Source organism: Lycorma delicatula, chromosome 7, assembly GCF_047948215.1.
Source record: "Lycorma delicatula isolate Av1 chromosome 7, ASM4794821v1, whole genome shotgun sequence".
In the NCBI taxonomy this organism is placed as follows: domain Eukaryota; kingdom Metazoa; phylum Arthropoda; class Insecta; order Hemiptera; family Fulgoridae; genus Lycorma; species Lycorma delicatula.
Window position 1 is genome coordinate 14,862,950 of NC_134461.1, and position 72,089 is coordinate 14,935,038.

The window sequence follows — 72,089 nt, forward strand, 5'->3', positions numbered from 1 at the left end:
AAGGTATTATTTCAAAGGATGAATGAGGATGATATGTATGAATGTAAATGAAGTGAACTGAAATCCAAACACTAAAGAATATCGATGCTGTAATATTCAAATCTACTAGATCATTATGACCAACCCAGGTGGATTGGTCTAGTGGTGAACGCGTCTTCCCAAATCAGCTGGTTTGGAAGTCAAGAGTTCCAGCGTTCAGGTCCTAGTAAAGCCAATTATTTTTATATGGATTTGAATACTAGATCGTGGATACCGGTGTTCTTTGGTGGTTGGGTTTCAATTAACCACACATCTCAGGAATGGTTGAACTGAGAATGGACAAGACTACACTTCATTTACACTCATACACATCATCCTCATTCATCCTCTGAAGTATTATCTGAACGGTAGTTACCGGAGGCTAAACAGGAAAAAGAAAAAGAAAAGATCATCTAGACAAAAAAACATGTAACTGCATAGGTATGCACATACATGTTATAATAGTAATATAATAAGTAATATATTAGTTATATAGTAATATAATAGTAATAGTAATATCGCACTGCTTTTGGCCTATCTCAGTACTGAACAAAATGATTTTCTTCAAATTTGGTTCATATATTTTTCTGTATATGGCGCACTGATAATATTAATTTTTTTATTTTTAATTTCTTACGGTGAATTATCACATAAAAACCAATTTCAATCTTTTTCAGGGAATTTTTTTCATCTATTCAAAGTTTATGAAAAATTTTATTAAAGAAAATTTGTTACGTACAATGCATATATAAATAAACCAAAAAAAAATTAATTTTGAAAAATCACACCCCCTCAAATCAAAAGTGAAATTTATTCTTTTGTTCTTTTACACTATCTCCCTTAGATTCATTTTTTTAAAGAACTTTTTTTTAAATTATGGACCACGAATTTAAAATGCAGAAAAGGTTTTTTTAATGTTTCTTTTCTTATTTTAGTCTTTATTAAAGGGGGTATTAGATTAACAGAAAACTTTACTCAAGTACATTTGAGAAGCTTAACCTACATATGAATGAATGTTACATATAGTTAAAATTTTATTAAATAATTATATAAAGATAATAATTAATACAAGATATTAATAATTGTTACATATAACATTAATTACATATTATTAATAGTGTAAAAAAACCTGTGCAAGATATTGTATGACTTGACTGGTGATTAATAATTTATGTAATAAATTATTAATCTCTTGGTAACAAGAGTAAACCATCGTGCATCGAACTTCGGCACAAACATAACCCGATCCATTACCACTAGCCGTTAGCAGCATATCAGGCCTTGGAAAGCAAATGGCCGTTGTCCTGTCGGTGCTCACCATCCCATGAGTTCCTGCAGTAGCAGCCTCATAAGGCTTAGACAGAAGAAGGCAGGGCAGGAGAAAAACACATGCAAAGGAGTCTCCTTCTCGCCACAAACTGGGCAAGAATCAAAGTAGTCAAGCCCAAATCTAAAAGGTAGGATCTGAATCCCCCATTGCCCACCAGGAACTGAGTCAAACAGTAACCAAGCGAGCTATGGGGTCGATCACACCATCTCCTGATATCTCTCACCAAACGGTGCATCTACTGTCATGGGATGGTGTCATCACCATCCCATCGCCGCTGTCACGAATCCATAAGTTCGTCCATCAGCATTCTAGTCTGCCTCTTATTTTCAGCAGGTGGTATCGGCCCTAACTCCCGCGACCTCCTTCTGCGTTTTATTGCAAAATCAGTCGGGAGGAGCCCATCCAGCACCTTTGGATCTGGAGAAGCTCCGACGCAACTTTGGAGACGGTTCGGAACGCAGACACCATTCAGAAGCAGTATCTCCTATGCAGCGCTTCTCGCACGACCCTATATATAGCGTACCTAGTGACTCCACCCCACACCTCTGTACCATATAAAAGTGTGGAGTAGGCCACTTCTAATAGTTGTTTCTTCCTGTGCAATCTAGGGCCGTAGCGATTAGGTAATAGTCCAGTAACCAGGCTTCAGAACTTTGTCCGCCTTTTCACTAGCCTCACGTGCATGAACACCGAATCGTAACCGGGCGTCTATCCAGATACCGAGGTACTTTATTCCAGGTTTACAAGCGATTCTTCGACCCTCAAAATTTAGTATCAGAGTGGGTCTCGTTCTCGCAGCCGAAATTACAATTACTTCAGTTTTATGTGGAACCAGCCGAAGCCCTAAACCACACATTCAATCGTTTATTGTGCAATAGATCAAGATCATCAGCTTAGCCGGCGAAACTTACCTTTGGGGGAGGAGCGATGGACGAAAAACTCCATCATAGGCCATGTTCTTCTTTTTTTTTTAACTTTTAATTATTGTTTCAATTCCCACCAGAGCTTATCCGTGTTTGTCGACATATACCGGCGAAAGTCCGAATAACCAAATATTTCAGCTTTCACCTAACATATTTCGTATGTGACGACACTTACCAAATAGCAACCATAATTTAGTAATAATGAAATGTAGAACGGAGTTTAAAAACCTGAAGAAAAAGTGTCAAATGAATCTGTAGAATTTAGAGAAGCTTAAGGAAGAGGAAGTAAAGAAGATTTTTGGGAAGAACATTGCAAGAGGTCTGAATAAAAAAGATTAAAAAAAGTTAAAAAATGTAGAAGAATGGGAGAATGTTAAAAAGGAAATTCTTAAATCAATAGAAGTGAACTTAGGCATAACAAAGAGAACCGGTAGAAAACCTTGGATGTCAGAGGATATGTTGCAGTTGATGGATGAACGTAGAAAATATAATACTACTACTGATGACGTAAAGGAACTATTGACAATTAAGAAATACTATAAACAGGAAGTGCAAACTAGAAAAAGAAAAGTGTTTAGAAATGGAGAGAGAAATGAACATTGGTAAAATACGACGGAGCATACAGAAAAGGTAAGGAAAATTTTGTGGTACATAAATTAAAATCTAATAATGTGTTAAGCAAAGATGATACACCGATTTAAATATGAAAGGAAAGGTCAATAGGTAGGTGGAATATATTGAAGAGTTATATGGAGGAAATGAATTAGAAAATGGTATTATAGAGGATGAAAGGAGAGAAGCAATACTGAGATCTGAATTTAAGAGAGCATTAAAAGATTTGAATGGCAGAAAGGCTCCTTGAATAGACGGAATACCTGCAGAATTACTGCGCAGTGCAGGTGAGGAAGCGATCGATAGATTATACAAACTGGTATGTAATATTTACAAAAAAGGGGAAGTTCCGTCAGACTTCAAATAGAGTGTTATTATCATGACACCACAGAAAGTTGGAGCAGATAAATGTGAAGAATACAGAACAATAGCTAATTGTTAGTAGTTAGCTAAACTACTCGTGCATCAATAATGTTAACTAGAAGTCTGCACAGAAGAATTGAAAGGAGAGTGGAAAACGTGTTAGGAGAAGATAAATCTGGTTTCAGGAAAAGTATAGGGAACAAAGGAAGCAATTTGAGGCTCAGATTAATAGTAGAAAGAAGATTAAAGAAAAACAAAGGCATTTGCTAATGCAGACTGGAATAAAATGTTCAGTATTTTAAAAACTTTAGGGTTCAAATGTAGAGACAGAAGAACAATTGCTAACATTTACAGGAACCAGACTGCAACAGTAATAATCGAAGAACATAATTAAGACGCCGTAATAAAAAAGGGAGTCTGACAAGGATGGATGTTTCCTATCCCCACTACTTTTTAATCTTTTCATAGAATTAGCAGTTAAAGAGCAATTTAGATCCAGAGTAACAGTGCAAGGTGAAAAGATAAAGATGCTACAATTTGCTGATGATGCAGTAATTCTAGCCAAGAGTAAAAAGGATTTATAAGAAACAAAGAACAGGATGGATAAAGTCCGACGCAAGAACTACCATATGCAAATAAACATGAACAAAATGAAAGTAATGAAATGTAGTTGAAATAATGTAGATGGACCACTGAATATAAAAACAGGGCGAGAAAAGAATATGAAGGTTCAAGAATTCTGTTATTTGGAAAGTAGAATTATTAAAGATGGATGAAACAGGAGCAGTATAAAATACCAATTAGCACAGGTGAAATGAACTTTCATTGAGAAATATAATTTGCTTATATCAAAAATTAATTTAAACATAAGGAAAGTATTTTTGAAAGTATATGTTTGGAGCGTAGCTTTATATGGAAGTGAAACTCGAGCAATTGGAGTACCTGAAAAGAAAAGATTAGAAGCTTTTGAAAGGTGATGCTATAGAAGAACGTTAAAAATCAGATGGGTGGATAAAGTAGCACATGAAGAGGTGTTGTGCCAAATCGATGAAGAATTATTAAAACTTCACATTTCTTTTCATTATTATTATTATTATTATTATTATTATTATTATTATTATTATTAGTATTATTAGTATTATTTTCTTCATAATTACTTCTTACTAACTAAACCAGAACTTCAGTGAGATTAGTTTCAATTCACAGTAATAAAAAAAATTATAACATATATACAATGTTAAAAAACAAAAAACAATCAGAGAATTAAAATATATATATATATATTAAAATCAGGGGCACTTATACACTTAACATTCGATTAGTAAATTATTATTTATACATTTTACATAATTACATTTATAATAATATGCATATACATAAAATTACATCTGCCCATAATATTCTAAAGCTGCCATTAGCAACCTAATTGGTGTGTCATTTTGCAGTGAACCAAGCTTATTCATGCTAGTTCAAAAAGGGTGTGATGTATATAAGTTATATCACAATTGAGAATAACAAATTGTAATGATGCTTAACGGTTGCGCTTGCTGTCATAAATAGGAAATTTCAAGACCTGACCAAATCAATTACATTATAACACCGGGTGAAATTAATAAAATGTAGAATCTAATGTAACTTCTCTCCAAGTTCCTTTGGATGAATTTTCACTTTGGTTCCCAAATAGATGAAAGATTTAAAAGAATACAAGGTCATAATAGAGATGGTTTTCTATTTGTCATATAATTCAACACCTCTTATTATATGGGAACATATTTAAAAAAATGAAAAGGTTAATGGAAATACTGAATTTCTATATCTACTTGAATTGTAGAACGATCTATTTCATCGTTGTTTCTTCATTCAACCTGTTATTTCTGTAAAAAAATTAATTTCTGATAATGACAGTTGATTAAGATGTAGGTATATTTTGTCGGCAATAAACAAATAATATTTAACTTTTCTGTCACCTTTATTTATTAATTTATTTAATAACAAAATACATTAAAATATATAATACAAAATTCAATACAATACAAGCATTATACATTTTTAAAAGAAATATAGTTTTGATGATTCATTTAAAATAAAAAAATATTAATGTTATTTTACAAATTTATTTTAGTTTCAGCAGCAAAGGTTTAAGACCTTGTTGTTAGTAAAAACATTAATTTAACTATAGTAATAAATCTAGTAGATACAGTAAAGAGAAACCTTGAAAATGCAATACTTAGTTCATGAGCACAACAAAATTATAGCAGCTAATTACAATTTTAATTACTGGATTTAAATATTGGATGTTTTGAAGAAAAAAAAACAAGGAGGTAAATTAGTTATGTAAATATACATATGATGGTGTATATATATATATATATATATATAGACAACTCATTCTTGAAAAGTAAGAAAAAAATCATATAAACATAGGTCCGAAAACGCTTCGTTAACGAGTTATACAAGTGAAACATTTCACCCGAGTTTTAGTTCCTCCGGGTAAATTAAGGCTTTCTGAAATTCTGGGAAGGTCAATTAATGGGCAAATTCAATTGTTTCTTATGGGTTTTGAGCTGGGAAATAAAAAAAAAAATAGGTCCCAGAACTGTATCTCTCTTAGTTTCTAAGATATCCCGTGTAAAACGCCAAAAATAGGGTCAAAAAACACATTTTTTACGTTTGACGTACAATTACGTTAAATTGGCAATAAATCATACATTTTTTAAACATAAATTGTAGGGAATTTAATTAAAGGAAGATTGATGTAAATAATGTCAACAAAAAAGAAATAAAATTTTAAACATGTCGACTTTAATTAACAACAAAACCAACGAAAACTTAGAAGAAAATGTTACAAAAAAGAAAACAGATGTGTCTAGTAGGTACAATAATTTTAGACCTATATTCCGTAACCGCTGCTGCGGCACTTCAATTGCAAAATCCAAAGATGAAAATCATGTCGGCATATTCGGCATTAGTGAAGATACATTTTTCAAAACAAAACTAAACAGAATTTCACATTTTTTAACAGACTTGATTTTTATGCGCCGTAAATTGAATACAAAATTACACTCAACAGTTTTTCCCTCACTAAAACTTCTACAGCACAGTTGAATAATAGCGGTGAGAGCCCATCACCTTGGCATAGTCCTGTTTTGATCTCAAAAGGTTCTGAGAGGTCACCTCTAAATTTTAATTCTGACTCAATGTATGCAAGGGTCAGTTTTATCATGTTTATTAATTTGATAAATAGTCCAGGGTGTCTCAGGATTTTTTGTAAGGATTCTCTGTGGATGCAGTCATAAGCTTTCTTGAAATCTCCAAATGTTATGACCACGTCTCTTTTTATTTTCCAGTTGTAATCCATTATTAGCTTGAGACTCATGATCTGGTCTGGACAACTCCTCCAGGCTCTGAAACCTTCCTGGTATTCTCCTAGTTCTTTCTCGAGTTGTGGACCGATCCTGCTGAAGATTATTCTTGAAAGAATTTTTTATGTTGCGAGTGACATTCCCCTGTAATTGTTAGGGTCGTTTTGTCCCCTTTGTTGTGTAGCGGATGGATGAGGGTTGTCGTCCAGTGTTCTGGTAATTCTTCATTGAACCACATGTTGACAAGCTATTGATGAAGTGCAATTTTTGCTGATCTTCTGGCAAGTTTCCAAATCTCTACAAAAGTTTGATCTTCTCCTGCCGCTTTGTAATTCTTCATCTCACCCAGTGCTAGGTAGATTTCTTTTATTGAGGGAGAGTAGATGTTATGATGGTTGTGTTGTTATTGGGGTGTTAGTGTTGAAATTTAGGAATTCTGTCAGTTTTAGGAGTTTGTTGAAATATTTAGCTACGATTTCCAAACAGTTTTTATTATTAAGGACCAGCTTACCATTTTCATTCTTTATTAGCAGGGTTTGGGGTTGGGGTTGGTATTTTTGGAGATTTTGTACTAGTCTCTCGACTGTGTTTAATTGAATTCTTCTATTGATTTCAGTGTGTCCTTATATTGTCTCTTTATTCTCCTTCGGGTTCGGATGGTTTCTTTTCTTTGTTTTACTAGATTTTAGAAGTATATTTCTGATTTTTGGGATTGGTAAAATAGCCATGCTCGATGTCTTTTTTCACTGTTCGTCACCATTGATGTTTTTTACAGGATTTTATTGGAGCTAATTCTTCTGTGATTTGTTTAATGTTATCAACTAGATATTCGAGTGTACCTATGACTGTTACTTTTTTCTATTGCTTTTTGGTCATTTTCACTCTTGATCAGTTGGGTAGGATTCAATTTTCTTTTAGTTTTAGGGGCTTGGTTTTGTTGCTTTCTTTGAGAAGTAAATTTAATTTTGACTACATAGTGGTCTAAGCCTGTGTCTACTCCTCTGAGGACTTTTACATTGCAGATCTCCTTGAGGTGGTGTTTATCCATGAAGACATAGTCCAGTTGCCAATCTCCTTTAGTGTAGTCAAGATGTTTCCATGTTTTGAGTTTTCCTCTTGAAATATGTGGATTTTGAGATAAGGTTGTAGTTTCTGCAGAAATCGACGAGCCTCTGTTCATTTTTGTTTTCTTTTGGATTTCCCGATGACGTCATGATATCTTCTTTCTCTGCCTAGTTGAGCATTGAAAACTGCAATTAATTGTTTAAGATGATTTTTGAGGATGTTATTTATAGTTAGGTCGAGCAGATCCAAGAACATTTCTGTTTCCTAATGGTCTTTTGGAGAGTTATTTTTATTATTAGTGGATGCATGGGCATTTACTATAGTGTCGATTTTATTACATTTATTTGGGTTGAGTGGTAAGGCTCTTGGGGACTGCGACTTGAATCCTTGTATGGAGTTTATTACTTTGAGGCTGACTAAAAAGCCTGTTCCAAACTGTGGGACATTTTTCACCACTTCTATCCAGGTATAACTTTGTAGACTCTATAATTACTGAGATTCCATGCCATTGTCAGTGTTTCTTACTTCTTGCAGACCCATGATGAGAATTTTGCGGTGGTCAATTTGGCCAGTTATTATTTTTAGTTTACCAGTCTGCATCAGTGAGCGTAGATTGTGTATGGAAATGTAGGTCATTTGCTTTGGTTTGACTTTGGACTTTGTATTTTTGTTATTTGTGTATGTAGTGTTGAGGCATTCCAGTCCTCCGATTGCATGTTATCTTTTAAATGGCAGCCCACCATATCCAAATGCTGCCTTCTCTGAACTCTGGTGTTGTTTAGTTCAGACGGTGGAGTATTTCTTAAAAGACCATTCATGGTTGACTGTCAAGGGGTCACCTGTAGTGAGACTAGGTCCTGAGTTACAACTCTAGATGTGATCTAGTGAGGTGTGATTTGATGATAAATGAAGCTATGAAGTTTGTTTAGATTCAGTTCACCAGACAATTTTCTCATGTTTGTTCCACATATAGCCAACAGCTATATGTGGAACAATCTGTGGAGGCTCAATCTGACTTTAGTAAAAGTTACTTTGAAGAAAATTTAGAAAGTCTGATCTTAAATGTTACACCCAAATGTGATATTAATAAATAAATAAATAAATATATTTATATATTATATAATTGATTAATGTGTATATATACATACATCAATTTTAATCATAAGATTGGAATACGTTTTCATTCTCTTGACTGAACAAAATATTTGTTCTGAAAGTTTTAAAATATTTTAATTTTATTAACATACAATTTTAAAAAAATGAAATGTAAAAAGCTTAAAATTAATGTGTAAATGTAAACAAAGAAGAATTTATTAAATAAAAAATATCATTAAAGATTGCCATGGACCCAAAAACATTTTTTATATATGTGTATATATATGAGTTAAGAAATGAACTGCATGTAATCCAAAATTTACAATTTACAAATAAAGTAATAACAATGAAAAATACAGTAGGATGCCAATTTTCCAGATGTTCAACTAACTGGACTACTTAAATCCAAACTAGGCAATTTAAAAAAAAAAAAACCAATACATTATTTGAAAAAATAAATCTTTGCTTCAATGTAAATTATTTTTATTGATATTTATTTTACTGAGTTTTTCAATTGACGTTTCTGTATTCATTTAGCAAAAACAAATAGATACCAGCCTCTGTAAAACTAATTATAAAAGCAAATTTCTACACATTGTACCGTATTACTATATCTCTTTTTTCTTACATTGTACATATGTTCCAAATTTCTTCTTAATTTTACGGAAATACATTTACTTTTTTATTTTTTTTACTTAGTGTCTTATCTATTAAACATTAAAATGATATCTGCAGTATATATGATGAAACTTTTTTAAATTGTCCTTTACAATTATCCAAATTTGGCCTTGCAAAGGTCCATCTGAATAATTGGTGTTCCACTGTATGTAAAATCTAATACCCTTACCACTTTATTTTCATCTTTTCAATTTTCTGATTTAACTAAGTCAGTCTCTTCAATTGCTAACGGATCTTTTTCAATATCACCATTACTAATATCAAGCACTTCCTCTTCCAGTTGTAGTAAATTTACTTGCTGTAATAAAAAGCAAAACATGAATGTTATAAAGTAAATATGTTTATGATTTTTTGTAAAATTTATTAAATAAAAATAAATTGTATCTCTAATTTGCTTATTTGGATTAGCAAAGGAACTCCAAGCCCCAAGAAAGGACGTCGTCTCAATCCAATGTCAAAGTGATGCTCTGTTTTTTTCAATTTCAATGGAATTGTGCGTACTATCAAGGCGTTTACAACAGTACATGAAAAAATTCACAAAAAGAAACCAGTATTGTGGCAAGACAACTCATGGTTCCTTCACTGCAACAATGTGCCTACATAATCAGCTTTGTCAATTCACCAGTTTATGTCAAAAATGAGATGATTGTCCCCCTTCAGCCTCACTACTCACCAGACCTGCCGCCTCCTTGTAATATTTTGTTATTTCCAAAATTAAATTGGCTTCAGGACTGCTTCGTAAAGTGGAAACACTGCTGGAAAAATTGTGTGAATAGGGAATGGGAGTACTTTGAAGGGGACAAGGACTAACAATTTGTAAAATTAACAATAAAAATTAAAAAATCTTTGTTTTGTTACTTTATAATATTGTTGGAATTATAATTTTTCTTTTACATTTTTTCTGCTTTTCTTTTGTTAATTACTAGTTCTAAAATTTCTCTAAGATATGAAGTTCAGTTACTTTCTGAACAGACCTTGTAACATGAAGATACTTTGTTATAAATAATCAATTAGTACTGGACTGTTTAGTGTAATGATACATACATAACCTGAAATAATTTTAATATTAAAAGTATTTCCAGTAATATTACAAGAAAATTAGTTGGGATAAATAATTTTATGTTAACATCATTTCTGCATTTATTTTTATTAAAACCCAAATAGGTTTCTCAATTTTTAAATTTCTTGTGAATGATTTTTTACATATGAATGGTTGGTTGTTTAGTAACCCTACTCATATTTTAAATAAAAGTTAAACATAACATTTTTGAATAACATTAACATTTAAAAAATAAAAGTGAAAATAAGACTTTTTATATTTTTAGTCTTATTATTTCTTAGATCCATGTCAAATTAGAGCACCAAATTATATTAAAATTAGTATTATTAATATTTAATATCACTAATTAAATAAGAAAAAAAATACTACTATAAATTAGTATTATTTATATTTTATATTTATATTTATTTAAATTAATTCATGATAAAATATAGCTTAAAATTAACAAATTATTTTATTTTAACAAATATTTACTTTTAATTAAAGCAATTAGTAACTGTTAAAATAATTAAAAGTGTATTTAAAGTTAGTTTTATTTTTTTAAGTTCATTTTACATATTTCTGTTAATATAAAACCATTGTAAGTAAAAAATATTGAAATGGTGCTCACAAAATGAATAAAAATAATGAGCTAAATAAAAGATACATAATATAAAAATCTCACCCTTCACTTTAGACTTTATACTAGATTCTTGAATTACACCAGTATCATCAAATTTTATTTTGGCTAACATAAAATCTGCTCCATCAGAAGAAACAAGAATTGATTGATTCCTGTTAAATAATGCAATATATACTGGGGCTGATATGTACAACAGTTGAGAACTTTTTCCAGTTAGCATTATTAAAAGTCCAGATGAAACCAGCACAAGAATTGAAGAACATTTTTGCAGTTCTTTATCTGGAAAATATCCCACTATTGGTAAGCAATTATAACGGTTAACAAATATGAGTGATAAAAACAGCTACTTTTCTTTCCAATGAAAACACCTACATTACACCTCACTTCATTTTCAACAATGGAAAATGTTTGAAAAATGATAACAGTTAAAGAAAAGGATAAGAAAAGTTTGACAATTCTGGGAAACAGGAGTTACACATCCTGTAAGTTCTTTTTACACTCTGCAGTGTAAAAATATACTTTATATTCTGCAGGCAGAATATAGAGTATAAAATTATAATGAAATTAAACACGAGGTTATCTACCTCATAAGGATTTAAGAAGATGTAAAATTGATGGAAAAGAGCTACCCCATTATAAAAAAAAAAAAAAAAAATAATGAAGATACAAATATATCAAAGTTTCCTTCAATTTCAACATAACTAATTTTAAAAGTCTATATCAAGTGATAAATATAGTAGTAATTGCCATTAAAATCACAGTTTAATAAATTTGTGTTTTAAAGCAAGAACAGAAATTTTGTATTTAAACAAATATTCATGAACAAGTAATTCTAAAGTGTGTTCAGTATGTAATGTGAGGGAAGAACATATAATAGAATTTTTGGTGATGTGCCCAGAGCTATGAAAATTTAGATTGTGGTATTGAAAGAGACAATGGAAAAAATGAGCTGCAGGGTTACCTAAAAAGGAATAGTTGGTAGCAACTAGTTAAATATTGTAAAAAAGACATGAATTATTCTAAAAATAAGACATGTATTGTAAAAATGACATGAATTGTAAAAAGACATGAACTTTTATTTTATTAAACAGTTTAATAATTAACATTGGCTGTTGGCCAACTTTTAGTTTTGTTTTAATTTATAATATTGTTCGAATTATCAATTTACTTATTCTGTTTTTCTTTTGTTAATTAGAAGTTTTACAATTTCTCAAACAATCTAAAATCCAGAGGGATTATCTGTGTAAAAGAATAATTTTGAGATATAAATTGTATGGTACATATTTAAGTGTTTAATACAGATAACTATCACTATTATTAGCAAGTAAAAGAAATGAGGATCAAATAACAACAGAATTGCAGGTAAAGTAAGTAGGAACCACCTTAAAGATCGGCAGGTAAGCAGCAAAAGAGTTAAAATCTGATAACTATCCTAATAATGAGAATCAGAAAGGTAATAGATCAACACAATTAATTACATGCTTAAAATTAGTGAACCTAAAATAAAAGCATATTCCTTCTGATCAAAAGAATTAAATGTTTGGAAATATTTATTTTAAAATTTACTTCATCTTTACATATTTAAATTAGTGTATCATTAAACATTAAAAAAATGTAATAAATAGACATTTTAACACATTTTGTCTAAGATATTAAGAATACTTTATTATTAATAATAATAATATAATTTTAGTGGTATTATTACAGTTGATAGATATTACAGTTTGTAAATCAAGATTATTTCAGTTTGTGGTGCAATCATATGAATAGACTTTGGAATAAATCCTTACCATACATGTGTAATGTTTGTCTACAATCAGCTTAGCTGAGATATAATGTAGGTGTTTAATTTATACTGCATAAAATTCTTAAGTGGTCTTTCAGAGCAAAAAATCCAAAAAAACCTTCATATTTGTAGACAGTTTTGAAGTTATCATACATCAATAAATACTAAAAAAGAATCATAACTTAATTTTTGGTGGCCTGGGTTGGTTATTTATGTAAAAAAATTTTTAAACAAGAGATCAGCATTCGAGTTCATCAGTAGGTACTGTTAAAAAAAAACAGACAAAAGTGGATACATAATCTGTTTTTGATCAACGAATAACAGAAAGACCAATAATCCTAAATGATGCTACACACATCATCCTCTCTCCAGCTCTGTACAAATGTACCTTATGCACTACAATATCGTAGAGGTACATTTCACATACTTCTATATTGTTGCACACAGAACATAAGTACAGTTTTAGAATAGGTTATTTTGTGCAGGTTACCTCTATAATGGTAGTTGGTTCTTCATGTCCGGTTGTAATCTGTGAAGGAATAAACACTCTCACTTTGGCTGGAATTCCCTCTTTATTACTTTTTTATTAAATTTACTTCTATTTTGATTTTATTTCAATAATATACTGTTAACTATCAATTAAAAAAATTCAGAAGTCATTATTCTTTTTTCAATAGGAATTAGGTTTGTAGAGATTTCTTCAATCTCTATTATAAATGTTAAATGGTTATAACCCTTGGAACCCATGGATTTAATTTTTTTGAAATTCAAGTTTGCTTCTTCTTATAAGATAGTGAGTGTACTTGCCAATTATGCAGTTAAATTTCCAAATTTATTATATTTTATGGTTTTCAATTTTTTTTACTGAATAAAGAAAGAAAAAAATTAAAAGGTACTTTGTTAAAATATACTAACTTTTCATTCCATACATACATTTATATATATGATTTAGATTTTATTTACTGAACCAATTTTGCAGTATGATATAGAAAAATTTTTACATTCGATAAAAATATTAACATATATTTTTATTGTCATATCAATGTTTTAGGCCGTTATCAGAAGGGTCAATCATAAGACCAAATGATCTAGCTTTCTGATCACTTGACAGGATTTCAATTTTATACTTTGCTATTATTATTATTGCACTTCATCTTGGGGTTCACCATCAGCACACTACATCATTCAAAAAGGGGATTTTTCTAAATTTAGTAATTTTATTTCTCTATCAGATTCAACCTTAGCAATTTTTACTTCAAATGTGATAGTTTTAAACTTTATATTTTCACTAGTCTTCCAGTTTCCTGTTTCTTTGTACAGTCAGTTCAATTCCACTCCTGATGAAAGCAAGTTCATAAAGTTAAATTCCCACAATTATGTCATGAATAAGTCAGTTACATTACACACAAACACACACACACATACACATATGCACATGTTTTCCAATTTTTTTATAATCTACATATTTTATATTTTTTTTATAATTTGTTTTTTAAATTTTGGAACACAGGGGACTTTCCAGTACACATTCACAGAAACAATTGCTCTTATTTTTCAACTAAAATAAACTCCATAAACTAAACATGCAGTAACATAAAAAGAAAAGGATATACCTATTACCAAAGTTATAATCAATAGCTACAATAGGTTGTAATGAAGAAAATACTGTATGAGCCTGATCAGACTGTTGTGTAATGGAAAAAGCCAAAGCTTGTCCACAATTTAATCCAATAACAGGAATTTCCACATCATTCTCATTTAAAAATGGGAAATATTGTTGTTTTAATTCTTCAGACAATGGAACATCAATGCATGTAAACACAACCTGAAATAATACAACTTTACAGTCTTAAATGGAAGATAAATTTTATTATGATGAAACCTATGCCCTGTCGGAATGAAACTACAGTCCACAGATAGCAGTATTACTTTTGTGTAAACTACAAAAACTGCTTTATTTCATACTTATCAACAAATCTTCCTTCTTTTTATTACCTCAGAATGAACACATTTGTTAGATTTTATTAATATATAAATATAATGAATATATACTAAAATTATTGTTTGTTGCTCAGCTTTTATTGTCACTTCATTTCAATGTAGGGTCAATCCATTTGAAGTGAACCAAAAAACCATAAGCTGATTGCTTGATCAATTCATAAAAAATTTTAACTTACCCAATTGTTTCCTACATGTTTCAGGACCTTAAAATTATTTTTTTTAATTTTTCATTCATGCAGTTTACCTGTGGTGACCATTTTTGTTACGGTGTGCACATCTATTTCTGTGGTTGTAAGGGTTTACAGAAAAAAATCATCACTAGAAAACTGTTGGTCCTGGAAGGATGAAACAAAAAGCAATTTATTCTATGTAAAAGATTGGTCCACTGGTTTATTTACCTATCTGTTTTCTTTCTATGAGAAAATTACCAATAAAGTTGAACATGAAAAACGATGAAATTTCACTTTAGATAATTTTTTCAAGAGGCAGGGATGGCATACACAGTTTGAATTATTTGTTTATATGTAGATGTATGTTAGCAGTTTTACCATAAATAGTATTATTGGTTTTATATACTTACCCCTTAAGTTTTATGAATTTTTGAAAACTAATTTTTTTTTTAAATTCAAATTTTGGCTTCAAATAACTCTGATAGGGCTGGTGATAAAAATCCCAAATTTGCACAACTTGCAGTGTTTTTGTAGATGTTTATGACAAATAAAAAAGTTCCTTGTGTATTGTACTAAAAAAAAGTAATAACTTCTCAAGAATCATGAAAAACCTGTTACAAGCGATACCATTTTGACTCAAATAATTAAGTGCTCCAAGGGGGTTTCTTGTCTTCTTGGCATTTTAATATTTTTATACTTATTACTATAGTTGAAAAAGACTTATTTGAACCGTTCAAATGCAGTGTTAATGTTATAACAAGCGCTTTAAGTAATTTCCAGTCATCCGGAACATTCATGTTGCAACATGCTCATTTATGCTTGTTGCAACATTTAGCTTTGCAGTTAAAGATTGGTCAGTCTGACATTAGTCAGTGACCTGAATTTGTGAATTTAGTGATGAAAACCAACTTATTTTTTTACATGTTAATTCAAATGTCACTATTTGTAAATATCATGAAAAAACATTTTTGTCAAAATTCAGTCACCTGTATGGGCAGTTCTGCTGTGACCTTTTGAGAAATCATAAAAAAAAAAACAATTAAGAAAACTTCCTAACCTAACCTAACCAAGGCAAATAACATTAGAGCAAGCTCTTAAATAACATATTTTTCCAAATTTAAATTTAGTTCCTGGAAAGTCTCTTCATGTTAACCATTTCAAAAGTATTTTTTCTAAGCAGAACAAAGTACTATATGAATGCAAAAACCAAGAGCAATACAATACACTGCCCCACATCATAATGTTGAACAATTGGATGCTGCTTGCAGCATTTTGGGTGTATCACCTCCATCAAAATTCAAAAAATTAAGCACAGATCAAAGACCATCAGCATTAAAATTTAAAATAAATAAGGTATCTGAAAAATAATAAACTTCCATTGCTACAAAAGCAGGCTCTTTCACAGAAGAATAATTAAAATTTTGCAACAATTTATTTTTCTTTAATAGTGTTTATAAAAATAAACCAATATAAAAACAAATTCTTGAAAAAATATGTATGCTACTCATTGAAATCTCAAAATTTGAATTAAAAAAAAAATAGTTTTAAAAAATTCATAAATATTTAGGAGAAAGTATATCACTATTAATATTATTTATCGTAAAACTACTAACATATACCTACATATAAAAAAATAATTCAAACTGAGTATGCCATTCCTGCCTCTTGAAAAAAATTACCAAAAGTGAAATTTCATCATTTTTCGTGTTCAACTTTATTGGTAATTTTCTCATGGAAAGAAGAGAGATAGGTAAATAAACCACTGAACCAATCTCTTACCTTGAGAAAATATGAATAAATTGGTTTTTGTTTCATCCTTCCAGCACCAATATATTTTTAGTTATGATTTTTTCCGTTTGTTTCATTACAATTATTATTCAGTTATTCTATATTCGAAGCTATCATCAATCAGTTCAGCTGATACCAGAGTGGAAAACAGTAGCATCAGTTACTAAAAATGGCCACAAAAATGACTGAATGTATTATGATGTGAGCTTTTAAAATGTTATATGAAAATAAATTTGGTTTATCATTAAAAATGTATAGATTCAAATGATTTTCACCACCAACCATCACGAACAAAAACATTACAAATTTACTAAAGCTACCCTCTCTGCTATCTTCATCATATGAAAGTAAACAGAAATGTAAATTTAAAAAAAAAAACAACATATTTTTAATTAGTGAACTCATTAAAAATTATTTTATTTGAAAATATTATTAATAATAATTACCTTATCAACAGCAGCTTCTAAAAGAGTAACAGTATACAAACAACAAAATGTATCTAGCATGTAAACATGTCCTAGTAAATTCTCAGAAAAAACTGAAATGGCAATAAACTTCTCTTTAAAAGCTGAAATAGCAAGTAATGTATCACACTGACTTAAAATCCCTGTCTTAGATTGTACCCAACCAAACAGACAACCTGGAGATAAATCAAACATGTCTACATCACTGGAACACCTAAAAATAACAAAAGATTTTACAATAATCAAGTACAAAATTTATTTACACAACAAATTAAGTAAAATTTAATTGGAAAACAATTTCTTATCTTATTTTTTTGTGTAACAGCATTGGCTTTGATTGTCATAACCATTTTGCCAAAAAATACACCAGGCTATTAATGCTTGACACAAGTAAAAATTACAAAAACAATCATTTTTTATTTCCTTTTGGAGACAGTCCTTTCGTAAGATATGTGGTATCTATCAATACAGTATCACAATGCTTAAATTCAGTAATGTAATACACAAAGATATCTGTTAAATCAGATGATTATGTTTCTATCTCTTAAGAGAGTAGTGAAAACTGACTATGAACTTTTTGGTAGATATCTTGGACATGTCTGAATCTACATGATAAACATCAACCCTTTTGGTCATTCAGTTGATCGAGTCATTGTTTACTACAGTTGCATAACAGAAAAATGCTAAGTTAAAAAATTTGAAATTTTTAATAAAACTGAAGAATTTGAAAATGCTTTATTGATGGTTTAATGATTTTATTAAGACTAAGTATCTCATGCTTGTGTTTGAGTAACACAACTTAATATTTCAATTCAGTATCGCACATTGTATATTGACAGACACTGCATGAAAATGTTTGGACAGGATCTCAACATGAAAACGTTTTGTGTAAAGATGATCCCAAGGATTCTCACACCAGAGAAAAGAATGCACAAGAAAATCTACACTGACATGCTGCAACTTGATACCAACCCAAAAAAAACCAAACAACTTTTAATGAAACCTCGAACTTCCAGTAGATTCTGAGATCGAAACAGTTTTGAAAAACTGTTTTTGATCGACAAACGTTGCTAAAATCAAACAACCTCCATGTTTACTGGATATGGTCCCAGAGCATTATTCTAATCTATGCTTAAAGGAACACATTTTGAGTTAGTTGCAGTAAATAAACAATAGAACGGCAGATGTGTTAAAACATTAAACAGAAACTGGTCTGCACCATGCCTTCAAGCAGTGGAAAACAAGAATTCATTGGTATGTAAGAGCAACTGGGGCAATAATGAAGGGAACAAACATCACAATTTTAATAAATATAAATAAGGATGAGTTATTGTATCAATCTTGTTATTTAATAGATACTTCTTGTAAATGTCATCAACAACAAATATGCAAATTAAACAAACTGGGTGGAGTAACATAATCTAAAAGACAAAACTTTCATTTTTAAGGTACTGCGATAGTAGCAGAGAACAAAATAAATTACAAAAAAGCTTGCTAGAAAGCTTACATAGAACTTATTACAAAAGCTTAAATAAAATAGAGAGTCATATAAAGTAGTTTATATTTAGGATTTCAGTCTTTCAGATGTAAACACCTTTTTTTAGAAAAGTAAATTTAATTTATCAACATTTTACCTACATGTTCAAACTGTAAAATCCTTACTAAGATGCTAAAGGCATTGTGGATTCACACTAAAGAGGGTTTCAACAATCTAGAGTGATCTTTAGACCTAAGTGATGTACCTGTAGTATACTACGGCAATTTACTCTAAAAAATCTTTTAAGATTTTATTTTCATGAATTTCTCTTAAATAACAAAGAAGAAATTAATGTTCTCTTAATCAAGATCAGAGATATCTTCTGTTGGAATTTCTTTGACACCAGCAAATTTGTAGATCAGTGGAGTATAACACTACTTGATTTTAAGAAGCAACTGACTACTGATAACCTCTATGACAGTGAATTAAAATTGTCATTGACCCACAAAAAGACAGATTAAACAGAATTTTTTGTTTTTATTTTTGACTATGAAGTCAGTCATAGTTTAATTGTGTTAATAAAAGGCCCTACTCAATTTAGAAGTGTATCATAATTATTCAGAGACTGATTCATCAGTTTAATTTTATTCTATTTGGTGGTACTCATACACAATCACAGAATAATAGCCTGATATAGATAGTGTAATGCAACAGATTCATCCCTTTCTGGTATGAAGAATCATATTACCAAGCAAATGAGGTGGTATCAAAAAGTTCCTGGACTATATTCAACAATGAAGCTGTGCAATGCATTTAAGGTCTAAAGCCTACTCAGTCAGTCTACCAGGTTTGCAGAGTCAGTATGGGCAGATGTGTTCAGTCAATGTTTGATTTTATAACTTCATCTCAGTACCAATCTGCTGTAGCTGATAAATCTGAATAAGTTTTTTTTTTTCAGGGGTGAAAAATATTTTCATGTTATCATCACCCAGTAAACAAAAATTAAAAATATAAAATATAACAAAAATAAAAACTTAAACAAAAATATTAAAAATAAAAAAATATGCAACTACTATCACAACTACCTATAAAAAATTACTTACAACTACTATCACAGACAAAATATTAAAAATAACTAATATTTAGTGTATATATAATATATTAGTTATACTATTATATAATTATCTGATTATATATAATAGATCAGACTCACTGTCATTTACTGTTTCTAGAATTCATTTGAAATTTAGAAAGTGTGAAAGGGAATCTCTGTTTAAATATGTAAACCATAACTTCACTTTCTTTACAAACGCATTTATAAAACTTATATCTGAAATATTATGATATTTCTCTTGAAATTCAAGATTTAACTTGTTTAATTTTGACGTGATATCTGCCAGGATATATAAATCTAGTAGTCATGATATATCATTAAGTTCATGAAAATATGGTCCAGGAGATAATTTCAAAAAATCTCTTATTTCATCTAGCAGACAGCAGAATTGTTTCAGTGTTTTACCCGTACTAAGCCACCATACATCTTCATGAAGAATTATGTCACCATACCAAGTATCTGATATATTCAAAATAATTTGAAACAATCGATAATGTGTAGAAGACGATCTGATATAGTTCACACGAGTTACAACTTTCATGACATGATCAAACTTTTAAACCTTTGCACATAAAGCTTCCTAGTGGATAATGCAGTGATAAGAAATAAATTTTGGAAATGATTCATCCTTAGTACAAAGAGATAGAAATCCATCACCCCTACCAATCACAGAAGACACCACATCTGTTGTTATAGCAACAAGCTTTGAAAGTTACTATCTTTGACAAATTTAAAGAATGCATTAAATATGCTTACTCCCCTAGTTGACCATGAAGTGGCTACAGTTTGAGAAATGCTTCCTTCATTTTGAAATCATAGAAAATAATTCTAATAAATATATACAACTCGACAATATCAGACATGTCAGTACTTTCATCAAACTGGAGTGAAAAATATTCACATCGAGACTACAAATTATTAGAAATCTACTTAACCCACCTAGCAACAGTTTGATGAGACAATTGTAGTCCTTTAAAGGAAGACATAAGTGCAGATTTATCTTTGTGACCTTTGAGCAGAGATTCAGCAGCTGTGATCATTACTTCTTTTATTACTTCCCAATCACTAAACGGTTTTTTCCTTTTAGCTAATATGTAACAGATTTTGTAAGAAGCTTCTGTCAACTAGTGTTCTGAACAGGTTCCTGAACACAGATTGTTGCAATTGTAATTTAGATTTAAGGTCTTTCACTTAAATCAGTTCACAATTCACAGGAAATTTGTTATTTAACAGTTTGTGGTTCGTCAAAGATTTTGCTCTATATTACTTCTTTTAGAAACAGACATGCTAGCATTACACAATAAACACACAGGTTTTCCCCTATATTCAATAAAACAATATTGATTCTCCCATTCACTGTTAAAGCTGTAAGTTCTTTTAGCCATGTTAAGACTACACTAGATACTATGTTAATATAATATCTCATAATTTAAAGAACTTCACTTTAAAAACACTGATAACATGTGGAATGTATAACATATCAGGGTCAAATTCATCTCCTTATTGGCTGAAGACTTAATTACTTTGAAAGACAGAAACTCACTGGTTTTCCTAAATAACCAAAAATTCACTGGCCACACCTACAAGCAAATTAATTTAAAAACTCTCTCTCACAAGAAACATATGTTTCTATTTTAGAAACATCACATTAAAACTTATTAAAATAGATGTTAGGAAATACAAATAATGAAAGGGACTCAGTTTTACCAAAGAACAGAAAATTCACTGTCTTTTAAAACTGTTAGGTATATATTTATTAACAACTAACTGGCCAGAAATGACTATCAATAGTTTAATTAATGTCTGAAAAATCTGTGGCTTTGTGAATAATGCAACAATTACTAGAAAAAAAAAACTGTTTTTTTAGAAAATAAGTTTCAAAAGAATGTCAGTTTGAAATTTATTACAAAGAATGCTTGAGTGGAGAGCAGACCACCAGATGAGTAACAATTAGATAGCTTGTTCTGTCAAGCTAGACCCCCTTGTTAGGAGGATCTTAGAGATACTTATACCATTACAAACATGGTTGTAAGGAAATGGATTTGTCAACAACAATGACAAAGAAATTAACACATATTACAAAGACTGGCAGAATTACTTCTGTTGAACTACTGTAAAATATAACAGCTAAAATATATTTTTTATATCCTTTTTTCAAGATGTAACATATAATGTTACTTTAAAATATGAATTAGTATTAAAAATTGGTAAATGGACACAGGCACCAAAGATGAAACGAAGGGTGCCATGGCACCCGTAGGACCTGGGTTGGGCAGTGCAATCTAAAAGCACCTGTATTAAGCCGAAGGAAAGCATGATGTACATCATCCAGTATTTTAAGCTCTGTATAATGCGCTGAAGAGTAGGCAACACAACCATAATCTAAATGGGAACGAACTAATGAATAATACAAATGCAATATACGTGACCGATTAGCTCCCCAATTAGTGATGCAAAGGACTTGCAGCATATCCAAAGTTTGGAACATTTTGTTTTTAATTGTTTGATGTGTTTGACCCACATAAGGCAGCTATCAAAAACAAACCTAAAAACTTGACCTCAGGAGAAATAACAATTGAGAGAAACTTGCAGAGCAAAAGGGTCCTGCAGGCTAGAAAAACTAAACAGTTTGTTTTCTTAGGTGAAAAGGTGAAGTCAGTAACCCTAGACCAAGCTTCAAGGTGAGATGTAGTTATTTGCAGTAGACTATCTGCTGTGGCTGTTGGAACGGGTTGTAATATATATAGCAAAATCATCAATAAATAAAGAACATGAAACAGGTGGCTGTACATATTTAGTAATACAGTTGATAGTTATAGAAAATAAGGTGGGACTTAATACACTTCCTTGAGGCACTCCATTTTCCAAGATGACGTTTAGTTATAAAGTTATCTACAACAGAAACACAGAAAGTTTGGTTATTTAAGAAACCCCTAATAAAACCAAGCATATTGTCCTTGACTCCCCATTTTTTGAGGATGTTTAGAATACCACATGGCCAGGCTGTGTTGTATTCTTTCTGATATCAAAGAAGATAGTAATGAGGCGCTGGTGGAGTAGGAAAGCATTTTGAGTAGCTGCTTCCAATGACACTAAATGGTCAATGGAAGATCGTCCTTGTTGGAAACCACACTGTTCTGGAGAGAAAAGTTCATGTCTCTATAAGTACCATGTAAGCCTGTGGTTCACCATTCCCTCTGTTACTTTGAATAAAATGCTGTCAAGGAAATAGGGCAGTAGATTGAGGGGCATGTTTTGTCTTTACCAGGTTTAAGTACTGGTACAATTATGGTTTCTGACAGACAGGTGGGAAGACTTGTGTGGACAATAAAAACATAAATATTCAATAGGTGTTGTAGCGCTGAATTAGGAAGGTGTGACAGCATACAAAGACAAATGTTGTCAGGTCCAGGAGAGATGTCACATGAGTTTTTTAGTGTGTGACAATTCATTAAATGCAAATGAAGCATTTAATTCACCAGACGAATCACCAATGTTTAACAATAATACTTCCATCTGTATCTTGTACTTCTGAAATTCATACATGTTTGATGAAGTGAGAAACACCGAATGGTAACAATCTGCCAAGATATTAGCCACTGCAGAAAGTGACGAAAGGAGTTCTCCTTCATGAATAAGCCCAAGAATAGTTTGTTTTGGTTATCCACAAATTGCATGAATCTTTTTCCACAGCAGACGTGGCAGTAATGTGCGAGATAGTGTCCACGTATTTCATCCATGACTTCCTCTTAGTGGCTAAGAATACCAGATGACATACTGCTCCAGCCTCTCGGTACAAACTCAGATGTTCAGTTGTAGGCCTGCAGTTAAATTTGTGCAGCGCCTGCTGTAGTTTGCTAATAGCATTTTGGCAATCATTCCAACAAGGAACAGAACATCTAGGATTGTGGGATATATCTATTAGCATTCTCAAGTATCAGGAACGTAAAAGAGGTAAGTTGATCAAGAGCGTCTGCACAATCATACTGTGATGGGAAGGCTTTATGGTAATCATTCCAATCTGCCTTTTCAACAATCCATCTCCATGGCTTCCTGTTCACCTTGGGGTCGACACCAAAAGCAGTAATAATTGGCCTGCGGTCACTGCTGCAAAAGTCATCACAAACAGATCAAATAAAACTAGAGTAAACTCAGTCAGCATAAGGAGAGGTTGATGTTGGGCAATGTACTAGCTAATAGGGAAGTGAATGTGTATGACCCATCAATCAGTAGACAAAGGTCCAAGTCTTGTCTCCCTCTGTTTATCATATTTCCTCAAGAGGAGCAGAAAGATGAGCCCCAGGAAATGATGGGCACTGAAGTCTCCTGCCTACTATTAATGATGGTGATAGGATTTGTGTAAGGAGATTTAATATATCAAGAGCAGTGAACTCAGAGTTTGGCGAGAAATAAAAATTGCAGATATGCGATTTGAAGGGATAAAGATGTTTACTGCAACCGCAGGATTGAGGATATCTAGTGATATTCTTGTAGCAGATACCTCATTCTGCATGAAAACAGCAACTCTTCCATTCTCTCTAAATGACAGCTGTCTCTCGCAGAAGTAGTTTCTGAACGTTACTGCACCTTGTTGGAGAAGATGCATTTCTTGGAAGTACATTATTAGTGATTCAAGTGTGCAAGTCAGTACTCTAACATCTTCAATGTGGGACCAAAGACCTCGAATGTTCCATTGGATAATGATCATAAATACGGATAATTATAGATATAGAATTACAGGTAAATGTAATAAAAATTAATTGTAGGTGATCCACCTTTTCTTGAAACAGGACAACCGAAACCTTTGAAACACTTAACCTTGTATGATTCTGTAAAGTTTTAAAAGGCATTTTTCAGCTCCAACACAAGTTTTTAAGCTACATGAAAGTTTTGAGGATCGTAGAATATCAGTTGAAAATGACAACTGCTCAAAGAAGCCAACCAAAAAAAAAAAACCCAAGCAATTGATGGAAAAAATTTATAAGTTCACTCATAAATGGGGACTAACATTGAACAATTCATAAGTTATAAAAAGCTTCTTTCTTTTTCCTGTTTTGCCTCCGGTTACTACCGTTCAGATAATACTTCAAAGGATGAATGAGGATATGTATGAGTATAAATGAAGTGTAGTCTTGTACATTCTCAGTTCAACCATTCCTGAGATGTGTGGTTAATTGAAACCCAATCACCAAAGAACACCGGTATCCACGATCTAGTATTCAAATCCGTGTAAAAATAACTGGCTTTATTAGGACTTGAACGCTGGTACTCTAGACTTCCAAATCAGCTGATTTCGGAAGGCGCTGATTTTACCACTAGACCAACCCGGTAGGTCAAAGTTATAAAATAGCTGGAATTAGTTTAGGGTCTGATAAGAACTTTAACTGAGAACTTGAATGTACACTGTATTGCTGCAAAATTTGTCCCCCATTCAACAACAACCATGTATTGATGTTTGACAGAATCTACAGATAACTATGATCAAAATTTCATCTCTATCATAATGTGTGATAAAAGTTAGGTTAACAGGAAAAAGCTGAGAGAATGCATCAGTCACAGAAGTTTAAGAACCTAAAATTGGCAAGACCAAATAGGGTGGAGCAGATTCTAAGTGAATTTTGATTATGAGTTCTGTGATCTCATACGGACTATTTACAAAAACGTTTTTTTATCTAGAATTATGGTTTTTTGAGATGTAGAAAGATGTGATATGAAAAACTGAAATGTGTTGCACATATAACAATGCACACTGCTTACACAAAAAAACAGTTTTTGACAGAAAAAATAGGCCACTCATAACTTTTACTTTAGATCAACAATAATGTTAAAATTATATTAAACTATTTAACTGTTTTAAAAGATCTTTTTTATTTTATATAAAATAACTGAACGTATAAAGACAATTTTTATAATTCAATTCATCATACTTGAGATCAATCTCTCTCCATATTACAAGAGATTTCTGGTATCTCAAAAATCTTTTTACTAATTACCTTTGACATAAACATTCTTACTTAATTTATAATTAAAAATAAGTTTTACAATGTAAAAGCAGGTTATATTAACTGCATAACAGACTATAAAACTAATGAAATATTTTTTACTAACCTGTTTTTAGCTTCATCCAAATGATGGACTCTATAATGCAAGTCATAAATTGTACCAATTGAATCAGCAGCATATATACAATGATTTGTCATAAATATATTGATAATAGGATGTGAAAATTTTAAATCATCCTAAATCACCAAAATAAATCAAAATTTAACTGTTAATCCATAAACAACTAAATAAGAATAGCTAACTAAAAGAAAAAATATAGCAAAGAATGTGAGATGAAAAATGATAAATTCGGATAAAGACTGTACAAATAACCCAAAAGGAAAGAGGATTGTGGCATTCAAAATTTATGGTGAACGACGGCTAGATAAGACTTTGAGAAGAGGAAGTAACATAATAAATGTAAGAGAAGAGTTGCATAAACTATTCAATAAAGTTAAAGAAAGGTCATGCAAGTTTGTAAGTCACATACTGTGATACTGAAGTAGACTTAGATACTAGAGGAATGTTAAGTTTACTTAAAACCCACACTAAAAAATATAAAATAATATTTTTTCAATTCTTAATTTAACATTTTGATTTTTCAGAAGTTGACATCTAATTAACAAACTCATAAAACCCATAACTTGATGCTAAGTAACAAATATATTAAATAAAGAAATTGGAAAAGTATGTCTTTCTACTTTTTATATGGATTTATACCAGATGGGCCAACTCATTACTCTCGTAAAGGTCATTGAATACAAAACAAAAACATATTGAATTCATAACTAGCACTTTATTGAAGCTACATGATTACTTATTACACTGTTTCCCATTTTGTCAATACATTTCTGCAGATGACTTGGGACACTCATAGTTATTTGCAGAGTCATGTATTGGAATCTATTTCTTCAAAAATATTTTGAATAGCATCTTTCAAGTCCTCAATTATTTATGATTTTGTACATAGACTTTATCTCTAACAATTCCCCAAAAGAAAAACTCCATGGGTGTAATGTCTGAAGATTTGAGTAGCATTTCTATTGCTCCTCGCCATCCAGTAACTTTCCCAACAAATAACTCACAATGTTTCACACAGATGTTGCATAATGGGTCAAGGCTCCATCAGCTTGAAAGTAAAGTTGAAGTCGTAGTTCATTTATAGCTCCAGAATGCCATAGGTTGCCAATATTTCCAGGTGCACCTCTCCCAATTACTATTCCATTCAACAAAAAAAAATCAAGGCCCAATAACTCCACAACACGAAATACCACCCCAAACAGTAACACCAGGTTGATTTAGTTGCCTCTAAAAACAGCTGCATGGTTCTCAATAGGTACACCAATATAGGATACCAATAGGTACAGCTGTCTGTGGACATGGCCCGTTAATTTGAAACCTCCTTATTACTCCAAATTATCTTAGAAAACAATTCATTATCATCACCTTCTCTTAATTAATTTAACATTGTCTTGCAAAATTGAAGCCTACGATCACCATCGTCTTACAGTAGGCTATGCATGAGACGAGGTATGTAATGTTTGAATTTGTTCTTATGTAAAATTCTCTGTTCTAGAAATATTCTGTTCAAGAGGTAGCCTATGAGTAGAATTTTTAGGACTCTGGATAACTGCTTGTAAAATTTTAAGCTTCGTTTTATCACTTAATGATGGCCTACCTGACCTGGGGCAGTCTGCTGAGATACATTTCTCTCAAAACCTTTTACTAAATTATAGACAGCCTTCCATGTTGGAGGAACAATGTTGAAATGTTTATTCCACTCAATTATAACCATCTTTGTACCAGGTTTTTAAAGCAAAAACTCTTTCTTAAGTAAACATCTAACAAGATGTTGTAAACATCTTCAGAAGTTAGAATCAACAATGTTCAATGAACATAACAGCAGTATACAACAGATGTCTGATTGAATAGTAGTACACTCTGGTGTCAATAACTACCTGATAAAAACAAAATATGGTAATTTAAAATTGATGGGAAGATCACAAACAAGATTATCTTAATGTTTACAATGGATAGTGACTTCTGGCCCACTTGGTATACTGATTTTAATTTTATGATTATTTTTTTAGTAATAATTATTTAAAATATGAATTACCCTGCAGTAATAGATGCCATAATGATGAAACGCTACGAGAAAACCTAGTAAGATAACAGAATTTTATTGCTTTTTATTCTAAGGTTTCCAATTAATTTTCTTGAATTTTTAGACAAAAATAGTTAGCTTTCAGAATGACATGGGTTTATAAATTATTATGCTACAACAATCCAATATTTGGCGACAACAAAAAATCTTCCACATAAATTAAATGAATAAAAAAAATTGCCAATTTGACCAATAAAGTATTAAGAAGTGTAAACCTTGCCTTACCTATATCATTACTTTATTGGTGATTTGTCATAATCTTACATCATTTATGTCGTCAAAACTACACAAATAAATTAAAACATATGGGTTGAATGCAGTTTTTTTTAAAGAGCTACTTCTTTCCAATCAACAAGTTTTGTTACTTAAAGTGTGTTTGAGATTATGTAAATTTTATTCAATAATCTACAAACTTTCAATCAATACAATTTTACTTTTCAGATATTGTAACTACAATTAACTTTACTAAACATCTCAAAATGTTCACCTAATTAGACTAGTAGTGACCAGTAGTGATATAAGATGGAACTTGCAAACACTAAAGATTTATATATTTTTATTACAACTTGGTCTTCAAAGAAAGTTCATTTTTTAAATGTTCAACTAGTGTGAAAATGATAATAGAAGATAGCAACAGCTGCAGAATTGTAAAGGTGGAAGTCAAGAATTTGATCTATAACATAAAAAATAAATTATGGTGAAGAATTTATATGAGTGAGAAAATGAATTTCTTGGAGACAAATCCTGGGGCCATGTGAGGCACTTTTAAGAAATCTTACCATAAAGACCAGTACTACACTTGTATGCTTACATTCTTCTACAAAAGTTAATAATTTGTGTGCTAATCCATTTTTTTCTCATTCAGAATCGATAACTAAATAAAATCTGAAGAATACAAGACTATTAGAAATGTTTGAAGAAAACTCTGACAATAATAAGATGTTAACAGCAGAAAGTTTTGGTATATGACTACATAAGTATAAAATAACATTTTAGTAAACAGAAAGGCTTTTATCTATGTCTGCATGCAACTTAGATGTCAGCAAGCGTTTACACACACATTTTAGTTTTACTGGTATGCCAGCAAATGTCAACCTTTACATTCAAAAAAAAAAAACTTAGATGCACAATAATTGGTCAGATTTGGGAAAAATAGATTAGGTAGAAAATGACAGTTTTGCATTTGTTAACTTAGCATGGAATGTTTGTAAGAAATGGTTATTATAATACACTGCAATAAAGTGAAAGGTACGGTTAGTCTATTAGTAATAATGCTTATGTGTAAACTGTGCAATCCCATCTGCAGTTTTATTCAGAGCCTACAGATAAAACTATAGATTACAATAATGTTCATTCTTTCAGTGTATTTTTAAAGTTTACCTTTTGGATCATTGCAGTGTTATTTAGAAATTTCAAATTTGTTATAAAATTGAACAAATCATTTTCAACTTCTTAGAGATTTATTCAAAAAATTACTTTGACTGGTTGCATTAGCCCAAGTTTTGCATTAAGTCAAGCATTGGCAAAATTTCCTTTTTTTATTGATGAATTAATTCATCACAGATGCTTACAAAGAAACATGTGTATGGGAACATGAAAATCGATACTTTTATAGCATATTAAAAAATAAAATGTCATGCGTAACTGGGATTCAAACTCGGGGCTTCCAGATTAAAGGCCAAGAATCTATTGGTCTGCCACAGAGTTTGGCCTTTCTTTTCAAGTATGTTTATTTATATATTACCAACAAAAAATTTCAACTGATGTAAACCAGTACAATATAGGAATGCAAAACTTCTTCACTTGTACTACACTACAGAGATATTAATTGAAATCCTGTTTGCAATGGTAACAGAATAAATGAAACTACTGCACTGTTTTAGTTGTTATAAAATAAGTATTTAGATTACATCTGCCATTAGTCAAGCAAAAACATGTCAAATTTGAAAAAAACACTTTTATACAAGAATAATTAAGATATTTATCAACTGATATATTAGGATATCAACAATGTCTTTAATCTGGAAGGTTCATGGAATTTTTTACTTGCTCCAAAATTCCTTTTTGGTAATATGTGGATGTAGTTACTAAAGAAAATAAATATAATTAAAATGAATTAGTAATTTAATTATTATTAATTTTCTTAGGATAACGACTCAAGTTATGTCTATTATAATAGTTATGAATACAAGAATTGCAATTCATGCTACCAAGTAACTCAAAATAATTTGAATCATATAAGTACCTGGGTAAAACATTAAACTTATTTTCAACCCTTAAATACGACATGTTATTCTATATACATTCTGAAATAAGTACATCACTAATTATTTGTAACATACCTTTTCTACAGTTTGTTCTTTAAACAACGCTTTATTTTTTTCATCGATACAATTAAAGATTGTAACATAACACGAATGCCAAACTGCAATAAATAACCTTAAATGATGTTTTATTTTTAAACATCTAATTCCATTAGAAATAAAACGACATCTAGAAACTATTCCAAACGAATCGCGAGTATCATCCATGGTCAAATATTAAACCAAAGATAATAAAAATTTAACTTATGTTCAGATAATACAATGTTGGCTTCAAAACTAATCACCTAAACTTCAACTTTAATTTCCAATAGAATAACAAGAGTGAAACCCAACAGTTGATTTATTGGTTATGTTTTTGATTTATTCGTTACGCTTTTGGCGCCTAAACTGTTTCGTAGCCGGCCTCCTTGATACGAGTGGTATTCTCTCGGCCTTTCATCCAGAGATACTGGGTTCGAGTCGCAGTCAGGACATGGCATTCTCATACACGTTACAAATCGTTCATCTAATCCTCTCCTCTGAAGCAATACATAACGGTGGTCCCGGAGGTTAAAAAATAACAAACAAAACTGTTTCGTAGAAAAGGTTATCCGAAAACAATGCTACCTAGTGTTACTTTGAGTAAGTACATTTACTAAAAATAAAGCAGATTTTTTTGTTGTAAACCAGGCCATTTCACTTTATCTAATTTTTTTTCTCAATAACAATTACAATTGGCTCTCTTGCGGAGCCATAAAGTAAGTTTCCTGACAAAAACATGTGATAAGGGAGTCCTTAAGGAACCTCCAAAATAAGTAATACACAATAAACAGTTGCAAGTGTCCAATATGAAATTTCAAGCTCAGTCATAAATCATAAAAATTAATTTCAGCACCATATAGACCACAAGAACAAACATTAATTTTTTTTTTTTTTGTCTTCAGTCATTTGATTGGTTTGATGCAGCTCTCCAAGATTCCCTATCTAGTGCTAGTCGTTTCATTTCAGTATACCCTCTACATCCTACATCCCTAACAATTTGTTTTACATATTCCAAACGTGGCCTGCAATTTTTTCCTTCTACCTGTCCTTCCAATATTAAAGCGACTATTCCGGGATGCCTTAGTATGTGGCCTATAAGTATGTCTCTTCTTTTAACTATATTTTTCCTAATGCTTCTTTCTTCATCTATTTGCCGCAATACCTCTTCATTTGTCACTTTATCCACCCATCTGATTTTTAACATTCTCCTATAGCACCACATTTCAAAAGCATCTAATCTTTTCTTCTCAGATACTCTGATCGGCTAAGTTTCACTTCCATATAAAGCGACACTCCAAACATACACTTTCAAAAATCTTTTCCTGACATTTAAATTAATTTTTGATGTAAACAAATTATATTTCTTACTGAAGGCTCGTTTAGCTTGTGCTATTTGGCATTTTATATCACTCCTGCTTCGTCCATCTTTAGTAATTCTACTTCCCAAATAACAAAATTCTTCTACCTCCATAATCTTTTCTCATCCTATTTTCACATTCAGTAGTCCATCTTTGTTATTTCTACTACATTTCATTACTTTTGTTTTGTTCTTGTTTATTTTCATGCGATAGTTCTTGCGTAGGACTTCATTTATGTCGTTCATTGTTTCTTCTAAATCCTTTTTACTCTCGGCTAGAAATACTATATCATCAGCAAATCGTAGCATCTTTATCTTTTCACTTTGTACTGTTACTCTGAATCTAAATTGTTCTTTAACATCATTAACTGCTAGTTCCATGTAAAGATTAAAAAGTAACGGAGACAGGGAACATCCTTGTCGAACTCCCTTTCTTATTACGGCTTCTTTCTTATGTTCTTCAATTGTTACTGTTGCTGTTTCGTTCCTGTACATGTTAGCAATTGTTCTTCTATCTCTGTATTTGAACCCTAATTTTTTGATGCTGAACATTTTATTCCAGTCTACGTTATCGAATGCCTTTTCTAGGTCTATAAACGCCAAGTATGTTGGTTTGTTTTTCTTTAATCTTCCTTCTACTATTAATCTGAGGCCTAAAATTGCTTCCCTTGTCCCTATACTTTTCCTGAAACCAAATTGGTCTTCTCCTAAAACTTCCTCCACTCTCCTCTCAATTCTTCTGTATAGAATTCTAGTTAAGATTTTTGATGCATGACTAGTTAAACTAATTGTTCTGTATTCTTGACATTTATCTGCCCCTGCTTTCTTTGGTATCATGACTATAACACTTTTTTTGAATTCAGACGGAAATTCCCCTTTTTCATAAATATTACACACCAGTTCGTATAATCTATCAATCGTTTCCTCACCTGCACTGCGCAGAAATTGTACAGGTATTCTGTCTATTCCAGGAGCCTTTCTGCCATTTAAATCTTTTAATGCTCTCTTAAATTCAGATCTCAGTATTGTTTCTCTCATTTCATCCTCCTCAACTTCCTCTTCTTCCTCTATAACACCATTTTCTAATTCATTTCCTCCGTATAACTCTTCAATATAATCCACCCATCTATCGACTTTACCTTTCGTATTATATATTGGTGTACCATCTTTGTTTAACACATTATTAGATTTTAATTTATGTACCCCAAAATTTTCCTTAACTTTCCTGTATGCTCCGTCTATTTTACCAATGTTCATTTCTCTTTCCACTTCTGAACACTTTTCTTTAATCCACTCTTCTTTTGCCAGTTTGCACTTCCTGTTTATAGCATTTCTTAATTGCCGATAGTTCCTTTTACTTTCTTCATCACTAGCATTCTTATATTTTCTTCGTTCATCCATCAGCTGCAATATATCGTCTGAAACCCAAGGTTTCCTGCCAGTTCTATTTATTCCGCCTAAGTTTGCTTCTGCTGATTTAAGAATTTCCTTTTTAACGTTCTCCCATTCTTCTTCTACATTTTCTATCTTATCTTTTTTACTCAGACCTCTTGCGATGTCCTCCTCAAAAATCTTCATTACCTCCTCTTCCTCAAGCTTCTCTAAATTCCACCGATTCATCTGACACCTTTTCTTCAGGTTTTTAAACCCCAATCTACATTTCATTATCACCAAATTATGGTCGCTATCAATGTCTGCTCCAGGGTAAGTTTTGCAGTCAACGAGTTGATTTCTAAATCTTTGCTTAACCATGATATAATCTATCTGATACCTTGCAGTATCGCCTGGCTTTTTCCAAGTGTATATTCTTCTATTATGATTTTTAAATTGGGTGTTGGCAATTACTAAATTATACTTCGTGCAAAACTCTATAAGTCGGTCCCCTCTTTCATTCCTTTTGCCCAGATCGTATTCACCCACTATATTTCCTTCCTTGCCTTTTCCAATGCTTGCATTCCAATCTCCAACTATTATTAAATTTTCATCTCCTTTTACGTGTTTAATTGCTTCATCAATCTCATCGTATACACACTCTACCTCATCATCATCATGGGCGCTTGTAGGCATATAGACGTTAACAATCGTTGTCGGTTTAGGTTTTGATTTTATCCTTATTACAAACATTAATAACATAGAATAAAAAGAAAGAGGATAAAAGAGAAAAAAAGAACAGAAAGAAAGAGAAGTAACAAAGAAATTAGATAAGACACCATTAAACTTGACGGTGTTAGATTCCAATCTGTTACGCAGACCCAAGTCGAGTACATGGACACGTCTCAACCGCCGGACGTCCCTGCTGCTTTCGAGTAGATTAATTGCAAAGTGGTTTACATGATTCTAAAGTCTCTGCAGGTATTTCACACTGTGCTATTGTGCAATCTCACGAACCGACGGGATCTCCAGATAATCGTGAATCTCATCATTCCGCATGAACCATGGTGCTTCGGCAGTTACACCCGCTACTTTGTTCTGATAATGAATTATTAATCTCTGATTGTAAAAAAAAAAAAAATACAATAAATAATAATCCAATAATAACAATAAAAAAAAAAATATGAAAAAAAATCAGAAGTTATTAATGAAATAAAATTTTATGTACTTTTAATTTTTTTTAAATGTGTGTTTGGCATTCAATCTAATAGGTGTACAAGTAAGTCATGTGGAGTCCACATCGGATTTGGTGAAACAGCTGATTTTTCGTTTATGTTTTCATTTTGTTGATGGTTACATCATAATAATTTAAAAAAATATACTGTTATATAGATATAAGACATATATTTATATACAGACATATTTAAGACATAGATTTATTTACAGAGCAATAAAGGGACTTTTACTTTATCCTAATATTTCATGTAAGATGGTTGAATTAATAATTGTATAAATATTTGATCTTAATAACTAATATTTTAACAATTGTGTAATTGTCCACTTTATTAAAGAGTTGGAGGATCGAATTTCACTTTCAAATGAAGTAAGTTTAAATGAAGTACAGCAAAAAATGTGTATTGTAATTTAACAATCATGTGGTGTCACATCACATTTAAAAATTATTTTAAATTTAAGAAATTTTAGTAAGTGTTTTCTTTTATGTAGGATTTTTTAAAATAATTAATCTACCGAATGTAACAGACATACTGAAAACTAAAATAAATTTATTTATTTACATTTTTACAACTTTTGTAATACAGTATCTGTTTGTTTCCCATTTCTTAATCCCTCATTTCCCATGTGATCCTATTCCAACATGTTCATAAAAATTTTTAATTTGGTATTTGTTATATTCAAAACAATCAACAGATATGCAATTTTTTTCTATAAATATTATAAATTCTTATAAATATTATTATTACAATTACTATATAAAAAAATTATCTGCATTAGCATGTATGTAAAAAAAATTAAATAAAAAGAGAAACAACACAAATTTAATGCTTGCCATTTGGCTGTTGCTGCTGCTTTTGAATGTAGATATACAAATAAGCTAGTTGAACCAATCAAATATGCTTAAATGGAGTTAACTTGAAAATAGTGCCAAATTGAATTTAAACAAGGGAAACTGCCTCTTTTTGTCCTGCAATAGGGCATCAGTAAACTCTGTTGTAAGCTGACTACCTACTCTTGCTAGTTATGAGAAAATCTTTAAAAATTTCAATAAAAAAGTTAAGCCAAATCTGAATATATATATATATATATATATATATATATAAAGTAGTGTTCATATGTGTGTGTGCTATAGACTAGAAAACTACTGGACTGATTTACACACGGTTTTTTGAAAAATGGTCCATATTGTCAAGAGAAGGTATTGATATCCTCGATCTGACCATTAGAAAGAAAGTAAGGGGTATTTTGAACCAACTACTGAATTATATCCGATAGGTAGCGCTGTTGTTTTGACAATTGGATTTATTCACATTCTGACTTTTATAAAGTGAAAAGTTAAATTTTGTGAAGTTCCGTAATGTTCAGTTTTTTAATGTTTTATCAAATTTTCAATTGTGTTCATTTAATCATATACACTCAAATCTAGCAATAGGGAAGCATTGCCGGGTTAGCTAGTGTAAAATAAAAGAAGTTCTCCATGAAAACTTTTGTATAGATGCTTTATCTATCTTTCATTTAGAAAAGTGAAACTTTTGCAAAGAACAAATAATAAAAACTCACTAAAAACTGAAATTAAGAATTAAATAAAAAATTCAATGAATTAGTGCCTACAAAACAAATCTAATAAGTTTTATGCCCAATCATTCTGATTATACGAGTTGATGACTATAATTAAACAACAAACATTGAACTATGCATAACACAGTAAATCATCTTTAAGATACAAAGAATAAAATAATTAAATTTTATTTATGAAAGGTTTTACTGCTACGACTATATTGAACATCGATTACAAGTAAATATATATGAAAAATCTATTTATAAGAAAAGATCATTGATTGAATTTAACAAAACTTAAGACACACTGTTTGTTAGTTTTTTGCTCCACCTCTGGTTAAAAAGTAACCAATGCTCTCCTTTGCTAATATCTCTAGTAGGAAATGATAGACGTGAAATTTTAACATGAAAAAGTTGATTTTGTCATACTGTGCTTCAATGGTTAGTTGTTTCTCTCATCGAGATTATTTCCTATCTAGTTTTAAATGAATTACATTTGAATATTTTGTGCTAGGATTTACTGAAGTAAGTGCAGTTTTTCACACATTCAAAGAGTATTTTAATAACCAAAATAGGTATCCTTGAAGACTTTTGTAGATTATCACAGAAGTAAAGATATATAATCGGGTTACATCTCTATTGCACAGCTCCTCTAAAAGCTGTAGGGAATTGCCAAGAGTTGTAGTTTAATGATAATTTTTATCATTTTGGCTATACAAAAGAATATTTTTTAATTTTTAATTAAAATTTTTTTATAATTTACTAATTCATAATTTCTTCTGCATTCTAAAATGTAGTGTAATGTATAGAATAAGAATTATTTGCACCTCGTTACATTATTGTTTGTTTCCTCTCATGTATGGATGATAAACTATTCGTGTAGTTTAAATTTTAACTATGTGATTGTCTCTCCATAATGTATTGATTATCAACCTAGACTCTAAATGTTTTGGTTCAATTAGCAGTAGGATTTTTAGACCACTAACTAGTTTTCTTTGAAGATGGTTGTAACAATTTAGATTAAAATTTAAACAGTTATACATTAATAATGATCTATAATTCATATTATATGCAACATTTTGAGGGGCTGAAAAAAAGTTTCTTTTAGGACATGATATAAGTTGAGTTAAGAACATGATCAAGTTAAAAAATTAATTAAAATATTTGCTAACTTTTGATTTAATCATAGATTTGAAATACATTTTAATCAGGTTTTGTATTTGTAATTTTAAAATACAAGAAAGTGAGAATCTTTTTGGATTATTTAGATTTTCATATTGTTACTAAATAAAATCAAAACTTGAAATCATAAGCTTCAACAAAATTTTATATAACAATCTGTTATTTTATAAACAACATGTATATTTGAAATTTGAATAATATTGTAAATTTTATTTGTAATTATAAAAAAAAAAAAAAATAAATAAACCATTAAAAGTTACTTTATCAACGAATATATTTTATTTAATTTCAAATTACTATGTAAAACATTATAATTAGATTAACGGTTCATTAGATTAATGGTCAAGTTCATATTTCATACATTTTATTGTGAGGTGAAGTAACTTTTTAGCTATCAGACTGGGACACTGAAATGGGAAACTTAATTAAAACCATTCTTTTATCCAATATATTATTTTGTGTATACTATAAGTTTAATGCATTTCTTTCATTTTATTATAAAGTTATAAATTAAAATGAGCTTTCAGGTAATTCTATCTATTCATCAAAATGTTATATAAAATGCAATCTTAGTTATAAAACTGTTATAAATTATTCATTGTAGCAATTTTATTTATCCCACTTTATTATACTCAACTCCTTCCTCCTAGACTAAAAAAAATTAAATTTATCTACAATTGTGTTACCTTCTTCTGAAATATTGTATATTTTATATATATAAATATAATTTTTTAAATTTTCACAAAATTCAAAATACTGACCACTGTGCCAAGTTTTTAGTTTATATATGTATATAAACTAGCAGCCCTGAATTCTTCATCTATGAAATCTTGCTTTTTCATAGTATTTATCCAGTTTTTTTCTGAAGAATTCAATAAAAAGAACCTTATGAAAATAAAAATAAAACTATAAACATGTTTTATATCAGTTGAATAGAATATTTACTTGGGTAGCGAAGTGGGGTAGTTTCTATACAGTTCTAAGTCTAAGTAAAGTACATAAGATCATAGAAGTAAGTGTTCAAAACTTTTATACTTATTTCACAGCATACAAATAAGTTGCTGTAGCAAGGTGCAGCTGGAAATACTGCTTAGCGTTAGCAACGACAAACTAAAACCAGGTATAAAATCAGGCTTTTAATATATGTACATTATTTGTTTGTACCATCATAACAGCTCAACAGCTGAACCGATTTATATGTATGATCCCATGTTGGAATCCTTATGTTACCGGGAGTGTCATTGGTTATATAAATATATATGTAATTTCTTTCATCATTTCCCAGTATTTTTCTTTTTTCTGTCCAGGTATTTTTCTTCTGTCTTTTTGTTTTTTCTGGAAATCTGAGATGTTTTGGCAATTTCTTTCTCGATAGTGAACTTTCTTTGGTATTTTATTGTGTTATTTTCAATTATTCTACGTATCTTTCAGGTTCTCTAACTATCTGTTGTCGCTTTTTTACATTTTTAAAATTTGTCAATAGCCTATTTGACAGCACATTAGAATTTATTATTTGTTCGTGATTGGAGAAGGTGATTCTTCTTTGTTTGATAACATCTGATTTTTTTTTTCTTTGTTATTGTATTTTCTTTATAACTCATTATTGTATTTTCTTCTGTAGTCTACTTTGTTTTTTATAGATACATGACCTTACTAAGTATTCCTTATTCTTGTGATTGTAGTTAATTAAACTTAAATTTAAGTTTAATTAACTACTACTAAATATCTTAGAAAACTAGTTTCTAAAATTTAAAGAAAGAGAAATTAAAGATTCTTAACGATTCAGAAAATTGTACCTCTATTATTCTGATAGGTACAAATAATAATTAAGATAGTAATTTTTTAAAAATCTTAATAATTTATTTTTATTTTTAAAGAGCTGATAAAATGCATTAATTAATATTTGCATTAATATTTCAGTTTAACTATAAAATGGCTACCGACGAGTCATTTTTTCATAATATTATAAGCCTAAATAAAAATGATTGTTCATCAAATAACGAATTGAAACCGAAACACAAAATTTGATTTTAATAATATTAACGTATTTACCTGAGTATTGGGAGTAGGAAATAACCTTCCCCCCCACCATCAATGTTTGTGCAAAAGAAGAAAAGATTTAGTGGAAACAACTTCAAATAATTTTAGGTATCATGTCAAAATGAATAAACGAAAAGAGAATTTCACACATGGTTATTGTCGCTTAACTTGCAGTAAATAGCTTACGTTCAACTTATGTTTTTAGAGAAAAATATTACAATCCTTGCAAATAGATTCACATCGATATAAAATGTTACAAATGCAATATAGATGTTTATTTTATATAGGACATATGTATTTGAAAAGAAAAAGATACAGATTTAAAAAAGTAATTAAATAATATTAAAGTCTTTTGTTAAAAATTTGTTAACATTATTAGTATAATTTATTTTAAACAAAAGATACTGCACAAGAAGTTCTAATAAAATGTTATTTCAAAAATGTATTTTTATTGAAAAAAAATTGCATTTTTTTATCTTAAATTGCATTCATAACTGATCTATAGACAATCTGAAAAATGTACTGGGATTTGGGAAAAGTTTCATAGTACTTTTCTGGTAGATGGTTTTGGGATTGAAAACACTCTTTAAAGATTAATCAGTACAAAACTTAGTTATTAATTGTACCTACGAAGATAATTTAAAAAAACAAAAGAAAAAAAACATAAATTTTGTTTTTATTGTGTAAATTAGGGTATCTTTAAAAATGGTAAGAAAAAGAATAATAAATTTAAAAAAATTTTTTCCTGAAAAAATTATTTTCTAAAGAATCTTTTTTTTTTATTAATATATTTATCTTAAATTAATATGTTTGTTATATTTAATTAATTTTGTTTCCCAACTTAGTAGAGATTCATTGCATAACTCGTTGAAAAGTGTCCATTTAGTGTTGCTTTCATAGTCTTTCTTATGATTGTGACATATGTAAAACATCTGGTGTACAAATGCTACTACTTGAATCGCTTTCTTTAAGAGTAGTAATGTTCACTTACATACCCAGCCCATGTAGCGCTGATTACATCATCTACTTTTCAACGGGGTTTTCATGCTGATATGTAAAAATAAATTCAGTTCAGCGAAGAAGGTAACGGGGAAATACTTCATTCCCCAAGGGAGGGATGCATTTTTTTGTTTGAGTGAGCACATTGAGAGAGACGCCTGACACAAAACATTGTTGAATATTCGTCTTCAGTTTATTGATAATGTGGAGGATTTGATTCGTAAACTCTTTCCTCGAAATAACCCCAAACAAAAATTTGAAGAGAATCTGGGAAACACAGAAGTCATCGTCCTCGACTGACAGTTTGTTCTTCTACAAAAGAAAACGCACGAAGGCGTGCTAGTGAGTGAATTTTTTTATGTGCCACATGTTTCTCCGTCTTGTTGGAAGAAGCCGTCCCCTTTTCACGATTTGTTAACTGAGCATAGAATTCTACAAAAATTAGTCCCATAATTCAGAATTATTCAAGAATTATAAAAAAAGAATTGACAAATATTTTGGTAGTTAATTCCTAACATCAGGGCAAGAAGAAAAGTCCTTTAAACATACATATGGAAATACCTTCTTTTTACCTCTGTCCAGAAATTTGTGTTTTTTAAATAGAAATTTATATCTTGAGGATGGATTGAGGTATTTTAATGCAATTTGTAATGTATCTTAAACCATATTCCCTACAAAATAAACAGATTTGTAATTTTATGTTTGTAAATTTAAAAACAGTAGCCATCTTAATTTTTCATCTCATGAGAGTATAAGAACTGTTAATGATAAGCAGAAATTGTTTATTTGCTCATTTAAGCAATTCATTGTGAAGAAAATGACATATTTTTTTTTTATCAAACCTCAGCTAGATGAGTGTTATGGAAACTTTTAAAGAAAATTTGTTAAAAATTACTTAATTTCATTACATGACAATTTTAGTCAATACTACTAAACTGATGTACGTCAAGAACTTGTAACTCAATATAAATTTAATTATTACTGAAAAAGTACCAGTATACCAGGAAAAATCTGTTAAATGTAGAAGTTATAAACATTTTATTATTTACAAAATCATTATTTTCTTTTTTGTAAAATATGGTAAATGAAAAATAGTTTGATAAGCATTTTGTCTCAAATATCTTCCCTTTAATGGGTAAGAATTACAATTATCTTTCCCTCTTTACATACAATTTAAACTGCGCCAATTCAGAATGTTGATGCACTTCACCTTGTATTATAACATTACTGTCCAGTTTTTTTTTTTAAATATTCTTCGCTGGATTAAATTGAAATTGCCATTCAATGGAAGAATGATATACTTTGCGAAGTGTACTTTTCTAGTTTAAAAATTTCTCTACTAATAGAACTTTTATTGTTAATCATGGCGAATTGGTATTGATATAAATTAATTATATAATAATTTCCACTTGCTAACTATTTTTATTTTTATGTCCGAGTGCTTTCGGATATTAATACATCAACAAAACAATTGAGAACTTCATACTAACATGACAGACAATGTCAACATTATTTCTATCTTTTGACGATCATTTGTTGTATTTATAATTTTTGTTTTAAAATTCAAACTTCATTTAATATATTAATTTCTAAAGGAAAAATTATATTACATAACACATAAATGTTCCTGCTGATGGATTAATATCCAAAAGCGTTTGGACATAAAAATAAAAATAGTTGGTAAGTGGAAATTATTATATAATTAATTAATAGAATTACATAGTTCCATACTCAAAATATTGTTATTTTTGTGGGATCTATGATAATATCATAATTTTTATTTGCTTTTCAATACTAAAAACGTTTATAATAAACTTGATCTGTGGGCAAGGTGATACTGGATAAACCAAATTATAACTTTTAAACATTTTGAATACACCAAATTGTAACTTTTAAACATTTTGAATATACCAAATTATAACTTCTAAACATTTTTGTTAAGAAGTTGAATACTACTGTTTGATTATAATACAACACAAAGTAAATCACATGCACAGCAGACAGTACAACACTAATAACCTCAATGTGTATTAGGATTGGAAAAAGCAGCCGGCAAGGGGCAGCGTTAGTCAAGTTCACATACCGCTAGTTGATGTATATATCTGCTTTTATAATTAACTGACAATTTAACAATATTTTCATGTGTAGTTTTTCTTGTTTTGAACCGATGAAGATGGTAGGTAATGTAAATGATATAAGTCTGTCATCAAATGTAAAATATAAAAATTGAAAAAAAAATTTGAGTACGTCTGGTATTGAAATTAAATGACACTAACAGTCAATTTAAAAATGCAAGTAGCAATTTTTTTTTTTAGTCTTGGCAGAAATTAATGTTATTTCCATAAACATTTTTGCAAACTTAATTTTATTAATGATTCGTATATATCAGTATCAGTTTTATGACCCAGATTAGTGTCAATAGATGTTAAATGCTCTACTAATTTACGCCTGCTGGTGGTAAATAGAAAAAAAATAATTTTAAGGATAACTGTCAATTACTGATACAGCCTTCTTTTATAACAGGGTGATTCTGGTGGCCCACTTGTGTGCAATGGAGGACTATCAAGAATTATTTTGCATGTACATGTTTTCAAACAAAATCAGATTTAAATCTGAATCCTCTTACCATATCAGTAGCATACACTATTACTACAACTGGATTAAACAGAATGTTAAGAGCTAATTACTACTACAATTATAAAAAATTTCATTTATAAATGATTGTATTGAAATAAGTACTACAACTAAAGAAAATAAATTTTACTATTAAACTGTAATGTAATATATTGTTACTAGCTGAATAATTTTTTTTTATCAACTTCCAAACAGACATTCAATGCTTGACTGGCATTGGAGTCAGAACAAACTACTTGATTCTAAATAATTTGTTTTGTGTTTAATTAAATGAATATCACGAACGTACAAACCTGCAAATAAAAATGATAGATAAAAACAGGAATTAATTGAGAGTGGCTCAAAGTTTTCAATAAATATATTCATTTTTGTTCTAATCAGCTAAAAAATTTTCTTCAGTATGGTGATATTCCTAATTCTAGAATTTATTCCTTTTATTATGTAACTTAGGTAAAGATAAAGAATAAAAATTTAATGGCTAATTGTGTCCATACAATCAATATATTTTTGAAAAATTTAGTTAATTAACTCAAGATTTGGAGTGTGATGCTATCCTTGCATATATTACTCTAGGTGCCCCCACAGTTTACAGATCAAAGCTACATCTTAAGTCTTGAGAGATAACCACTTCAGAAATCTACTAACCCAGTCCCTATACTTATTCAATTGTACTGAGGCAACAGTCACCCTGGTTGGTGCCACTGCAATGACGATCCTTATTACTAATTATACAAAATACTCTAACTGTGCAGTTAAATTCCACTTCCAGATTTTTAAGATTAGCAATGCTACAGAGTGTCATATTTATACTTGGGTCCATCAAGTATTAATAAAAGATAAAAAAACAATAACACTTGAGTTAGAGTTAACCAAGCTATTCTAATTACTTAAATGAAACACATACGGTATTCACTATTACTAATAATTAGTTATAATTATCAATCATTTGCAATTTGATTAGATAAAAGAGAAGTAAAATGACAAACATAAATAATAAAACACAAATAGAAAATAAAAAAATTAAAAACATAAAGCACATATCATCCTAAATTCAATTGTAGCATTTAGCTCTATTTAAGATGATTCAGAAGTATATTATAGCCGGCGATCATGGTGGTTGTTATAAAAAGATAGCTTGTCTTTTATGAGTTATATCTTGGAACCACTAGATGATAAAAAACTCAGTTTTTACACAGCCTACATTTAATATGTTTTAAGAAGGTAGTCTTAAGTAGTTATTATGTTAGTAGGTAGTCTTTATTATGTTATTCATGGGTTTAAATTTATTTTAAAAAAATTTGTAGGAATTACAGAAAATTAGGCATACATTATTACGTACATATTTGTTGTCATTGAATTTCGATTTTCAATAATTTTGTAAATAGATTTAATATAAACTATGGTTAAAAACAGAACCTTATCAGTTATTTAAGGTTCCTTTTTTCATTCTCTTATTGTTAGTTCTAATATGGCAATCGTAAAATAAACTTTTTTCAGCTTTCTTTGAAAGTAAGAATTTTTTTATACGTAACAGTTGCTTTAACTACACCATTATGTTGTAAACATAATTTCAATAACAATGGAAATGAAAAAAAGGTTGTAAAGGAAGGAAAGCAAAAGGAAATCAATTGAAACCAATGAAAACCTTAAAAGATTATTAGGATTAAGTACAGACAGTGTTGTATTTATCTGTGAAACTGTTTCACAGTGAAGTGAGAGTTGACTACATTCCTCTTTTACAAAAACCAGTGATTACTAGCAGTGTTACTAGACATTTTTTCCTTTACAACTGTTAAAATTATTAAAGTGATGTAATCCATAGAAGTTGTGAAGAGTATAAAGTTTCTTCCCCAACCTGAATTGACCGCCCTTTTGTCATTGATTTTGAATTTACTAAACAGTCTTTTGTTTATTTTTTATTAAATAATTGGGATGACTCTTCTAGAACAGGTGACTGATCAAAGTGCTTAAATAGGTCTTTGCTTTATTCATAAATGCTTCTATTAATTGGATATAATTTCCAAGCTGGAAGTCAGTTTCTTTGCAGTTTTGTTGTTAATCATTATATATTTCTCTTTAGCTTGGGAATGACAAACATTTTTATCGATGTAATTCAAATCATACTAATTTTATCGGACAGTGTTACCAGAATCTCCACTGAAGAAGGTGGGTGACAATAGGGATTAATTTTAATGTAATTATTATAAATTATTTTAATAAAAATTTCCATAAATTTACAGTTCACTTCATATTTACAAAATGTCTGATAAATGTAATTACTGATTTATCAGGTTTATTCTTTGTATTGGTAGAAGACAGACAATAATGTGATTAAAAACAAACGGATAAATAAATTAACACAGTGCATATATTTTTTAATTAAAAACTAAAAAATATGCAGAAAAAAGAAACAAATTCAGTTTTGTTAATAGAAATGTTTAATTTTGACATTTCTTTTAATCTTAAAATAATTTTTTATATAACATTTACACATATTCAGCACAAGCTGTAAGGCTATTATGAAACACTAAGTTTTTGAAATCGGATTCAATTGATGTAAGATACAATCTCAAATCTGGACCTGTTTGGTTTACTACAGTTTTTATTTATTTAAACATAGTAGTAGACATAGAGCAGTAAAACTCTTTCTACTGACTCTGTAGTCATAAATGATAACAGAAACTTAAGAGTTTCTGACTGTAATAAATCAGGAAGAATTAAGGTAACCAGTGTTTCATAATTCAGCGTTTCAGTAATTCAGGTAACCAGTGTTTCATGACATTAATATAGCATATGTTGCATTAATGATCATTCATTAATGTTGCATTAGATCATTCATTAGAATGCACTATGTGATTTTAATTAATTAAAACAGTCTTGTGTTTTTAATGTTGTTATGAACCACTTCTAGATCAATAAATGTGTTTAGTTGATTTTTTCTACAACACTTTCCTTTATTTTACTATTAGTCATACAGTATTGAGTTAATTTGAAAACTGGGACAAACTTCCTTTTGTTATAAAAAACACTTAAATGTTAAATGTGTTGGGCATTTCAGTTGACAAACATTATTCATTTTTTGCAAATGGTTTTGCGTTTTATGTTTTTTAAATTTATTTCATATATCATTTAGTTCAGCTCTTTATTCATATATAATATACAGGATTAGAAAAAATAAATATAACATAAAATAACAAAGAAAACCTACTCTAATTACCAACTCTATTAATTAAAGTTGAATTAATTCTACAACTTCTGGTTTGTCTCTTATCTTACATTGGTGATGTAGGTACGCATTTATACTATTACACAATTTCTTCACTTACTTCAAATATCCAACTTATAACTCTGAAAAGATATATACTGCAGGTAAAAATTACTGTGATTCTATACTAAAAATTGGAAGGAAATATTAATTTTAGTCTGTTTAGAGAAAAAAAACTGTAGTTAACTAAACATCAAAATAAGTTGTACAATTAAGTATAAATATTTAAATAAAAATAAAATCAATACACTTTATTTCCAAACAATAATACAACATAATGTGAGGGTTTTAAGATAGTAAACAATAGATGTACTATAACTGAAAAAATGCCCTTCACAGATTAGTTACAGAATAATACAAATCAACAACAAAACTTAAAACTACTGAAATTTGTGATTTTATCATCCTTTATATAATTAAAATTATTATTTTAGCAAAACTGTAATTTTGTTAACAACTTTCATATTAATGCAGATATTAAACACTTCTTTGGCACTAGATATAAAGGTATAGTTTCATTCACTGAACACACTTTGTCCATTAATTATTAATAAAAGTCACCAAGAAATATGATTAGTCTGGTACTAAATTAACTCTATTAGAAATAAAAACATTCACTTTTCTAATCATCTTAATTTTATTTTAACTGTACTTTAAAGCACCAATTCTGCTACAAAAATTTTTTTCAGTAACTTCATTGCAACAACTCACACACATACACACAAAACCACTTTGTGATCTGTCATAATGTTCATTAATAGTCTTTTTTGAACAATTTTAATTTTGATATTAAATTTTACCCTTGACAACACAAAGTAAAAAAAAAAATTAAAATTAAAATGTATACATTTAATGATGATAAAAATTTTAATGTAAATTTTAAATATCTAAATAATTCATTTTCTATTATTTTTTATGCAGTGATCTTTAATATTATCTACAGAACAGTTGCTTCTTCAGCTATGCTGGTGAATTTATGGTTTATCCTTGTTGTAAATAGTACCATTTTGTAGCTAGCTCACAAGTAGTATTTTGATTAATAGTTTTTGAGTAAGAAAGTAGAAATTGTTCAGTTTTGTAGGTAAAGAATATTTAAAACCTGATTACGGTTATTTCTTTACTGATTTGTGTGGATGACAAAAGTATTTGATCATGTTTAATCTATTTAAGTCATATGAGAAAACGTTAAATACCATCATTTACTTTCAACTAAACAGAAACTATACAACTCCTGCTTCATTTAACAGCTTTTTATTTTGTCATATTTTGGGGTTACCAGAGTACTGATAAGATTTATATTATTAAAAATTAACTTATTTGGTAACAGCATAAAAGTATAAATGCTAGTCGTCTTTTATATAATTTATAATAAATATTATGAAAATAAACGCGCCCTCTAAAATGTATTGCCTACACTGCACTGTTTCTCCTCTCATAACAACAATCGACAGTATGACATTAATTTTTTACAGATTTGAAAAATTATAATTATACAAAATAATAATTAAAACCAAATTTTCGCTTCAACTTACGTACACGTTAACAAAGGAACGTAACCAACGATACCCAAACGGTAATGATAAAATTTTCAGCTACTTCGTTTTACCTAATATTCAATCTACGGATGGATATAATTTACACTTACACATTTTATAATTGCACTTGGACAAAAAAAAAAAACACTAGTGAGCGTCCATTTACATATTTTTTCATTTTTTACTAAACACTGCTATTATTTCTTTTAATATAAAAACGGCAGTTAAAAAACGTAATAGTGTAATTAAAAACAAAAATCTTATGTCAGCAGTTTGTTCATAGAAAGTAGCGTGCTTGCTTGCTACACCAAATGTGTCGGGTTCGACTCCCTACCAGGATCTGAACACAATTTTACAATAACTTAGACCATATCGTCTTTAATAACTCATCGGAAAAAAAACAACAGGAACATTTGTTTTAATATAGATAATAAAAAGCAGAATACCGTATTTCACAGTACAGCCCGGCCCGTCTATAAAACAAATACGCGCGCGAACACCAACGTGCAAACACATTTAGTATGGATTTAATTCAAAAATTAAATTTAGAGGTCACAAAGTAATTTATAATTATAATTTTTCGCGCCTCATTTCATTTTTACAATCGACTTTGACACCTCGGTAACGTAGGTGTCAAAGGTATTTTTAACGACTCGACGAATCGATTCATACGCATCCTTTTGGCGCTTCTTATCGCTCGTACAAATCGTTCGACGATGCAGGTTCATCCTTAGCATTCGCTTATCCGGGTTCTGATGCGCGAAATTTTATCGCCCGTTTACTTTAGTACTTTGATCGACTTTTTCGTTCAGTAGCGTCCATTTTTGCTGTTACTAAAGAATCACTGCACGTTGTTTTAGACGGCAGGCGTACTCGATGCCGTAACAATGGCGAGTGACAGTCGGCGAGATGGCGTGCCTCAACGAGTTTTGAAATGAAGCTAAAAGATAGCAGGGTTTGCCGCTTTGTGCGACATTTCTTGACGGGAAACGTCTTTAAAATCACCCCGAAACAAACGGGTACCAGAACAGAAATTTGTAGCGTAACGAAAAGGTCTGTATCGTCCTCCCTTAATAACTTCCTAACTATTAGTTTTAGAGACGTAAACGGGGTGTTGTAATTTTATAACTTACACGGTCAACTGGCCGATAAAACTTCAAAGTTTTATCGGCCACTTGGAAACTGATGGGCGGGAAGAGTACACAGCGCAGATACGCCAAAACTGACCCTCTTGCTCATTTCCATTCGGTATAGCGCACGACTTAGACGTGATAGCGCGGCGATTCGTGTGTTTTCGTTTAGATTTTGTCAACATAGATCGATTTAAGTAATGATAAATGTATTTTGGAGAATATCTGCGAGTAAAAGATTAAAGTAAACGTGTAAAAAAGTATAAAAATTCAATCGGTCGGCCCCAGTCCGCTCAAAAGCCAGCCGGAAATATAAATTATGCGTGTCGCTGGAAAGAGGAGGTTATGGGATACGCGCAGATTGTGATACCACAATGTCAGATTCCGAGCGAGCGAGACTTTTTCGGGATTGTCGCAAAGCCGGTACGGCGCACTCAGAGAACGACGCCGACGGCGCGGGCACCTCTACCGCTGCTTATTATGCCTTATCACTGTTACTTCTCATATCACAGGCCGACGTTCAAAAAAATTGTCGTCGAATGTTAGTCGAAATAAATATCACGTACCACTAAGTGTCTGTTTTAAGTTAAAATTAGATTTAGTAGGCAGTCAACGTCTCGTTTTTATTTCAATCTTAAACACTAAAAGCGACTCGTTGACATACATACCGACCAGTTTACTGTAGAGTTGGTCCAACGAAGGAACTAAAATTTTCCATCGGAGAATTCAGTTTTGTTCAAAAAAAAAAAATACGACGGTGGTTCTCCCATCGGAGGAACTTCATCTAAAGTCTGTAACGTTTTAGGTTAAACCAACGGCCGTGAACCCCGACACAGCCCCATCCGATTTTTTTCCCGTTACGTTCCAGGCGTATTACATTTTAGCTGCCCTATAATATAATATAATATATATACTTTCGAGCATTAAAACGACCGAGAAATTTGTATTAAAATTAGACAGATTCATTTGTTAATTTCAGCAGGTTCTTATCTCAAGAACCGACTGTAATATTCTATACACCTTTAATCCGACATTTTTCCACGAAAAATAAATAAAACTCGCAAAAGTTATATTCCTTTAATCTCTAATACTTTAGAAAGTAATAATCCATTTAAATTATATTTTATGAAGTCGTCTGAAACGGTCTCTTTTCATAATATTAAACGTATAATATTTGAATACGGTTTCAAATATTTATTTGAAACCGTATTTTATTTAAATTCTGCCGTATTTTAAATAAAATTTTATTTTAAATTCTGCCGTATTTTATTTAAAATACGGCAGAATTAATTACAGTAATAATCGTTTAAGATTCAAATTAAGCAAAAACATATTTTACGTTTTTAATCGGTTATAGATTCATATATTAAGAAATATAGAAATTTTTTTTGATCTCAGACAAGATAAAAAGACTTACTGCTTTTTTTAAAAAAAGTATTTGTTCATCGAAGGCTTAAATACATAAAAAATAAGCTCTTCCGTGAACGGAAAAATAGTTTACCGTACTTTTTACATACCTGTGTTACGGTTAGAAGTAATAGATGTAAGCGAACTGTTACGTCGAATACGATAGAAATTTAAAAAAAATATTTAAGCTACTGGAGAATTTGTTCGAATAGATACAAAATTCTTCGCTGCAATTTATTGAAGCGCGCATTGAAAACGTTGAACGTCGCCGTTTCGAATAGTTATTTCACCGAAGGAATTTTTTTATAAATATTTAGTCCAGAAAGTTTCTTTCAAAATGTCAAGCTATATTTAACATTTATTTATTTTTCAACATCAAACGACCCGAACAATTTTCTTTAAATTTTACTTAAATATAAAACGACAAGTATTAGGTTATACGTAATTACGGTATAACTATTAAATATTAAAGAACGATATCAAAAAAATAAACTCGTCCCTACTTGACTGTTGAGCCGGCCTAGTGGAGCAGGAGAACAACGATTAAAAAAAAGAAGATTTTAAAGTTGTGTCGCGTATACTAAATTACTTTAAACTAAATTAAGTCGTCCAAAGAACAGTTAAACTTAACAAACTGCAATAATATTTTTCTCTTATAACAAATTTTTCCCTTAAAGTTTTTAATAAAAATGTAAATTAAGTAAACTATTATTATTAGGGTTGTGTTGTGTAAAATGCTTTGTGTATGTTTTATTTTAAAATAATTGTGATTTTCAACAAAAAACTACTCGAGTTTCTTTTTTAATAGTAGCAGAAATAAGGTGTTCGTAGTCGGTAGGTTGATTCAAATCATAATTAGTTACGGCTTATATTCCTCCTGTATTTTAGTCGAAGAAAGCTAAACACGACTAAATTGGTTTTTAGTTCTCAATATTTTCAATAATATTTTAAATTAAAATTCTTTAGGAACTCTAAATAGATTACGAAGACAGAAAAATTTATTTCATCGGACTTCTTAAATGTTATCGCAAAGATTTCATTAAATATTTCTAGAATAATTGTAAAACTAATTTTGCATTATAAAGACCCGTTAATATCAGAATCGAAACCTAAGCCGATTTAATAAAATAACAAATAGAAAAAATCCAAATAACAGAACTGAATTTTACTTAATGTTAAATGGAATTACATAATTAATAAAAAATTGTAGTTATCCGTACATTTTGACTCGCACTGATAATTAAAAATCAATACGCTGTAAAGAAACAAACACAACCGTTCTTTACACTTAACGTAAAAATCACTCGAATATTAACGCAAAGATTTACCGGAAAATTAAAAAAATAAGTAATAATAAAAATAATAATTTATAACGTATGATGATAGTAATTTTTTCACTAGAGGTTCGAACCTCAACCGGATGAATATCGGGGTGAATTCAGGAAAAACAGATCTTGCGCAAAGAATCTTTAATCTCAAAAACGTTATGGAATATTATAAAATGGTAAATGGCAAAATAGATAATACGTTATAACTTTTATCGATTTTCGAAAAGCATAAAATCTTCAAATCCAACGTCAGTTTTTTTCAAAATTAACAGAATCGGGTTAAATAAAAAAAATTCCTTTCAGCAAGTCGGAAGGGGGAGGTATATTTCACCGGTGCTAAGAAGAGATAAGAAATATTTCTTAATTAAAATCAAGAAAAAATTCAAATATATATATGTACCTTTTACTTCACGGTTATTATCTTCTTTTCTGTTTAGCCTCTGGAACCGCCGTAAGGTATTACTTCAGAAGATAAATGAGGATGATATTTATGGGTGTAAATAAAAAATCATTTTTTGAGGGGTTATTATTATAATATATAATTATATAATATAATATAATATATAATTATTATGAAAAACTATTGAAAAACCCCAAGAAAAGTTCAACTTTTTGAAACCAGTAACTCGACTAAAACTCAAATCCCCCAAATAAAGAATATATAATCGTATTTCTAAAAAATTAATACGGCACTTGGTGAGAATAACAATGCGATTTTTTAAATTATGATGATTACATAATTAATATATGATCTATTACAGAAATCATCTGAAAACATTTGGGACAGAAAAAATCTCACAAGAACGGGCAGTCTGCCTTAATTCACCTCTACACAAAAGAGGAGACAAAATGGAAGTTAATAGTTTCAGAGGAATTTCTCTTCTTTCAGTAATCTATAAAATCTTGCAAAAGTTGTAGAGAATACAAGGGCACATCGATGAAATATTTGGAGAATACATCAGGGTGGTTAGAAAGGGAAGATTTTGGGTGGAACAAGTAGTCTGTGTAAAATTAATAATCCGAGATAGAATTGTGAAATAGAAGAATTATGTAATTACATTTTAAAAGGTATGCGATTTTGCCGGTAGAAATGGACATAAACGATAAACATTTTTTAACTGAACAAACCGGTGGCAACAGAGTATTTTTTTTCAGATTCTTAATTTTTTAGGAAGGGTTTTTTACATCGTTAGGTAAACGAGAAACATTTTTTATATTTTCTAACAGCGTATACTTTCAAAAATATGTCTATAAATATTCACGTATAAATTCATAATATTTGATAAGTTATAACTTAAACTAACAGAGATGCAGAGAGAATTTCAGAGCACGGTGAAAGTCTAAAGTTTTTGTCCTCTTTTGACTTCTATCCTTCCAAAAACTTTTTCTATAGGGAACAGAATATATTTGGCAATTTAATAGGACTATTACAATGATCTGTCGTATATTTAAAAATGTTAGTTTTTGTTTATTTTCAAGGGGTTGGAGCATTTTTAATCGTGCTTGCCGATGTAAAAAAAGAGGAAAATAATTCACGACCAGAAATAACAATAAAAGAAAACATTTTTAAAGAAATCGCACCGATAAAGATTTTGAGGTCGATATTGATCACAGGCACAGATATCAGATTACACTTCTTGTTTGGATTCATTCAGGACCGGTGTTATTTGTGAAAAACACATGTAACATGTGATTTTTATAACAAGTCTCGCTTGTGAACTTTACACGCGTTTCTCTACACCGGTTTTTCTGAACCGATGGAATTCCTTAGAACCAACCAAATCATCCAAACTGACATCGGTTCTGGGCCTGAAATGTTCATAAACGTCACCCGCTTATTATAAACTAGAATAATATATAAATCTAAATTTTTTTAATTAGTTTGTAGCCTTGCTGGTCTCTGTGGCGAGTGATAGTATCTCGGCCTTTCATCTGGTCGTCCTGCGTTCAAATCCTGGTCAGGCATGGTATTTTTCACGCGCTACAAAATTGTTACTTTATCTCATTCTCTGATGCAATACCTAACAGTAATCGTAATACTACTTTGAAGCCAAAAGTGATTTTTTTAATTTCGTTTAGTCTACAAGGTAGAAACCTCCCTGCCTGAAGTTATAACAAACAAAAATGAGAAAAATGTAATGTTAAATTATAAACCTTAGATAAATTTTGTTATACTTTTTTTAGATTATGCACACTTGAAAGAATGCTATCGAATTTTTCCCTTAATCAATTTTCTTAATATAAGATTTTTAAAGGTCAGAATGATTCTCTAATAACGATATTATTATGATGTCTTTTTAAAACGTTAACCGATTAAAAGATTTTTGATAAAAAGTTACAAACATTAATTCTTTTCTTTAGCATGGAAATTAATTGGTTTTTTGTTGTTTTTTTTAAATCACAACTGCAATTTTAAAAAGACTTTTGACAAAATTTATGTATATCATTTTTCCCTTTGGGAAGTAAATAAATATACATGTTGAATCGGAAAGATAATTAAAAACCTTTTAGTAGAAGTTACAAATTAATTTTTCTCTTTTGTATGAATATTATTAACATGTTTTTTTTAAATCGCTTCTGAAATCAAGTAACTTTTGACAAAAAGTTACAAATAAAATTTTTCTATTTAGCGTGAATATTTAAATGTTATTTTAAAGCAGAACTTTGATTAAAAGACTTACAACTGTCGACTAAATTTTTTATAGTTACATCGCCATATACACACTTACATTCACTGGATTTTTTGTTTATAATTCCATCGTTTACCGAATTATTCATGCATCTCTTACAAGTAATACAACTCATGGTATTTCCCTCGATGTTTCCTTTATTGACAGTAACCTGCAGAATTAAAAATAACCGATAATTAAAAGGTAATGTGAAATTATTTCAATTACAATAAGTTGTTATATCTTGTAAAAAGCCACTAAATGTGTATAAAAAACTGACTATTTTATACATACATTCATAATAACCTTTTTATAATAAAGAAATTTACTTATCTTATAGTATGCGATCGGCTAGAACTTGATATGTATACTATCGCATACATGTTTTAGAAAAAACCAACCGAACTAAAATACCACCATACATGAGGTCTGTAAATAAAGTAATGAGACTAGTTGTAAAGTTACTAATAAACATATGGTTATAGGAATAGCTGATTTATATTAGGTATTAATATTTTTAGTCTATTGTCACCATGTGAGATGCAAACAAACTTTTCGTTAAATGATTTTGTTGTCCATTACAAAAATGAGTGATACTAATTATAAGCAACATTGTTCAATCAAGTTTTGTGTTAAACGCTCTGTCACGAGCCTACGTTTTTAGGCAGTTTAAAGCATTTTCAGATGGCCGGGAGTCAGTTGCGAACAATCCATGCTCTGGAAGATTGTTATCAAGAAGTGACGACAATACTGAGCGATTCAGAGCGATGTTGAGCTTGATAAGGTACGACCAGTGATTAACTGTCAGATGATTGCAGAACAATTAAATTTGAACTGTAACACAGTCCATCAAATTTTGACAACCGAATCAAACATGAAAAAAGTTTGTGCAAAATTGACCCCAAAAAACCTCACTGTTGAACAGAAAAACAACAGGGTAGAAGTGTGCTGCAATCTTCTACGGCAAATTGAAATCGATCCTGACTTTCTAAAAAATGTTATTACTGGTGATGAATCTTGGATATTTGAGTACAACCCATAAACAAAACACCAGAGCAAAGAGTGGGACGCTTCAAACAAAACGCGTGCCAAATAAGCAAAAATAAACAAATCAAAACCACGCTAATTTATTTATTCAATACTAATGGCATTGTCCATAACGAGTTTTTGTCTTCAGGACAGGCTGTAAATTAATATGTTTACCGAGAAATTCTTGAAATACTGTAAAAAAGCCTGCCTGCCTGAGACCAGCCATCAAAGACAACTGGATGCAGCAACATGACAATGCACATTGTCATACTGCACTCTCAATTAATGAGTTTTTGGCAAAGAAAAACATTCCTGTAATTCCTCAACCACTTTATTCACCTGACTTCAGTCCTTGCAACTCTTTCAACGCAATTCTTGCAACGTACCTTTAGTAATTTTTTAAGTGAGTAAATGATCTTTGTCTTATTATTTGAATTACTTAAGTGTTTTACAATATTACTGATATAACAATTAGATATTGTAAGTGAAATTTATTAGAACAAGGCCTGTTAGTCATGTGTAAATGAAAGTGATATAATAAAACTTTTATGATTTAGCCGATAGCGATTCAGATAGTGATTCTGATCTTGGGGATATTGCTCATGACAAATATGATGAGGAACAGGATATACAGCCTCCTGTTCAGATAGGTAAAAGACCTTGAATAAGTATCGCTAATAAAATGACAAAACATTGGGCTTAGAATGGCTTATTTAAGCTGTTATCACAAAGCTTTACTACCCTCAAATAGTTACTTGTACTCCAGGAATAAAATTCCCAATCGGTGACCCTAATAATGAATATTCTTTATTTAGGTTATTTTTTACTGATAAATTAGGTGATATTCTAGTGAAGCAGACTAATCTTTACGCCAAAAATTTCTTAAAAATTAAAATACTAATAGTTTTTGAGGTTTCACCTGTGGAAACCGACTGATAATGATGAGAGGCTTTTGTTTCAATCTGTATATATGCTATCAGGAATTATTTGGAAGCCGCAAACTGAAAGCTATTATACAAACAAGTCCCTTTTTACACCTCTTGGATTTGGAAAAATTTTAACCCGTAAAAATCACTTCTACACCGTAAAAATCACCAAAATCATAGCTACACCATTAATATAGCCAAAACTCTTTTAGAAACTAGGTACCTGTTAGACAAAGGTTACTGTATAATATTTATGAACTATTTTCATAAAAAAATAATCTGTTATTAGTTTTTAGGGTAAAATGTTCATTTATATCGTATGTTTTTTAATTGTGAAAAAAATATGCGTAGAAGATGTATATTCACTTCCTTCAGTCATTATGTCAAGTTAGTTCATTATATACAGAGTGAGCCAAAAGATCTATAACCCGATAATTAATATTCTTAAAAAATCTTTAACGTAATATACTCTTTTTTTCTCACAATAGATGCTGGAAATGTCCTATATCTGCTGCTACAGATGCCTCAACACATTTATTCATGTTAGGTGCTATTTTTCAGACGGTCGCTGCACTTATATGGTTTATTTTGTCTTTGATGTTGCGCTTGAGTCGTAAGATTATGCGAGGGTTGTTCTTACAGACATTAACCTTCAGATGTCCCCAAAGAAAAAAGTCAGGGGGAGTTAAATCCGGCGATTCAACAGCCACAGTCCATGAAATGATGTGTTCCCCAAAGAACCCGAGCAACATTGTACTATTCGCTGTGTATGCCGTTGCACTGTCTTGCTGCAGCCAGCAGTCCCATTCAACAGTTTAATAGTACCACGAATTGTATGATGATATCCTGAAATTTCAACCGTTATCATTTCCGTGAAAAGGACCGGTTCTACAATTCTCTTCTGCAAAATTGCACACCAAACTTCAACCTTCTGTGAATGTAACGGGGGTCTCATGGAAAATATGAGGGTTTTCTGAACTCCAGTATCATGCCGTTCTGGCTGTTTGCTAGCCATTTAGGTGAAATTGCACTTCATCAGAGTAGTAAACATAGCCCAACACCTCAACACCTGAACATTGCCGTAAATAAAATACAAAAACCATTAAGAGTAATGCAAGTTTTTCCCCTATGAGGTTCTCAAAGCTCATCCAAAACGGACAGAGCTTCAGCTTCTTTGTGGCTCTGCCAACACTCCCTTAAGACATTTCGGTTTATTGACACAATTTTTCTTGATGAGTGCAACAAAGATACGCACATATTTTCCAAGGACAGATCACTTAAACTATAGGTAAGCTGGACCATTCATCCACACTACCAGTTACTCTAAAACGAGCAACTACGTGTCAAATCATTGATTTATTAGGTACCTGCGATTCAGGAAAAGCTACCCTAAAGTCTATGACATTTTAAAAATGACAGCAATTTAAAATAACTTTCAACAATGAATGCAGTGTATAGTCTGAGAGAAATGCACGGTTTATCTGCTCACAGCTTACCAACTACTGTCATTAAAAAGGAGGGAAATTGCTCAGCTATTGTGCACTACTCTTCTACCACAAGATACCTGTTGCCAACACACACATTCTCCCGCCAGCAAAAAACTAAATCTCCCTCTGGAGTATGTTTTTGAATTTAGGGTTGCATTTCTTTTGGCTCACTCTGTTTTTTTAAATAGGTTGTTAAATTTGTTTTTTTGTCATATTCATTGTACGATCAGAAATATCTAAAAAAAAAAGGCAAAATGATAAAAGTTTAGTGAAAAAATATGCCCTTTTTTCACTCATAATAACCGCTAAAATAACTGTTAAGGAGTTAAAAACATTATTACAAAAGATACTATTAAAAATCTGTCTTAATTGTTAAAAATGACAGAATCAAGAATAAAGATAAAAGTATGCCAAAGTAAAAGAAAATAGTTTTAATTTTTAATATAAATTTACTATAAATGAAATATTGCAAAGGTTATTAAAAATATATATAAATTATTCTCTTAATGTGTACGTTGTAATTTGTTCAACTAGTGAACAATAAAGCTACTCCTCCATGGCCCAGTGAGATGAGAGATTTGTACGACATGTAAAATATGTGTAGTCTTGTACACTCAGGTCAACCGTTCCTGAGAGATATGGTTAATTGAACCCCGACTACATTACATCAGTATCCACTGTTTAGTTTTTATATCCTTATAAAATCAACTATAACTAGAATTTGAATCTGAGAACCTTTCTGTGAAAATCAGTTGTTAAACAACCGATTTACGACAAGTTAACCAGTAGACCAGCCTGGTGGGCTAAACATATAATGAACTGTATGTAATCTAAAATTTACAAATTATGTAATAACAAAAATATAATACAGCGGTACACCAATTTTCCAGATATCCAGTTCAACTGGACCGTTAAAATCCAGACTAGGCAATTTAAAACATAAACTAATACATATTTGAAAAATTTAAACACCAAAATACATGCTTCAACAGCAATTTTTTTTATTGATCTTTAATTTTACTGGGTTTTTTAACTGACTGTTTTGCAATTCATTTAGCAGAAAAAAAATACGTATATAAATATTTAGGTCTTTGTTAAACTAGTTATAAACGCAAATTTCTATACATAGTATTTTTTACACTATATTACTGATCTCTTTTTTCTTACGTTGTATCTAAATCTTACGTTGTATCTAAACATTAGAATGCTATGTACAGTATATATGATAAAAACTTTTAAATTATCCTGACTTGACCTTGCAAAGGTCCTTCTGGATAATTAGTGTCCCCTATACACAAAATCAACACCCTTACCTCTTCATTTTCAACTTCCAAATTTTCTGATTTAACTAAGTCGGTTTCTTCCATTGCTAAAGGATCTTTTTCAATACTACTATTATCAATATCAAGCGGTACCTCTTTCGGTTGTACTAAATCTCCTTACTGTAATAAAAAACAAAAAATGAATGCGACAAAGTAAATATGTTTACGATTATTTGTATAATTTATGAAATAAAAATAAATTGTATCTATAATTCACTTACTGCAAGCGTTAATAGTGCAGCCACAAAAAAAGTTATGAGTGACTAATTTGGCAGGTTTTGCACGGGAAAACCTTGAAAATGTTTCTTTTGCTAAACGTTATCCAAATTTAAATGTTAAAAATGCTGTTATCTGCAGTAAATCAAAAGCCGGTTCAGATTATCATTCAGAAATGGATAGCGACAGTTTTAAAAATCGGTTTACAAATGACTTTTTGAATGGCTTACAAGAAGGCAGCTTAATAATAATAGATAATGCAAGTTATCACCCTGTTGCGAATAAATGATCGTGTTGTTGTGAATAAAGTTACCACAAACAGCTGGAGAAAACCTGAAATCTAACAGTGGCTCCAGAAAAAGTAGTTGCTTACAACCGCTTTTACAGATTTTTTAGATTTCAGTGTTTATAATAAATTGTATAATGTTTACCGATAATGATTATAATGCCTTTTTTTAATCTGTTATTCTTTTTATACAGATAAGTCTTTGATAGAAATATTGCGAATAGTTGTAAAAATAAAAATGTATGATAACAATAGTAGTAGTAGTAGTAGTAGTAGTAATAATAATAATAATAATAATAATAATAATAATAGTATTTATATTTGTAATATTATTTACAAAAAATATAATTTATAATATAAACGAAGTATAAAGTAATCTGACAAAACTATGTGAAAGATAATATTAAACCATGCCCGCATGCCATTGGTATATATAGCAATAAACAGGATGCACACTAAACTACCGGTTGCGACTGTACTTTTTGAATGATAGTTTCATACCTTTCCCACCTCAATAATGTGTTTTTTCCTGTAAAATATTGATTGAAACTAAAGATGAAGCTGTCTCATACAAACCGTTCTGCACACTTAAATAATAGTAGTTTTGAGCTAAATCTTAATTCATAATTACTGAGAAACAATCACTTAATTTAGCTCTTGAAGTAGAAAATTGATTTTAATTTTATAGTAATTGAAAATTTACATTCTCAAAACAATGCAAAAAATCACGATTTTCTGCTTTTCACACCCCTAATTTTCAAAATAATGAGGTTAACTAAAATCGTCTGAATCCGGTTAGCACAAAAATAACTGCAATTTCTGACAATACTTTTATTTCTTTTATGCGGTTTTTTAACGGATACAATAGTTTAAAAATAAGCACCATCTTTTACGGCGACCACTAAAATAATATGTTGACAGTCATGTACCAAAAATACTTATAAAAAAATATTTAATTTTCGAAGCGGTTCTCTAGTAAAATTATTATTAAGAAAAAGTTCCATTAGCTACAAAAACAATATAAATTTACTTATTAAGAATTATTTAAAAACAAAGCGTATATAATACTCTTAGTCATAAAGATTTATTATTAAATTATACTAAAGTCGAGTAGTCTAACTGATAATTCCAAAGATTTTTTAAATTTGCAAATAAAATTTACAACGGTTGATCTTATCCATCACGTATGCATTGTGAAAATGAGTGTGACAATATACAATGAGTGTCTATACTAACAATGATTTTTCGTAGCTTGAAATAACTTTTAACTGTAATGATCGCTGCAGTAATATTATTTTAACCGGGAATGATGTTGAAGAGGCAATTTGTCGACTGAGAGATAATTTTTCAACAGATCCAGAAAACATTCATCCTCTTTTAGCGAAAAAATGGTGTACCTTTTTTGTACAGTTTTTAACCAAGCTCTTTATCTTTCTTTAAATACTGGTGTTTTTCCTCGTGTTTGGAAAATTTTCTACAGGTGGCCATTATTTAAAAACGGTGACATTTGGATATCAATAATTACACTGGTAAACATAAAATTTGCAACTGAAAAGGGAGTAAGCGTTCTATGTAGTATTTTATATGCAGAATCTGAATATGTATTTCAAAACAACCCTATTATGTAACTTTCGTAAGTTACAACCCCTTAAATTTATCTATTCCATCATTCACAATATATAGTATGTCTGTATGTTTATTTATTCACATCTGATTTATATTGCGACGCATGCTGTAGATCTATATTTGATACATAACAGTCGATTGATGTCATTTCATGTCAAACCAGACATGTGTAAGACATGTCAGCGAGTCAAGAAATGAGTAATTCAATGCGATGAAATTTTCTTCAGTATGAGTTCAGCTCTTGGTATGACTTGCTGTGTACTTTAGTTGTAAAGATTTCATAAGTGATGCCGTAAAATTAGTGAAAGATTTTTATGAGAAAACAATTTTTGATATTATTTTATTGAACATCAAGATTTTTCAAGTTTGTGTGTGTGTGTGTGTATATATATATATATATATATATATATATATATATATATATATATATATATATATATATATATATATATATATATATATATATATGTGTGTGTGTGTGTGTGTGTGTGTGTGTGTGTGTGTGTGTGTGTGTGTATTTTGCACTGTGTTTTATTGCACTCCATGGTGAAACAATTTTATAAAGTATTTTAAGTAATTAAGTATTTGTAAATTAAAACTAAATTACTTTTATAATTAAGTATTTCTGTAATATTTCAGTTAGTTTCATTCATTCAAATATTTTGAATTTTACAATGAATAAAAATTGAACTTGTAAAAATTCTCCAAATATTTTTTGTTACATTTGCAGAGAATTCACCGTGACAAGTCAATGAAAACCAGTATCGAATCTGCTGAAAACTGTTGAGATAAATCCAGGGCTCGACACAGCATGCGTCAAGTGCTACATTAAACTAACCCGGCGGTTAAAATGAAAAAAAAAGACAATTTGTCTTTCGGCATACCTATGATTTGGTGAGAGCCAACTAACTATTATGATGACTGCTACTTTTGCTTAACAAATGTTACTGGTTTCAATTCAAACAATAAAAGCAGTATCGCATACCCAAATGTTCATTCAGCTATGAGACCGGTACTTAACGGTATTGATTTACCGATTCCAATCACTTCAACCTCTAGGAAAGAAATTTCCGATTCACTCAGAAGGCGCAACCAATGAATCCTCAACTTCAATAGATATTAATTACATTCCAAAAAAATCAAATTCTAAACCTCACCACATCACATAAGCCGAACTGAACGACGTAATTCATTTGCATTTGTTGAAACAATAGGAGAACTCCTAGCTTCACATCTTAAAGAATGGAATTTATTTATCAAGAATACTAAAATTTCAGTACGTAGAAATCGAAATGAAAATTTACTGAAATACTTTAGAAGAGACAGTTTAATTTCATCCTGTCACTAGTGTGCCCTAGGGGGCTAATGTCTGAACTGGACATTGAATATCTTATTCACGATCGCCGTTTATTTATACTCATCAAAAAGAAGCTTAAAGGCAGTTTTGTTGCATAACTTGTATACGTTTTCTTCTATACCGGTAGCACACGCTATAGGTGTACACGCATATAATGCGCTACACGCATATAATGATTAAAATACAAATTAGACATTGATTATAATTAAATTTTGAATAATAAATTATTTTCCTAGTATTGCTTATCAGCATTTATATTAAAATGTTTAGTACAGGATTTAGTTCCAATGTTGTATCGCTGTCCCTTGGAAATATGTCTTGTTGCTGGTTTGACTTATTTGCATTAATATTTTCAAGCATCTGCCTTCTAAATTCAAGGAATTCTATGAAATTGAGGTGAACATTTCTCCTTCGTAATCTGGAAGGAAAAATGTAAACATTTGTAAACATCAAAGTTAGAATACAAACTAACTTTGATGTTAACCGAACAATAATAAATTCATATGTATCGATTGGATTATTCATCGCTTCAAGAGCACTGAAATATGAAAGATAAACTTGGATAAATTATCCAATGATTCTCAGTTAATGGAATTTAGTTGTAAAATACAATCTGCATTATGAGAAACACCTTATTTTAATAGATCTAGTGAAATTGTATAATTTTCATTCGTAATTTGTAAATTTTTAATGATAACTAATGTTTCATCCTGTCGCCAGTCAAGAACATTAGTTCTGAAAAATTGTTAATCGGTTATAGTTGCGTTTACTTAGTTGCTGTCTAACGGTCGAATGCTTAAAATTATCTATTACACATTAATTTACATTCAAAATTGAATAAATCTGCAAGCTGCTCCTGAACATAAAAATTTGTCTTCCAGAAAATTTGCATTTTCCAGTATTGTTTAGCACACAAGAGCAGTTTTTTTGCACATTATTGGAGATAAATACTACTTTTCAGCAGCCTGATGAGCTTTCTTTCCTGCCGCAAGAATTAGGCTTCTATCAATCGTCATAAAAATTTACTTTTACTCACTTATGATTGATCCCGTGTTGGAGAAGGTTTTCTTTCACAGCCACATTTTCCTTTCCTTTGAGATGAAAATTAACCGGTTTCTTTAAATTGTTAAATAACGAATATCTGATAACCTCACATTACACAGACAACTTAAAGAATGAGTGTTACACCCACAACATAGAAATTACAAAAAAATTCCCTGTGCTTGGATTAATTTACATGCTAAATAATGAAGCTTATCGATTAATACTTGTGGAAAATAGTGACTTTGTGGAAAGATGAAAAATTTATCTTTCACAAAATGGATAAAATAGTTTTGAAATTATATCAATAATTTTTACAAAATATCAATCACCATAAATTTTTAAGTATTATTCAATTAGTCTTTAATAATGAAATTACTGATTCAACTTAAGTATAACATGTTAACTAAATACCTTCAGAGTTAAGAAAGTAAACGTGAATATAATTTCAAATTTGCATCATTATTTTAATTTTGAATAGTTAAGAAACATTTAATTTAAGCTTAGAAAATCATGACGCTTGAGATGTTTTAAAACCCAAAGGATTTTTCATTAAATTATCTGCAAATCTCAGATTTGTCACTTTAATGAAAATTTCATTATATTCAAAAAATAATTCTTAACTTCTGGCTGGAAAATCAAAAATAAATTGATTAAACTTTAAACATTTCACTTTTTTTCTTTCTGTATACTAGCATTATATATCTCCTAAGTAAAAAAAATAAAAAATACAGTTTCACATACCCTAATCCTTTTAATAAATATTCTTATTTTTTACAAATTGCTTTAAACTGTGTTCATTCACGAAAAATTTAATAGCTAAAAATTAGAAACAAAATGCAATTTCACTAACCTAATTTTTTTTTATGAAACTTCATTTTTCACCTCTAAATTTAAATTTTGTTTCACTAAGGAGAATAATAAATAAAGTTGCTTACACCAAATTGCTTAAATATTGATAAATTTTTATGCCAGTAAAGTTAAATTAGAATGACAAAAATAAAATAATCTTAAATGCTAAATATTTATTTTAAGCAAGCAAATTAATCCGAATGCACATATTTAATAAAAAAATAACTAAGTTGATACAAAATCATATCTGTACACCAGAGAGAGCCAGTGTCTCTATGATCAGTGGAAATAGCAAAAATTGGACAACAATTAAGACAAACCTCAATCTGTAACAACACTGTATAAAATTCCCTTATGTTGAGAATTGTTTTTCCTATTACACTTGACAGCACTTTCTCACAAACTAATTTCATGTGATGTATTTGTGAATATTTAATTTAATATTTAATTCCTTGTGAACATTTAATTTGTCTGATCTTAAAAGTCGATACAAGTTGTACAAAATATTTCTAACAGAATGAAAGTTAGCATAGTTATCGGAATATATATTAGATATACCTCTACGTGAAATTAATTTTTTTGAAGGTGGAAAAAAATGATTGTTAAATCAAAAACTAACTCTAAATGAATAGCCTTAGTGGCTCCTAAACATAAAAGTGCTATGCAAGCCTTACTCAATGTTTTAGATCTCTGCCTGCCATGACGAATTATAATTGGGCCACTATAATCTACTGCACAAGAGAATGTTCAGGAGGGAATCACTACCAGACAGTAATTGACAAAGCTGTTGGAATTGAGTTTTGCATCACATCTTAAGCAGATTAAACGCATGAAAGATTGACAAAATTATTCTTTTTGCATTATTATCCAGTATCTCTGTCGCAACAAATGATGTGTTCAATGTAAGTGTTCAGAGTTGACAATTCCAGAATGTTCACACTCAGGTGTAAAACAATAGGATGTTTAACATGATTGCAGCAGAGAACGTTGAAGTCTGCCTCCTACACAGATTAGACCTAAATCATCAAAATGGATCTAGTGAACTAAGCTTAGTTTGTTTATCGATGATCTGATTATCTCATTCGAATACAAGGATTGTGATTGACATAAAAAAGTAAAGAGTATGATCTGACTCCTTAGTAGTTAAAAGTACTAAAATTACATTCAGACTGTTTGGATTTCATATGGTGAATGAATCTGAAACAGAAACTAAATGTTTCTGTTTGTATGTAAAGATGAAAATCTTTGTGTTCAATCATATACAACATTAGATATACATGAAGTTAATATAGTTTTACGCCTTTCTAATACTCAGGATTAAAATTATCATCATTTAATGTAATATTACAATCCATTGGCTAATGAGAAGAAGATTGTAATAGCTAAGGAAGACCACGCCACCATAGTGACATATCAAGTAACCTGCTTGGTGAAAAAGGTCTAGACAATATGTCTGTCTGCTGGATTATCAGAGAATTTGATGTAATATCAATTGGTAATTGAAGTGTTTCATTGAATGTCAGAAACTATTACCTATAAATACTTTCCAATTCGAAAAATGTCCATGAATACAACAAAGTGCTATGATTGAATCAGAGTATAAGTGTATCTCATCAAAGTGTATAACGCAGTTATACAACCTTCACAAATAAACGTGAAAATAGTAAACAATCACAGAGTTCAAGTCTGGGTAATATGATTTGTTTCAAGGGGGCTAATTTTGATTTAGAACAGTACATTAGTAATTACATGGTTGGACTAGTGTATATAAATATAACAACCACATCCATTAATAGAAGCATCAGAAAATCCATGTAATTTTATGGAATGAATTTTACTATTATCAAACTTAATGGATCTACTTATATTGAATGACTTGATTAGATTTAATTGATTATACACTGAAAGCCACTGTATTAATGGTTTGGGTAATATTTTGTCCCAGTCAACTTTGAGTTGTCATAATGACTACATAAACTGTTTGTATGATTATAATAATAAGGCCAATTAGTCCTAGAGGATCACAGACACTTGCTGTGATGGAAAGAGTAATTTTTCAATATTCCTCTTAGACATCTGCCACATTTATTTAATGATATATTTTGCAGCATTTCCCTGCTTGTAGATTTAAACTAGCATAATGGGAGAATAAGAATGTAAAAAAGAATAATAAGAACAAAGAATATGCTAAACACTAGGAGAATTACTGAATTTAGGGTTATTTCCAACCCAAGGCGACTCTACAGTATGTGATTTAAATATCAAAATGATTTATCAGAAGATGAACATATCAGACAGGATGTTTGAAGAAATATATGGTACCAATTTACAAAAAAACAAAATAAACATTTTAAGTAAATAAGCTTTTGTGCTGACTCATAAGGTTAGAAGCATCAAGTACGCACAGACCTTCAGAAAAGCACATTCATTTTTCTGAATAGAAATAAACCTAATGTCACTGTTAAACACCAAACTTTTAAGTAATAACCTCAAGTTCTGGCATATTTAGTGACAACAAAATGGATAAAATACAAAGGTAGTATATATAAAATAGTGATATACGTACGATTTGGTTATATTTAGTTAGGTTATTTTGATATACGTACGATTTGTCAGTACATGAACATAACCTAAACAGCAGCTGTAGCTGCAGTGGCATTAATATGTAAGTACCAAAGTCTTATATACATTCGAATATTCGTTGTTAGGTCATTGCTCTGTAACCCATAAAATGAATAATTCAACTTTTAATAAATTATTTGGCATACTGGTGTATAAATGAATACTAGATTAGGATTATACTTAATTGTTGACCTTATAAACTTATTTCATTATTAACTGTTCTTTGCCATATTGAATTTCATGTTAAATTAAAATGTTATCATTTAACTAATTTTACATTACATTGTTGAAAAACATACTAGTGTGTATGTAAGTAACAGTAAGAGCTCTAAATTTAGCCTAAATAGTGCATTAATAATGAATTACTAAAATAAAATATCAGCTGATAAAATAGGCTAGCTGAATATTCAAATTTATTTACTTTTACAAAAAAGTAAGAACGGCAGTTTACATATTTACAAAAATAAATATTAAGAAAATGTCAGCTGTTGACTGAATTAGAAACAGCTTGATACTTTAACAAGTAAGAAGGGCAATTCTTTTAATTATAAGCATAATGAAGAAGAATCAATGTTTGAGTCTGAACACCTACAGTCTATAGCGACTAGGATTTCTTTAAATATGTTAATGATGCAGGAGAAGATGTGTCCAGTGGTCCTATAATAGATTCTCAGTTAGACTTTTCCTTGGTAGAAGTATTTTTTTGGAGAAATTTAAAAGAAAAATTGTTTGAAAGTAATAGTAAATATTTACTCATTTTATGACAATCTTTTTTACAGTTTACTAGAAGTTAATCGACTACATTTAGAAATATTCTTTTTATTTTAAACGGAACGCTCGCTTCACTTTAACATTGCTTGAGAATGGCCTGTACGGATAATTTTATGTGAAGTACCGCTCATATTACACATAAAAATGATAAAGCTTTTAAAAAATTGATTAACACTTAAAAAACTATAAAAAAATCTACGCCAAATGAACAATTTACAAAAGTTTCTGAATCAGCCGAACTTAAGAGGTCGAAATTTAAAGAATCTATGAAATTAATTATTTAATAATGAAATGAAATACGGTAAGCGCGCGCGCGTGTGTCTGTGTGTAAGCCGTGCATCAGAAAAAGGCTGCGTGACGGGAAAGTCCTACAACAAAATGTTTTATTACAAATAGTTTTTTTTCATATTAATGCTTTTAATACCGCATCATTTTTAAATTAAAAACATAATTTGATCATGGAGGTCAAATCTGACCAGTTTCCCGGAAAAAAATAAAAATGATAGATGTTCAAGGCGTACTGTTCATTAGATTGAATGAGTATAATGATAATTTCATGTATTTTGTAGCGGAAATTCCTCTGGTAATCCTGAGAAAAGTTTTCTTATAACTTATGTGAACGTAAGGTAATCGGCTCATCATTGGATTGTTGTAGCGTTACGTGATAGAATGACATACTCTAATGTCATTCTTTTAGTTGGATTTTGCGCAAAACTCGTATATTAATTTATTGTTTTAGACTGTGATGTAAGTAAAATATCCTACTACACTAATAATACTAATTAAGAGTAATAGTTTCTATGAAAGTAATGATGTTTAATAATTAGACAACCATTTGGCGATCATAATGAACATTTTGAATCGGTATATCGATATTTAAAATATATATTCGTCTTTTGTGAAGACAGGAAACTATTTAATTTCTCATTCTATATTCCCTAGTAAGCGTGAAAAAAGGATTTTTTATTGAAATTTTTTTTGTATTTGTTCGGTCAAGAGTTTTGTATATACATAAAATTATTGATGAACAAGTATAGAACTGTAAGATATATGTAGTCTGAAATTCTTTTTATAATTACACTGCCGCTTGTGCTAAAAAAAAAAATCAGTTAAAATTGACAGTAGTTAAAACAAAGACGCAAACGCTATTGTATGTAACCAATTCAAGGACAAGTATATAAAAAACTATATAACAGAAATGCTTGTACATGACCCTGTTCATGGCGGCAAGAGAGAGGATGTAAAAAACTGGGCATCGTTAACGATAAATCATTTATTTTAAATTAATATTAGTTTTGTTTTTGTTTGAAAAAGCGTTTAATCGTTTACATCAGAGTTTATATATTTAAAATAAAGTAAAAAGAATCTGAATTATGTTGCTAAATTTGTTTAACTAAAGTTTTTAATTTATCGACTTTGAATATTTTTTATTTATAAATATTTATATGAACAGGAAAGGAAAACGACAACTGAGTTTTTATTACAATAACATTTTTTAAATGTTTGGTGTTTGGTCACAAATGGATTTCACAACAGTTAAAATGAATATAATGATTTTAAAAATCGTTTATGTTTATATATTTCGAGTAAATTCTTTACTTTAACTCTGCATTATTTGCTTTGCATATGCGTGCGCGCGTGTGTGTGTGTATTGAAACATAATTGACGTACACTTAGATCGCATATACACAAATGTTCGCATGTTCACGGTTAATTATCAAATTAAAGATCACAAATTATCAGAATCAGGTGTGTTTTCCTATAAATATATCAAAATACAAAAACATAATATTACAATTAATATATAATATTATATTATTGCCCAAATCGATATATCACCTTTGAGCGTATTATTTTTCCTGAAAATCGAAAAATTGTGTAAGTTTATTTTTTTTTAATTTTAACTTCGTAAGGTTTATTGATAATTCAGTGTTGCACTTCTTCCACGCTCAATTAATTTACATCAATAAATTTAGGATAACCGTAACTTTTAATCATATCCTTATACTATATTTAAATTTATTAAATATATCCCTTGTACCAGTTTAGTGTTAGTTTCTTTTTCATTTACAATCGTTAACCTTTCTTTCCAAAAATAATACGATTCTAAATTATAATGTAATCTCTGTTACATATACATATATGTAATAATGCCTGTTCTGAATTTTTTTCATATTTTTTTTTATTGAATAATTATTTATTGTAAATTTTTTTTACAATCACGGGTTAATAATTATTAATAAATTAATACATTTAATTAAAAAAAAAAAAAAACACGTTAAAAATTGGAAAAGTAGTTGATGTCTGATTCGAACCTAATATGCCATTCCCTTATAGATCCAGATATTTCATAAATTAAATTTTCCTTTAGGTACGCTAGAACCGATGGAAAAAAGTACCGCTTGTGATATATCAGTGAAAAGATCTCAACGAAGACCTATTAATGCAGTTAAGAAAAAGTCCAAAATGAAATTTGTTTTGAATTTCGGGCTTTTTTGGACACTTTTCATTCAGTGCAATCACCATTCATTGTCATTTTGGACACCATTCATTGCAATCAAAAGGGAAGGTAAACAACTAGTTACAGCAGTAATAAATGCAACATCTCAACATACTACGTCTAATCGTTTTGTAGTAGTTGTGCGAGATACGTAAATACATACATACTTGCATACTTGCATACATACGTACGTACGTACGTACAGACGTCACGGCGAAACTAGTCAAAATGGATTCAAGGATGGTAAAATGGATATTTCCGTTGAAATCTTGAAATGTTTCGCGATCACGATACTTCCTTTACTTTATACAATGAAGGAATTAAAAATAAGAATATACAACGGAATGAAATTCAACGCAATATCTCGCCGTACGAGAAAGGGCTTTTTTATTTAATATATTTATATTAGGATTATTACGTATTAATATACTTAAATAATTAATATGGATTTTAATCGAATCTATTTTCATTTTATGACGTCACTGATATAACGCGTTATTTAACACCGATCAAAATAAAAGATTTACTTAATTACGGCCTACATCATTCGTCATAAAAAATGACAAAAAATAAATTTATTGAATTTCTACTGTCGGGGAAAAATCGGAACGTTTAAATTAAATTGATAAATTTAAGTATAATTGCGCAGAATTATAGCGTATTTCAGTCGTTCATAAAAAAGAGGGAAAAAAATTGTTAAAAATTTGAAAACCAAAAACCCGCTCAAAAAAATGTTCGGTAATCCTCCTTTAGCTGTCAAGAATAGTTATTAATTAATTAATTAATCTAGCAATAATATTAAGTTAATTTGTCAAGTAGTTTTAATATTTGTTGTATTTATAAGTATAAATATACTACGAATAGTAGCACGATTTTCACAGGCTCACAGTTAACGATGCGAAGTACGCAGAACGCTTTCAGTTACGGGTTCGCCATCTTGAAGCGCGTTGAAAGGAGCGTGTCACAAGCGAAGCGCCTGTCAGAAATTAAGCGAAACTGAAATCAAGTGAAATCGTTGCGAAGTTAATACCTTTTGAAATCGTATGACTCTTTTTAATACGCTCCATATTATTATTCGCCGTTAAAATCAAAATAAGTAAATTTTCTGTTATATTATTTTATTTTTTAATCGGCAGAATTACTATCTATTCGATGTTAAACTTAATAACCGAGTAAAAAAATAGGTTAGCGAAACTTGCACACCCGGTAACAACAGACGTGTTTATCGGCTTATTTTATAAATAAAAACTTATTCGAACGCGCTTTGCGGTTGAGACATCATCGATTAAGAACTAAGTTCTACCGCATTCGCGGTTTAATCTGCTACGATCGTTGAATTTCTAAAGTCGATAAAGCGGGATCTGCCGAAAAACAAATTACTGTGTAAGTTTTGGACGATGCTAATGTCGGTGGAGGCTGCAAAAGGGACAAATTATACATTGTCAAATTTCTAAAAAAAAGTTACACTTCTGAAATATAAACGTGTCATCATCGGTGTTACATTTTCTAGTCGCCAAAGATATAATAATACCGTCGACTTCTACGCGATTTTGAATTTAATTCGATCATAAAATCTAACATTTTATCAAAATTTGTTGAGATTCAGTAATGTAATTAATTACACGCCGTTATCTTAATTCTATTAAATTGTGTATTAACTAATTATATTATATACGTTTATATTATATCTCTATTATCAGCTATTATATTATTCACTATAGTCGGTGCCGTATGAAAAATAGATCACCAATACTTGCTGAAGGAAAGCAATTCGATAGGCCTTAAAATATATTGGATATACGCGCTATTATAATAACAATATTAAAAAAACCGGTGAAAATAAAGAAGAAAGTTTCTATAAACAG

At 30.0% G+C, this 72,089-nt stretch overlaps 1 protein-coding gene across 1 annotated transcript; it reads right to left on the reverse strand.

Annotated features, from left to right (window-relative positions):
* Positions 1–9,019: 9,019 nt before the first annotated feature.
* Positions 9,020–31,007, reverse strand: LOC142328173 (uncharacterized). The gene is made up of 6 exons (XM_075371723.1): positions 30,477–31,007; positions 26,037–26,167; positions 17,320–17,551; positions 14,535–14,739; positions 11,171–11,407; positions 9,020–9,744 (listed from the first exon to the last, which is right to left on the reverse strand). Exons 1-6 carry the CDS (start codon positions 30,663–30,665, stop codon positions 9,707–9,709), a joined length of 1,032 nt encoding a protein of 343 aa, XP_075227838.1. The 5' UTR covers positions 30,666–31,007; the 3' UTR covers positions 9,020–9,706.
* Between the last annotated feature and the right edge of the window lie 41,082 nt (positions 31,008–72,089).

Excerpts from the sequence above, each read along its gene's own strand:
- LOC142328173 (XM_075371723.1), bottom strand. The coding sequence starts at position 30,665 with ATGGATGATACTCGCGATTCGTTTGGAATAGTTTCTAGATGTCGTTTT. Across the intron at positions 17,552-26,036 it reads TTGGATGAAGCTAAAAACAG|GTGTTCCAGTGATGTAGACA; the intron begins GTTAGTAAAAAA and ends TGTTATTTTTAG. Across the intron at positions 11,408-14,534 it reads AGCTATTGATTATAACTTTG|ATAAAGAACTGCAAAAATGT; the intron begins GTAATAGGTATA and ends GATATTTTCCAG.